The sequence below is a fragment of the Podarcis muralis genome, chromosome 8 (genome assembly GCF_964188315.1).
Source record: "Podarcis muralis chromosome 8, rPodMur119.hap1.1, whole genome shotgun sequence".
Classification (NCBI taxonomy): domain Eukaryota; kingdom Metazoa; phylum Chordata; class Lepidosauria; order Squamata; family Lacertidae; genus Podarcis; species Podarcis muralis.
This window is the reverse complement of record NC_135662.1, coordinates 31,892,548-31,964,636: the sequence shown is the minus strand read 5'-3', so window position 1 is coordinate 31,964,636 and position 72,089 is coordinate 31,892,548. Positions and strand designations below refer to the sequence as shown.

The 72,089-nt window shown below is 41.5% G+C and overlaps 1 protein-coding gene across 1 annotated transcript; it reads left to right on the top strand.

Annotated features, from left to right (window-relative positions):
- Nucleotides 1–22,755: 22,755 nt before the first annotated feature.
- Nucleotides 22,756–53,312, top strand: CRISPLD1 (cysteine rich secretory protein LCCL domain containing 1). The gene is made up of 15 exons (XM_077932905.1): nt 22,756–23,241; nt 24,855–25,177; nt 36,414–36,532; nt 36,683–36,815; nt 38,201–38,316; nt 41,496–41,596; nt 42,993–43,145; nt 43,243–43,303; nt 43,407–43,473; nt 44,294–44,424; nt 45,657–45,700; nt 45,794–45,866; nt 46,561–46,636; nt 49,336–49,466; nt 51,128–53,312. The coding sequence occupies exons 2-15, from the start codon at nt 24,920–24,922 to the stop codon at nt 51,177–51,179; spliced, it is 1,515 nt and encodes a 504-aa protein (XP_077789031.1). The 5' UTR covers nt 22,756–23,241; nt 24,855–24,919; the 3' UTR covers nt 51,180–53,312.
- The last annotated feature ends 18,777 nt before the right edge of the window (nt 53,313–72,089 follow it).

Here is a 72,089-nt window from a genome sequence, read left to right as displayed (position 1 = left end):
CACCATTTTAGCTAATGGGGCCTCCCGCTGCCACTGTGCCACCGGAACATGATTTCTGTTATCATCCTGAAGCAAAGTTCTTAACCCAAGGTACTATTTCTGGGTTAGCGGAGTCTGTAACCTGAAGCATCTGTAACCCGAGGTACCACTGTATTTATATCATGGACCACCCTGTGAAGTTCAGATGAAGGGTGGTATAATTAATTAATGGGTGGGTGGATGGATGGGTGGATGAATGGATGGGCTGAGGAGGCAGTTTAATCAAATTTCTGCAGGGAAAATAAATGGTCTAACAGTTACTTTTTCCCCGTGGCGTTTTCCTGCTCCTGCCGCAGCCGGGGGTAGCAGAAACTCTGTTGGTGGCCTGAACACTGTCTCACATCCTTCTTAAAGATCTAAGCCTAGTATTGTTTGAGGGCATTGCTGGGAATGGTGGAAGTGGCCATGAAAAAGTTGGAGAATATCCAGCGATAATATTTTTTTCAGCAGGGGATGCTAAAAGGTAAAATATCATAATTTTTCTCTGAAGGATGTCAACTGAGAAAATTTGGCTCAGCAATACATAAAACATTTCAACAAGGTGTCTCCTGGAAAGGTCAACAACAACAGCAACCACAACCACCACCTAGGCTTAAAATAAAGAAAATCATTTACTAGAGACAAAGAGCAGAAAATAGGGAATATCTCTGGTAAATACGGAATGTTGGTGCATATGAAAGTAGAGATGTCAAAGAAAAGGATTCTGTCCTTAGCTTCTCCCTGGAATGGATGAGGCGGCTATTTTTCAGGGAACATTTTGAGCTAGGAAGAGCAATCAATCACGCTGAGGCTTCATCTGCAGTCTGAAGTCGTACAGTTTCGATGCAGGTTTGGTACTTCAATAAGAGTAAGGCCTGCACTATGGATAGATTGGAATGGATGCTATGCCACAGATTATAACTTCAGAAACAAAGGGTAGTTGCACACCAACATGTAATGAGTGAGGAAGGACTTATCGCTTTAATCGGTACTGGCCCGAGTCCATTTCAAAATGAAACACCATCACAAAATGTCACTCGTATTGATTCACAGCACATAAAGCCCTTGAGACCACCTTCTTTCTCATATGCCATTGTGATTCATACAATCAGTCATGGCTGTCTCTTGATGATGTGTTCCATGTGGCAAGTCTGAAGGCTTTGGAATTGCAAAGGTTGAGTGTGAATCTCATCTATGAAGTGTCGTGAAACCGAGGCAAAGAAATTATGGTTCAGGATGAACAGAAACTTCTGTGAATGACAGGAATTTGTTTGTTTGTTTGTTTGTTTGAGAAACTGTGCTAATATTATCTTCCTGGAGCTGTGAGAAGCAAGATGAGTTCATCATCCACATAAATATACTGTATACTAGCAGGACTTACTATAACAAAGCTCCTTTCATCTCATTCTCTCTCTCTCTCTCTCTCTCTCTCTCTCTCTCTCTCTCTCTCTCTCTCTCCCCACCACTGGTCAGCATTATGTGTCCAATGAGCACGTCTGGTCCTCATTAGGCTATTTTAGAACATACACACAACTGATGCTCCTTACATTTCAGATAAATAGAAAGTCCAAATGGCTATTATTGGCCATGGTCCTCCAAATGACCTAAGGAAAGGGCTATTATCCACTCTGCATAACAGAACAGCTTAATAATTTTAATAATAATAACTTTTTAATTTATACCCTGCCCCATCTGGCTGGGTTGCCCCAGCCACTCTGGGTGGCTTCCAAAAGTTGTCTCTTCTAAAAGTTGTGTAGTTCTTTATCCCCATGACATCTGATGGGAGGGTCAATTGGACTATATAATATACATTGGATGACAGCAAACATTTGAATGTATGTGTGCTCCATGGTTTTTTAGATTCAATTTTTTTTAAGGCCATTAAAGCATTCACAATCTGGGCTTTTACTCAGCACTTGGATTTTCATAGTTTACAGTCAATAGCAAAAGCAAATGGGACTTTTTGGCATAACGTTGCCCATATCTTTTGTTAAATGCTAGGTGAAACTTGAAACGAAGAAGTGGGCACAGAATAATGTGATACAAGACCAGGGGATTTTGTAAAACTTAAGTCCAATACCTTGCATAATATTTTTTTATAAGTGGGAGACATAATGGTTCTGCTTCAGCTCATAAGCTCCTCTAAGTATCATTTCTGGGAAAAGCACTAGATGTAGGCAACTGACTGAGCGTTGGAAGTGTGGGTGTCTTTTCCTCTCTTGAACACTGTGCTGTATTTTGATCTCATTTACAACTATTTAACCTGGCAACATGTTGTGGGCTTAGCATTGGTACTGCTTGTGTTTTGAAATCTCTGCCCAAAATTTCAGAAAAGAGCTTAGGGGCAAAAGGACAGCAAAGAGAGACAACATTTTGAGCACACGAAGAGATTCCCTATCACAATAGGAGTAATTATTATCCACTAACTTCTCTTTAGTCGTCTGCTTAGTCAAGTGCCCATCACATGTTTACATTAGACATGGCACTTTGGTTACTTTTCAAAATTCTAATTCTAATAGTGTGCAAATTTTCAGGGGTTCCAGGTGCTCCCCCAGGGTTTGTGTTTCCTCTGGAAAATTAGGCACAGTGGAGGCCATGGTGCCTGTATGATATATGGTTTATTTATACATATATACAACCTGAAGCTTTCAGTAAAGGGGCTCACAGCAGCAGCAGCAGCGCAAAAGTCACCAGCTTACTCCATACTAACAGCATCAGCATCCATTCTCTGCATCCTCTTTGTTCTGCAGGGCACATCTCAGCTTAACTGTCGCTCTCTGCTTCCTTGTTGCATTATTCCAACTCCCTTCCCTAGACCAAGTCCTCTTTATCTACAGAGGAAGGACTCCATTCATTAAACAGAGGCTGGATGGCCATCTGTCATGGATGCTTTAGTTGAGCTTCCTGCATTGCAAGGGGGTGGATTAAATTACCCTTAGGGTTCTGTCCAACTCTATGATTCTATGATTTGCATTCTAATACAGTCATACCTCATGTTATGGATGCTTCAGGTTACGTGTTTTCAGGTTGCGGACCGCAGGAAACCCAAAAGTACCAGAACTGGTTACTTCCGGGTTTCACCACTCGCGCATGCACAGAGGCGCCAAATCATGCCTGCACAGACAAAGCGCTTCAGGATGCGAACGCTATGGGTTGCAGACGTGCCTCCATCACGGACTACATCCGCAACCTGAGGTTCCACTGTATTCCCCCTCCTTTTTCCTAGGGATTAATCCTACCAGGCATCACCACACAAGGAAGTTTGTCTGACTTCATTAAAGGTAAAGGGACCCCTGACCATTAGGTCCAGTCGTGGCCGACTCTGGGGTTGTGGCGCTCATCTTGCTTTATTGGCCGAGGGAGCTGGCGTACAGCTTCCGGGTCATGTGGCCAGCATGCTTAAGCCGCTTCTGGCGAACCAAAGCAACGCACGGAAACGCTGTTTACCTTCCTGCTGGAGCGGTACCTATTTATCTACTTGCACTTTGACGTGCTTTTGAACTGCTAGGTTGGCAGGAGCTGGGACTGAGCAACGGGAGCTCACCCTGTCACGGGGATTCGAACCGTTGACCTTCTGATTGGCAAGTCCTAGGCTCTGTGGTTTAACCCACAGCGCCACCCGCGTCCCTTGCCTGACTTCATTAACACTTGTCAAATTGGCTAGGATTACAGTGACCTATTTGCAACTCAGGTTTATATTACATGCCTGGAGACAGACAGTCATGTCATGCATCCATAGCAGTGACCAGAGGAGGATTGACTTCTGGGAGGAGTGCAGAGAGAAGAATCATAGAATTGTGGAGCTGGAAGGGGCCACAAGAATCATCTAGTCCAAACTCCTACATTGCATCAATCTTTCACTCAACACGGGGCTCAAACCCACGACCCTGAGATTAAGAGTCTCATTCTCTACCGACGGAGCCAAATGCCTTGGTGCACGTGGAGCAGCACAACCAGATGACTTCATCTGCCCCAGCTGCAACAAAATATGCCTTTCCTGCATCGGTCTCTACAGCCACAGCAGGCGCTGCAACTGTCCAACAGTTTGTCTTCACCCCCAAAGGCACATTCCTCTATTATCTCTCAAGAAAGGCAGATGCCAACCAATCAGTGTGTCCACATACCTTTTAGTATCCATAATACATACTTGGGTCTAGCTATTTCTGGGTTCTAACATACCAGTTCTAATTAAATTCTAAAATTCATTAAACCCAAGCATTTAGCACACACTGATCTATAACAATAGGATTAAATGGTGGTGTGAGAAAATACAAATGAAGAATGGGGGTACTTCCACACTAAGCATTTGGTATGACATTACTTCTTTCACTCGTTTATCTTAGCCATGGTTCTTCCATCTTTAATTGCAGAAATGGTGGCTTTTTCCAGAAAAGCAGAACAATCTCCAGATGTGTAGTAGCCTTTAGTGCAGGCATAGGCAAACTCTGGCCCTTCAGATGTTTGGGACTACAATTCCCATCATCCCTGGCCACTGGTCTTGTCAGCTAGGGAGGATGGGAATTGTAGTCCCAAACATCTGGAGGGCCAGAGTTTGCCTATGCCTGCTTTAGTGCTACTATCTCATCTTTTTAAGAAGGTAGAATTTTGATAAGGGCAGATGTGCACTATGAAAGTGAATGTATGACACATGGTGGGCACCATTTTTTTACTCTAGTTATTTGCTAATCAATCTTATAAATAGAGATAAAATGCTTTTCTAGCTATGTTTTTAAAAAGAAACAAAAACCTAAAGGATATGTTGGCAGTATTACTTAATGTGAAGGTTCTCTCTCCCTCTCTCTGCACACTTTAGTGATAGTTAAAAAGGGGAATGTGTACATAGCAATGGGGTAGATATATATATATATATATATGCATATTGCTGATTAGCTAGGAAATTAGCTGTAACACATTTGGGGTTCAACAAGCATTAAGCAGTAGCTGTAATCTTAGAAAGCAAGCATGTTCTTGCTGCAGGTAAAAATTATTGACACAGAAATGCAAATGATAATTAGACTTAGCTAATTTGTTTGCTCATATGTTTTTTCTGTGTCAGATACTCCAGACGCTGGATTCAATATTATCGTTTAGTCTGAATGAGAAGGACAGCAAGCAGTCAACATCTGGGATTTTCCCTCCTCTGCAAACTTGTTCTTCCCCCATTGCTTGCCTTTCTGGCAGGAGCAAATTGATTGCATCTTTTGCTCTCCTAACAGGGAACTTTTTCAGAAAATCTGTCTTATAGATTCAATGAATAGGCAGCTGTTCCTTGTTTCTTGGAGGGATCTGGAAATCTTTCCTCAAAGTAGTGGTTCTGTTTCAGTGATACTGCATTCTCCTAACACACATAGCACTAGACTGAATTACTGGGAAAGTGGAAAATTCTATATTCTATATTCCCTGCCCCACTAGACTGTCAATTGTGGCTGTCAGTTTTGGGAAAACCTAAGTCTTATTCAGGCATTATTAGAATAGGGATTTAAAAGCTTATTTGGGGACTGTGCACACCAACCCTGCTTCCCAATGTCACCACCAGCTCTACATCTGACCACCATGAGCTCAGAACAAAGATCGGAAGGGAGTTTCTAGCTGTATTGAGCCGAAAGTCCTTATTCACCATGATTGGGAATCCTGCACAGTCTGATTGTGGCGGGGCTACTAACTGCATCAGGACCACTAGGAACGGGGTAGCATAGTGCATTACTGCTGGCCACACACACAAAAAAGCAGGAATTTGATTGCTCTGTCACTTGTCACAATCAATTTTTACCATGTGATGCGGTCAGTTTCCCCACACCTAAAATGGTCACAAGACAAGTGGTCTGTGAGGATATTGCACCCAAGAGCTAAATGAGATGTCCATTGAACTCTGTGTGAAGAAAGAACTGATATTTAGGGCCAAACTGCATATGATATTAGTCGGGGTGGGGGAGAAATTCAATTCAGTCCACTTTTAAAGGCAAATCTACCTATAGAGCACATTCCAAAACAATGTGCAAGCCAAAGCACAGGAAAAATGAGAAACTGGGAGAAATAAAAATGGTCAGTTTTGTATATCCTTAGATATTAATCATGTGTTTCAACAAGCATACATATCCTCGCTGCTTTTATTTTGGAGAAAAGGCAGTCATGAATTCCTGATCAAGAACATGCTCCTGATCTATATTGGGGCTCTGTGTCACTTTTCTACATAAAATTGATCCCCCCTGAGTGCATTTTGCCCCTGAAAATGCTGTTTACTGCAAACAACACCTTTCAGGGCACATAGCCAGGTTGGGCAATTTTCAGCGGAAAACCCAATGTAGATATCCAATCTGGGCAGTGACTATGGCCCAGTGACTGTATTTTCTCAAAAATACAAGTAGTCAGCTTAAGCTTACTTGTCTGACCTTTAGTCATGCAAAATGCTCCTCAAGGTGCCATTGGACTGAAATTCTGAAATGGATAATATATTCTCAAGCTCAGTTTGTGAACCAAGAAGCAAATGTAACCAAGGGAACTTTCTCTCTCTCTCTCTCTCTCTCTCTCTCTCTCTCTCTCTCTGTGTTTTAGCATTGTATCTGTTTATTGCTGGGAACATTTGCCTCCTTCCCATTGCTACTTGAAATCATACGGAGCCCAGAAGAAATACAAATGTATCATATGTACATAGATACAGCTACAAAACCAAACAAATCTAAGCCTGAGAATAAATATTGCCTTTGGATGAGCTACGCTCAAGATATTCAAGGAATACTTCAGAAATTTATTGCTCACACAACATTTGTGGCTGGGGGAAAAGGACTTTCAACTATTTGCATTTTAGATCCAAAACAGAAGCAAGCAGTCTATGATAATAGACGAGACATGAAATTCACCCCACCTTCCCCATCTAAAATTACCAGTATTTCTACCCAATGAGGAAGCAGCTTGTAACATTCTGTTAACTACAACTTGGCTCGTGTTAAATGGGTTATTCAAAAGGGATTAAACATCACAGTTTGTATTGCCTACATTCTCCCTAGCAGCAAGGCTATGCCTATTTACCTCTTCAGGAACCTGGAATACATTCAACACAGCTCTTTCAAAGGTTACCCTTCTTTCAGTTCATTTTCAGCTGCATTCAGTGTGTTCTGTTGTCAGCCCAGGTTTTCAGCCTCAGATACTCAGGGCACGATTCCACCAAAGTGAAGCACTTCCAAGTCCCAAAGATTTCAATGGGAGAAACTGAAGCAGGTGTAGGAGCCAACTCCTAAGGGCTGAGGTCCCTCCAGCCCCCTCAACAAAGTATTTGAGGGGGCTGCCACCCCAAAGTTAATAGACATCGCCATTCAAATGGTGTATGATTGATTGTGTGGGGTGGGGCTTACCTGGGCCATCCAATATTTTACTCAAGTTGGCACCCTTGGAAGCAGGTATTTCTCTCTTCCGTTGCAAGCAATGAGACTTGCAAGCACTTCATTTTGACTGGGTTGTTGTGCCCTATGTTTTTACAGGGGGGAAATCAATCCAAATTTTAGGTGCAGAGCCAAGTCCTGTCCTGTGTTAGCAGCACTGAAGTGACCTCCCCAGGGCACAACCATGGGCAGTGTGTATGAAGGTGCTGGGATGCCCAGACAACAAGACCCCACTTTCAACCTCACTTATGTGGTCTAAAGGAAAGCAGAGCAATACATTTGGCACTAGCTTGGCTGCAGGGGTTGCTGGAAAGAGGCATACAAATCACAATCCAACCATCTTAGGGACTCCACTGCAGATTTGTGTAGGGTTTACTCCTTATCTCTTCCAGAAGATATCCTGCAAGGCAGCGGAGGTTTAGGATCAGGGTTTTCCTTTTCTTAAATGGGCTCCCTTCCCAGGTTGACGAGTCCCATTGGCCCCTTACTTCCCTCTGCAGCACGTGCAGAAACCACCTTCTTGAACATTGGACTCACCACAGTGGTACCTCTGGATACGAACGGGATCCGTTCTGGAGCCCCGTTCATATCTAGAAGCAAACGTAACTAGTGAACGCACATCTGCGCACGCGCGTGTCGCGTTTCACCACTTCTGCGCATGCGCGTGACGTCATTTTGAGCGTCTGCGCACTCCATTACTTCCGGGTTGCTGCAGAGCGCAACTCGAACACACTCAACCCAAAGTGCATTCAACCTGAGGTATGACTGTATTGGTCTCGTCAGTTGAATCCACTGGACCCTGTCTTTGCATGAGGGTGAAGTTCTGAACTCACTGAGGGTTTGAGACCCATTGGCTACTTTCATCTGGTGTAACTGGCCAGTCAAAGCTGTTCCCAGAGTGTGTCACCTGCTGACAGCTTCTAGGAGCCACTGGTAAGAGCTGAGTGCAGGGTGGGATGAGAACCAAAGATGGACAAAATACATCAGAAGGAGCATATCATCCACCAGGGATACTACCCCTCCCCTAATGCCCCATACACCCCACATCATCTACAACCAGGTGTTTTAAGGGGAGATGCTGAGGACTGAACCTGGGTCTTTTTCTGCATGCAAAATAGGAAGTCTTAACTATTGATTATTCCTATGACCAACCTTGCCTGACTGGAATGCTTTTGTATCTAGAGACCAGGGAGTTCCACTTTTGATATGAAGAGGATTCCAAGCTTATGCATAAGGTCTTGCTGCAGCTATTCTGCTTTTCTGGAGCAGGGTGGTGGTGCCCAGACCGAATCTGAATTTGATATCCTCTAGGTTGCCAGTTTATAGCCCACTGTGGGCTGCTGAACTGCTGAGATACATTTTTGCACAGAGACTGCCTGGATGATTCATTTATAAGAGCATTCATGTCCTGCCTTATTTCAAGGCAACTAGCATTAAAAAATTTCTTTATTTTTAATCAGGAAATTTTTAAAACAGAGAAATGAGTTCATGTTAAAAACAGACAGGAACAGCAGGCAAAAAACCACCACCAGGCATAATCAATCTTTCCTGAATGCCTGTTGGAACAAAACCGTCTTCGAACAGGCCTGGAAGTTGTCACATTCTCATGGTTAAGGAACAAGCTGCTGTGAATATTTCAGAAGATGTAATCACAAACAGGAGCCTGATGTCATAGCAAACCAGTGCTATGCCCTGATTTTCCAGGAGAGGGAGTGAGGCACCCACTGACTACTTTTCTGCCTTTCGTGGCTCATAGTCAGTTTCCAATTCTTGCTTTTCACTAGGAAAGACCAAAGATCCAGTTGTTGATTAAGGCCTTAAAGTATGCCTAATGCTTAGATAATATAGTTTAGTCAATCCACTGAGATGTGTTCTTTTAACATCAGACACTAGAAATAAATGAGAAAGAACTAGGGGAAGTGTGTTAAAAGCAGAAAATTTCTGCAGATTATGTTTGAAATGACTAAGAAAGGAAACGTATTGTTTGACAATGAGAAGCAGAGGGTGAACAGAACTCCTCACCCGACCTATATTTAAGGATTTTTTTTTTTATGCATATAGTTTGGTGAATAGTCAGGGGCAGCTGACTTACAAAGTAACCCTATGTGTTAAGTGGAATTGACTATTATGTGCAGTAATGGCCAGCGAAGGTTGGATCCGCTGCAATTGCCTATGCTGTGCTGAGCTCCTTGCTGTCTTGCTGCCACCCCCCTCCCTCTTGTAACTGGCACTGATGTCCATCAAACATATTGCCTTTACTTGACAGTTTCTGAACTGATGTCATCCCCAATTGGGACAAGCCACCGGGGTGGGGAGAGGACTTAGCTTAGTGATGGAGCATCTTCTTTGCATGTGGAAAGTCCCAGATTCAATTCATGGCATATGCTGGTAGGACTGGGAGAGACCCCTGTGTGAAACCCTAAAAGAACCATTGCCAATATCTAGAGGGCTGTCACATGAGAGATGGAGCAAGCTCGTTTTCTCCTGCTCCAGAAGGTAGGACCCGAATCCAATGGATTCAAGTTACAAGAATGGAGATTCTGACTGATAATTTTCTGACAGTAAGAGCTACAGTGGTACCTCGAGTTACAAACGCCTCGGGTTACAAACACTTCAGGTTACAAACTCCACTAACCTGGAAGAGTTACCTTGAGTTGAGAACTTTGCCCCAGGATGAGAACGGAAATTGTGTGCCGGCAGCGCAGCGGCAGCAAGAGGCCCCATTAGCGAAAGCACGCCTCTAGTTAAGAACAGTTTCAGGTTAAGAATGGACCTCCGGAATGAATTAAGTTCATAACTAGAGGTACCACTGTATTTGACAGTGGAACAGACCCCCTCAGAAGATGGTGGATTCTCCTTCCTTGGAGATTTTAAAGCAGAGCTTGGATGGCCATCTGTCATGGAAGCTTTAGATTCCTGCATTGCAGGGGGGTGGACCAGATGATCCTCAGGGTACCTTCCAGATCTACAATTCCACAGTTCAATCAGTGTAGGCAGCAGATGGACCAATGGTCTGACTTAGTATATGGATGCTTCCTACATTCCACTACTCTTCCATGGGGTTCTGATTGCATCCATCCATCCATCAAGCCAAAACCAAGTATTTTCTCCAAACAAGTTACTCAAAAAGACATTCAAAACAGATATCCTTGTATTTTTACACAGGTACAGATTCAGATAATATGCCAGCACAGATGAAATCCTTCTGGAAAGGTGTGTTCACCACATGTGGCACTGTGTGAAGAAGAATTAGAGGATAGGTGCATTGATGCTTCTGGAGGAACATGCACAGATAAAATGTCACATCAGAATAAGTGCATGTTCAAATCCACTCATGATATTGTTGGATTCAACGGGTCTCACACATACTAGAGAGCTGGTGTGGTTAGAGAGCTAGATTTGTGGTTGGAGAGGCCTAGATTTTAATCCACACTCACATCTTCTGGGTAACCTCAGACTACTCACTATCTCTCAGCCTGAACTATCTCATGGGGTTGTTGTAAGACAAGATGGGGCAACAGCTCCTTAGAGCCTTACACACATAGATGTGAGTAGCAGTGCTTATCAGAGATGCTTTGCAATCCTTGTGGAAACCCCTTGGGAGTGGCTAACTATGTTTCCTAGTGTCAGGTATGGAGAACAACATTTTCCCTCTACTACTGTGGTGACTCCAAGTGCAATGTGTGGAACGAGGGTCTATATATTGCAGACACCCATAGAGGGACCCCTGTGCATCGTTGCTCTGTCTCACAGAGATTTGCAGTCAAGAGAAGTTTGATAAAGAAGGAGGAGATCTGGATTTGGATCTTGAAGACAGACAGAGGGGTTACTGAGGATATGAAATATTATCATTTTTCTGTCAGGGAACAGGATTTATTTCTTTTCCCTACATTATTTTCCATGAACAGGATGGAAAAAATCTGCTTATGTATGCAACAAGGGCCACACGGACATTGATCATCCAACACTGGAAAGAAGAACAAATCCCAACTAAAGAAGATTGGCAATTTAAATTAATGGAATATGCTGAAATGGCTAAATATGCTGAAATGGCTAACTGGAAGACTAAGAAATCAAGAAGACAACAAATATAAAAAAGAATGGAAAATGTTTATTGTATATATACAAAAGCATTATAAAGAAGTTAATACAATAGCAGGTTTTTTTTTTTTAAAAAACCCACTTGTAATATTAAGGACAATGTTCAAAACTGGAAATAATGAGAGGATAAGGAAATTATAGACATGTACAATATAAGATAATATAAAAGAACCACGGGAGGGAATGGAAGGAAGTCAAGGGATCTGAGTAATCCCAAAATACAGATGTAATAAAGTGTGAAAATGTTTTATTTTCTTTTTTAATTTTAATTGTATTTGTTTGTTATGGTGTATATGCTGATAATGTTTAAATGTGAAAATTAATTTTAAAATTTTTAAAAATACATTATTTTCCACGAAGGGCCATAGTTTCCATGTTTGAAGCCATTTCTTTAGAAGGGCAGGCCTGTATATTGCCTTGAGTGGCCTCTATAACAGGTTGATACTCAAACTGTGGAAAATTTTTCCAGCACGAAAGGGCACTCTTTCATTAACTGCACTACTTGGCAGGCTGAATATTAGTCCAATTTTAAAAATAATTTCTCTCGCAATACTTGCACTCTCTTCACTGTTCATTGTTTCGATGATAAATAAAATCTTCCACACACCACTTAGGCTGACATATCAGCCCAATTCAGGCATTCATTACACACAAATCCATGAGCAGGAGAGAGGGGCTGTTTCTGCTGGCCCTCATCCTGCCATCTGTGGCTCACTGTCCCTCTGAATGTTGGGAGGAAGATTTGAAGTGGGGAGCCTGCTCTGTGCCGCTGTAATTCAGAAGTCTGCACATGTGATATAGAACCCTATAGAGCAGGCTCTCTGCTTTTGAAGATCAGGCAATGGGGATGTCAGAGGATTAGAATGGAAGACACATGCAGGTTGTGGGCAGAGATGGCGGGTATGATCCAGCTCCATTTTCCATGCATACATTACAGTCATACCTCAGGTTGAATGTGTTTTGGGATAAGCGCATTCGAGTTGTGCTCCGCAGCAACCCGGAAGTAACGGAGCGTGTTACCACATGTGCATGCGCTCAAAATGACATCACGCACATGCGCTGAAGTGGCGAAAAGCAACACGCGTGTGTGCAGACATGTCATCACGAGTTACATTTGCTTCTAGATGCGAACGGGGCTCCAGAACAGATCCTGTTCGCATCTAGAGGTACCACTGTATATGTCTGGAGAACCAGCATGTAAATAGATCTTGTGAGTCCATTTTTTAATATTACACTTGTTTTCATCCTCATATCTTAAACCCTACAACTTCATCTTAAATCTGTATAGAAGAGAGAGAACCAGGCTTTCTTTCAGCTGGAACTTTCCAGAACTCAGTTCCAGCACCTCTCAGGTAGGTGCCATTGCCATTCTAAGAGAATAAGGGAGGTTTTCGTGGTGAGTTCCAGCATCTCTTTTTCTTTGAGGAAAATAGCACAGGGCATAACATATCCATCAAGTGGTGTGAAGGTAAATTATCAAGTGCAGACTTTTTTCATTGCAACCCATACAACCACAACCGTCCTAAGATAATACAACAAAAGCTTCATCATGTGCTATTTTGTGACATTTTGGCGGTCATCATAAATACATTTTGCCATTTTTTTCCAAAATAAAAGCGGTAGGTTTTAACCCTTAGCCATGTGTGGTAATGTACTTTCTCTCTCCCTCTTGGCGAGATTCTGAGAGAAGCTTATTTATCTGGCATGCAGAGGATTTGCAAATAGCACCCCAGGAGATGACATCATCACCCCTGCTGTGAAATAAGTAGTGTTGCTTCAGCCCTGCCCATCCTCCCCACTGGGTGAACCACATCATCTTGTGTATGCCCTTTAGTGAGGTCTGACAAATTTTAAGATGGTATGGTACAGGCTTCTTGGTATGATAATTTTCTCCTGGTTCTCACATGTATGTTTAGTAGGCCACATGTCTGATAAAGGAAAAGTCAAATCACCTTTGAGGGAACAGCCAGCTATTACTGACTCGAACTTGACAACTCTCTCTGACACAGTTAAGCCCAAGCACTTTCCAAAGTGTAAATCTTTGAAAGAATTTGGATAAGTGAATGTGACAAGCACTATCAGGTAGCTAGGGTGAACTGCAATGGGAGAACTTCTTGGTCACTTACTTGAAACCTATTTTTCTAATGTCCAAAGCCGCTTTAGGATATTCCTGAAAGTTTATTTATGAGTCTGATCAGCAAAGTGTTCTCAACCTTCCTTAAATGTAATGCATTTAGTATTTTGGAGTAGCATGTTTTTCAGTGTGGGAGTTGTCATGAGGAAAGCAAATGTTTTATGTACGCTAGTTTTGTGGTTGTGCCACTGTGGGACTGTGGTTTCAGTGGTGATTACTAGTTCTCCTCACTGCCTGGCAAGCCTCCTTTACCACTTAAACAAGCAAGCTGATGTTGTGGTAGGGCTAGCAGCCAAAGGATAATGAGTCAAGTCCAATCAATATACAGAAAGCAATTCTGTGTAATTTCTTCTTACCATATTGAGCTATAATTAGTCAGTACACTGGTGAAAGGGATACCTAGCAAAAAAAATTATGACGACGAGGACAGTACATTTACATGAATATCCTCATTTAACAGCAATAACTCCAGCTTTTATTTATCTTTTTCATTTTCAGTTGACTCAGGTATTTTATCGTTCCAATTTCTTCTTTTTTGTTACTCTCTCTTCTTTGTATGTATATTTACAATGGTGGTCACTGATGTATATTTATTCCGCCCCCCCCGTACTAATTGATTTGTTTCAGCTTTGGTCGGTTGGATAGACATGAATATAACATCGGCTACACAATGAGACCAAAAACCTATGTCCAAGGTACCTGAGGGAGGGCTTGAACCCTTATATTCCAGCTTGATGGGCATGGGATGAATAAGTGAACATCAGCAATTTCTGTCTCCATTTCTGTTTCCATCAGCATTCTCAGACATCCCTACCCTCAGCCACTTTCAATGATAACCCTCAAAACCCTCACCCACCAAAATTCTTAGGAAAAGTGCCCTCAGATCAAGGCAGAAAAATGGAAGCCTCTTTCTCAGGAGAAGAAAACTTGCAACTAATTGGAAGACGGATTCTGGCATAGCTCTTTCCAACTTTAAAACTCTGGAACTTATTTTGACACGATAGTTTAATTTTCCTGGTTCACACACCTTCACCTTTTCTTCTGCTACCTGCTCGTTGGATTAACATCATTTGCTTCATGCAGTTTTATTATGCACCTTTTGACTACAAGCTGGAAGAAACTGCTTTTCTAGCATTTTAAAGTGAAATGGGGAAAGTATGAAACATCTGGAATTAATGCATTCTGCTGCATTTTAAAAGACCCCCCCTCCTCACAGATTTGAGAAGGGGAGGGGGAAATGTCAGACACTTTCATCCAGATTACTAAAATATATATTATGTCTTGCTGACAGGTCATTTTTGGAGAACGTTATCATCCCAAGTCAGTGGGTGGGTGGTCCCTTCAGGATTTGGAGGGAGGAAGCACATAGCATTCATAGATTTGTACAGTATAAAGTGGGTTACCACACAGTTCCTGTGGGTACATGGCATGCTAGCTTTTACTGTGTTTGTAACATTTAATAATCCACTCAACATGCACTACATGGCAAAACCAAGGAGGCATTAGTAATTCATCAACTATTCCCTCCCCTCCCCATGCTATACTTCTGTGTAGCAGGGAGCTTTATCAGGGATGGCGATAATGGTCCAAGTAGAACTGCAGAACAGATAAAAATGCACTACAGCCGCAGAGCCAATCAGGTGCTTGTAGTAATACTTTGCACGACAGCAATCTCCCCACCACCTCCCTCCTCCCCCTGGGAAGCCACAGTAGCCCCGCCATGAAGTGAGTGTTGCAGCTCTGCCCCACTTGATGAACTTCTCCTGACCACAGATGATTCCTTAGAAGGTCAACTAGAGCCCTATTCAGGGATGAGCATGCTGGCTTTGTTCTCTGCCACTGTCCCTGTAGCCCTCAAGGACATGGAAGCAGAATTTTCAGAAGTGCAGAGCTCTTTCTAGTCAGGCAGGCTCCCTATGCAATTTTGAGTTCTAAATTGTTCACGGAGCTGCAGATGTTTGTGTCCACCTCATGAAGGGTGAGAAGAACAGTGTTGGAGGAAGGAGAGCTAGCGTGTTCTTTCCTCCTCTCCCGCCATTGATTCTAAGCGCATGGGTGACTGGAATGCCTGTGCAGGACTTGTGTTCTGCATCTATGGTGGCTTCGTTTAGGATGTCATCATTCCTTTTGAACAAGACACTTAAACTAGTGGATTGGAACAGCATCTTTGATTATCTGCAAACAGTGGGCACATGATGGCCAGAGTTAAACAGTGTCAAATCCTTCAGATTTCGATGGGATAAAGTGCACCTTTAATTTCCCCTGGATTATGCCATGTCATTTTTAATACAGTGCATTTTATTAACTGACCACATTCTCCTGAGCATGGTGTTTGCGTAAATTATGCCTATTTAACATTTGATACACTATTGGGTAATGTGGTGCATTACTGAGAAGCCTGGTTCAGCTGCAACCCTGTGTATGCCCCAGGACTAAAGGTGGATGCAACCATTAAGGTCCCGTCTGTCCCATTTCTGAACAGGGAATTTTAAAAATCCATGCTTGAAACCTTGCAAGCTCTCACTCTGACCTAGAGCAGACCAGCCACTAAAGGAACTCATGCTTAGGCTTTGCTAAAGTCTAGGTATACTCTGCACTCCCAGGCTACTGTGAAACTCAGGGAACCATATCCTTCCTTTCCATTTTCTAAGTGTCTTTCTACACATGTATTGTCCAAACCCCAGTCATTGCTACTGCCAGTATCTTAGTGCATGCCCCACTCCAAATATGATGAGTCTGGCAAGCAAAGCCTCTTGGCTGATAGAACGATAATACTGTGATGTTGAAATCCACCCTTTATCTGCAATGATCTGCATTTAATCTGCATCTGCTTGAAATTTATTTGTTTTTGCTAATTCCCCCAACTGTATATTGGCATTGATAAATTCCAAGTAATACAGTTATACAGTGCAGTGGCTGAAAACCATGCTTCTGTGAATAAGCATCTATGTGTTTACTTGTATGTGTAAACAGAAACATAGGCAAGCCTGGTAACATGGTGCAGTATATCAAATGGTATGTTTGGCCCGGAATTGATTTGCATGTATTCCACTAGGCCCTGCATAGACAACCATAGCTTATATATGTTGTGGAGGTTATTGTGCTGCCGTCATCTGCAAAATGTTAGCTATGAGATAGTCCTACTGAAAGCAACGGGATGTAGATGGGCCTGTTCCGCTGCTTTCAGTGGACAATTACTCATGACTAATTTTTGCTCAGTTGTGTCCCAAGCAATGGAAAAGGCGAAAAGGAAATATACCTCCTACCATAAGACCATCAATTCATCAGCCCACCATAGATCCAGAACATGGTCTATCACAAGTACAGATAAGGTGCCCTGCGAAGTAGATACGTTTGCTCTGCCAGTGCTACTTGTAACTCAATACTTGTCTTATTATTCACATAATGATTCTTCAGAGAATCCATAAAAAGTCAGAAATGGAGGGGGGAACCTGGCCTAACATTATAAAGCAATTTGCCCAGTACAAGGAAACACTGTTTAGCCAGGTTAGCACTCTTGCCCGTAAGCTGAATTGCAAATGACTAGCAAATAAGCTATTAATTAAAATGGAAATTGAATCCATCTTATGGGATTTACGGGAGAAATCTGATTTTCATGAGGTCTCTTCTGAGTGCTCCTTGAGTATAGCTGGAAACAGTGCTTTAATCTTTATATAATCCAACTCAATAATTAAAATATCTTTTCCATAAACTTTAAAATATTAATAAAAACTTAACAAGTCTAGCCAAACTGCTGCTGGGCAATACTAAGGAGCTACTAATGATCATACATAATATATGCTTGCATTTTTGGCTCACTGGCCATTGCAATTTTTTTATTCAGAACTGCATACAATTACTGAAATTGAGCAATATTCACATGGCATTTCCCATCATTTTGTTAAATGCAATCTGCTGGTTGTGAGAATTTAAATGAGACTTTGAGGGACATTCAAAAGGAATGTGAATAGCATGCTAGCAAATAGGCAAGGAGCTGGGCAATAGATGTTTGATCCAATAGCCAGTATGGTAAGATGCCCTGGGTGCCAGAGTTCCAGGCACTGGGTGCATGAAATCCTTAAATGGGAACACAGTCTCCTTGGGGGCAAGGGTTCCTGATTATACCCCCCCCCCAAATCCATGCCAATCAATGGAGCAAAAATCCTTCGCTGCCTTTCTTCATGAGTATGGAAAAGAAGCTGCAATATATATGGAAAAATATTTGGGGTGGAACATCCTATTCCTTGTTGCACAGAATGAGATGTGGGGGTGCTTGTGTATTACTTTATCCTAGCTCAGAAAGATTGCTTGAATTAGGTCTTGTTCTAAGCCTACCCCACTGTCCTAACAGGGCCATGAGGTACATTCCCTTGAAGAAGCCATGGCTGCTTGAAAGAGGACAGTTCTATGAATACAAGATTCCAGGCAGAGGAGTAATGGCCTGTTTTCCTGGTTGCCAAGGATCCTTATCTGAGATTTTGTTGCCCCAGACTTTCAAACTATTCTATGCATTGAGGGTTTCCTAGATTATTGGAAAAGAACTGTGCTACTCATAAGGTGTGCTACTCATAGGCTGCCTTCTCTCCTAGAGGTGTCCAAGTGGGATCCATAAGCTGCTGCCTCCTTCTGCAATACCTTAGTACAACCATCACACAGTCTTCTTGGATGTTGGAAATGGGCAATGGGCCTGACCCACTATGTAGCGGGGTGAAAAAAATCCGGTTCAAAGGGATGGGCTATATGATGGTCGGAAATGATACCTTAAGGATGCAGCAAGACTTTAAGAAATATTGACCCTAGAAATTATGTGTGTGGAAGGGAAGTTTTGGGCTCCTATTCAGGTAGCGAAATGTCTTGGGCCAGCACCAATAGTTGACAGTTCCCATCATCACACACAAAAGCCAATTGAACGTTTATAGGTCAAGGAACTGGTGGGGAAGTGAGCCATGGTGTTGTGACCCTGACTCTGACCTACACACATCCAGATTGTGTGCATTTATGCACTTAAGACTGTATGGATCTTAAGATACAGGGGCTGCAATAAATCTGCAGAGTTTGCACACATAGAGTTTGCATGCACATAGTCTGTTCACACAATTTACTTAAGATTCATTGATTGGAGGCAGAGCCTTCCATCAAGATCCTGTTTCGTCCCTCCATGCTCACATGAATCCATCAGTGATGAGGAACCTGTGGCCATCCAGATGTTGTTGGACTCCAATTCCCCTAGTCTGTGAACAATGGTGAATTCCATAATTTTACTATGCGTTGTATGAAGAAGAACTGATTTTTATTTTCGTTTTGCTTTAAACTTGTCCCCCCCTTTTATGGTGCTATTGTTTGGTTTTAAGTTTTTACATTAATGTAAACCACTGTGATGTATTTTTTAACGATACATCAGGATATAAATATTTTTATAAATAAAATAAAAATCTTCTGAGATTCAGCTTCATTGGAAGTCCATGAATTTGAGTGTTATGGAGGATGGAGAAAAACTTTTTTCTGTACATTTTCTCCATGTCATGCATTATTTTATAAATGCCTATCATGTCACATATAACTCACCTTTACTCCAAATGGAAAAAGTCCCCAAATGCTGCAAGTTTTCCTCCACCCACTTTATAATTTTGGTTGCCCTTTTTTGAAGTTGCTAGTGAGTGAGGTGTGCTGTCTGTGAGAGAAGTCTTGAGACCTGTATAAAATAGTGTCTTCTTACAATGTTAAGTGACACTGGCTATTATTGGTTGCCTCACAGAAGGCTAGGCAGATTGTCAGCATCAGTTCACCACAGGGTCTGACTGCATTCTTGTCACCAGTTTGGCTAGGGCATTTTTTTCTGATTGCAGTTCATCTATATGATGTAATCTGATGAAGCAGGAAAGTGGTCTGATTAATCGTCCTTCTGTAGAACCACAGAGCAGTGAAGGGCACCTGCCCTTTCTATCTGAACATCCTCACTTACAAAATCCCCCTGGAATTCATTTGTGAAAGAGTGTGACAGCAGTGTGGTCCTTCCCAGTCATATAATTATGCTAAACCATGATTGCAGAAAAATGTGCTGGTTACCCACAAGGCTATATTTCATGTTATTCTCTTAGGCCACCATTGCCACCAGTAGGGAAAAAGAAAGCAGCTGAGAATAGCTTAGGAAAAAACAAAATCATTCTGGTGGCAAAACCAAATCCTCTGAAGAAGTGGTTGTGAGCTCATCCAGTCCATCTCCATCTAAAGTCAAGTGTTTGTCAGAAGGTCTCAGTATTTGGGCTTTGGACTGATCACCATTGTTTCTTACCATCAAGGATGGGTTGTCACATTTCCACTCAGTCTATTTTTGTAATGTGGAAAGATGGAAAGCCAATGACCCTCCAGATGTTGTTGGACTATAACTCGCCTCAACCAGAGCCAGCTTGGCCAATAGTCAGGGATGATGCCCAGCATCATCTAGAGAGCCACAGGTCCCCACCACTAGTTTTAAGAATATGTGTGTGCCCACAAATTTATAGTAAACATATTAATGGAAACCACAGACTTGTAGCATGTATTTATGAAAGACTTTCATATGAATGCTCTTCAAATATTCTTCATGGTGCAGCTAACCTGCAGTGTAGACACCATTTTGTTGTGATCTGTGAAGTGGTCCTAAGCATAACATGTAAATCCATACAATAACAACTCCCTCTTCTTTGTCACCTGAAGTTCACAAGAAGGTTTTTACTTTAAACATCTAAAGTCTTAAGCAATACATGTAAGTGGGTTTTTTTTTGGGGGGGGGGGGAAGCATTTTAATATCTGTCAGGATAAGAGTTTTACCCAATAAATAAAGTGTGTGAGTGTGTGTGTGTGTGTGTGTGTGTGTTCTTAATAAGATCAGTTGCAAACTTACTAGTTAGAGATAATCTAATGCAAAGTAAATTCTTATCTACCTTCCATGTAAGTAATTCACTTTGAATCTAATGTCTGTATGGAGACTGATTCTAGCCTCGGTCAAACCCACATTTGTCAAGGTTGCAAAAATGTTATGTTCCCACAAATCAAACAAATGCAGTCAGAGCACAGTCATAAAGTTTAAGTGCTTATTTACTTTCTGATAATTTAACAGCCCAAACTGAAATTGTAATCATCTTAAGATCTATCGTTTCTGTTATATTTTCCTGAACATAAAAACTGCAATAAATTTTTAAGAGCAGATACAAAATCAGTATATCAGATCATAAGAAGAGCCTGGCTGGATCAGACCAGAGTAAAGTGAAATAATCTTTTTCATTTAAATTCTGACGGTGTAGGAGTATGCAAGGTTGCATGTCAGCCCAAGCAGACATCACTGAAACACAAACACAACATTTTTGGCTACAGGTTACTGTAGCAAAAAAAGATTAGAAACAGTGAATATTGAATATTGATGGAAGTTGTTCTGGAGATTCTGAGGCTTAATCAGAAGTTGAGTTTGCTGATGGCACTTCTGTTTTTCTTTTATATTGTTGATGTTTGTTATGTTGTTATTATGTTTGTATTAGGTATATTATAATGTGATTGTCATGGCCTTTGGCTAGCACAATAAACTTACCAAATGAGAATAAGGTTACTCATGACCACGTTATCCTAGTTATTGCTAGACTCTGATTTACCGTATATGATATGGCCAAGTGCCACTGAGTATCTCAAGATGGTAAAAGAAATGACCTCAGCTGATATGATGCTACACTCTACCACTGTTGTTTCTCTTGTTGTTTGTTGTTTAGTCATTTAGTCATGTCTGACTCTTCGTGACCCCATGGACCAGAGCATGCCAGGCACTCCTGTCTTCTACTGCCTCCCGCAACTTGGTCAAACTCATGTTCGTAGTTTCGCGAACACTATCCAACCATCTCGTCCTCTGTCGTCCCCTTCTTGTTTCTCTAGTACACCTCAACTGGACCACTGAAATATTTCTTTTGTATTCAAGTGCAGGGATGATTAGCAATGGGAGTTTTCATTGGCATCAACCTGGCTTCCTATGTCACAACCAAAACATGCTCAGTGGCACCAGCTTACCTCAAAGTGGTGTGACGTGACGTAAACATACATCAAATGTTACCTGTGTCACACCTGGCTGCCACTTTTCTGTCGCCTAATCAGCACCAAGGTGTGAACCATGTGGGCTGGATGGTGGCATGTTGGTCCTAACTACCAACAAGGATTTCCTGCCTTTATTTCTAGGTGGATCTCCACTCCTTCCAGAGGGTAATCAGTTTATTTATTTCAGGTCAGGGGTGTCAACTTGAATAAAATATGGGGGGGGGGCAGGGGCACGTAAGCCCCACCCTACATAATCTATCACAAAACATGGTACACTCACTATTTGAATCAACTATGTGACACATCAACTGGGGGGGCGGGGGCTCAGCCCCCTCAAATATTTTATAGGAGAGGCAAAGGCACATTGCCCCCCAGGAGTTGGCTCCCATGTTTCAGGTGCAAAACTGTCTCTGCCTTCCACGGCTGGAGCTGAGCACACTTTTTAACCTTTTGAGTTCATCTAGGTGGGACGCGGGTGTGCTGTGGGTTAAACCACGGAGCCTAGGACTTGCCGATCAGGTTGATGGTTCGAATCCCCACAATGGGGTGAGCTCCTGTTGCTCGGTCCCTGCTCCTGCCAACCTAGCAGTTTGAAAGCACACCAGTGCAAGTAGATAAATAGGTACCACTCCGGCGGGAAGGTAAACGGCGTTTCTGTGTGCTGCTCTGGTTCGCCAGAAGCGGCTTAGTCATGCTGGCCACATGACCTGAAAGCTGTACACCGGCTCCCTCGGCCAATAAAGCGAATTGAGCACCGCAACCCCAGAGTCATCCATGACTGGACCTAATAGTCAGGGGTCCCTTTACCTTTAGGTGGGCTACAATTCTACCTCTTCCTGAAGACTTCCCCCTCACTGCATCTCCATGGCAGAAGGTCCCAGTGGCTTCTCTTGAAGAGCAGGACAGGCCTCCCTCTCCTGGAAATCCCTGGACCACTTTCAGGCCAGCCCGGCAACTCCGCGCCCCGCCCCTTTCCCTCACGAGCTCGGCTAATTGTCCACTGACCCGCCCTCGAGCAGGTCTTTGAGTGACATCACGCTTAGCGTCTCACCGGAGCCCCTGACGTGGGCTGCTGCGGCATCCAGTCACCCAAAACGGGGTCAGGCCGGAGGTGGCTCTGGCCGGCAGGCGGGCGGGCCGGCGCGGTGAACGAGCAGGGCGGGCGCGTCCTGGTGGGTGTGGGCGCCCTCCGAGCTCGGGATAAAGGGCTGCCGGTGGCCAAGGAGGCGAAACAGAGCAGCGCCTCAGCTCCTCGGGCTCACCAGCGGCTGCCACTCGGAGGCGGGAGACCGTGCTCCGTCCCTGCACAGCTGAGGGGGGGAAAGGCGGGAGGCCCCCACGTAGCCAGAGCGCGGGAGAAGTGGCCGCGCTGAGGGGATAAGAAAAAAAAGGAGGGGGCGAGAAACTTGGACGAGCCAAAGTTTGCAGCAGGCGCCTGCTGGCTTCTCACAGGCCCCGAACCCGCCTTTCACCTCCTCGTTGGGATAGGAGCTGAGGGGAGAAGGCGCGCTCGGCTCTCCCCTGAGCCGCGTAAGCGAGACCCCCGAGAGGCCCGAGGTAAGAGCTTTGCTTCACTCCGGCGAACTGCCGCGCGCTCTCTCGGCATCCCTGCCGGGAAATGAACTGCAGTTCTGCCGAAGCGCAACGGGGGGAGACGTGAAGGAACGAGCCGGCAACGCTTCTCTCTCTCTCCTCTCTCTCTCAGTGCCTCCTCACTCCCGCCCTCCTCCATAGAGATCAAGGTAGCCAGCGGAAAAGTCACGCTCGCAGGCAGGCAGGCGATCGAGTAGCGCGCGGGGCTGCTTGGCTCTCGGGAAACCAGCACGGACGGGGCAAAGGGAACTTTGGGGGGGGGGGGGGGCGCTGTGCAAAGGGTGGACTTCATCAAAGCTTATGGACCGTTGAACATCTCAAGGATGAAGACCAAACGTGGCATCTTGCAGGATTGCGAGCTGTGATTGTTTAGTATAAGGGCAACTAAAGTTTTCTTTTTAAAAGTTTCTGAGATAAAGCGCCCCCCCCCTCATGTGACAGAAACGCAGGAAGACCAGGGAGCCGGTCTGAATGGTTCGTAATGGGCAAAACCCCAAACTGTTTAAGATGGCCATATGATGATAGGTGGGAGGTAGCAAATTACTGCCGGCACTGACATTTTCTTCAATAATAAACGCGCTCTGTTTCTTGCCCACCTCCCCCCGCCCCCGATCATTTGGTTCACAGCTTTGAATGCAGGGGATGCTGAAACGTTTATATGGTTGTGGCCCCTTTCCAAGCTAAGCAATCCTCTGTTGATATAAATTAAATGATGTGCGCTCCATTCATTTCTGTGTGAGAACTGCCCTCTCTGTTCAGGACATCTACTAGAATCATTTTTAAGAGTGTCAGCAATACTCCAAGGTGACTATTAATTGTAAGGTAGAGTAAACTTAGGCTGCAGTTTATAGATTTTGAAAACCTTATTATAATTTGTTGTTATGATGGGAGTTGAAAAGATTTTTTAAATGTTTGGCAAAGGCTTTTCACCAGACTTGTGGCCTGATTGAGCCAACATTAAGTACTTTTACATTTTGGTGGGAGAGTTAAGCACATGGATTTCAGTGAGAATCAATGAGATATGCAGCACAGCCCTATGCACATTTACTCACAAGCAAGTACTTCAGTATTTACTGGGGCTTCATCCCGAATAAGTGAATTTAGGACATTTGGCTAGATTGTGCCTTTAATTTTTATTTTTTAGAAAAATCTGACTCAGAAAGCTAGCTTTCGGCATGATCTCTTGGATATCTTCTTACGTTTATTTTAGGCTCATCATGCATCTTGAAGTTATAAAAATATTTTTAGATGAGCTTATGAGGGCAGAATTAATCTGCTAATTCTATGACTGCCTGTGCTTTCATGGAGAGAATGGGTTTCTTTCATGCAGGCTTGCAACTGTGCCTTCAGATATATTTGTACAGCATCCTTCAGTTCATGAGAATGAAGATAAATTATCATCTCATACATACAGTATAATTGTTGGGTGTCTGCATTAGTTGGCTTCTTAGACAGTCCCCTAGCTACCACACTAGAACCCTCCTCTTTAAAACACAGTTTCACTTTTGTTGTTCACCAAATTAATTCCTAACTGTACCTTAGCTTCAGAATAACCTCACTCTCTTTTGCTTTTGCAGCAAGTCAACTTGGAAGAAGCCTTTATCTTGGAGTTAACCCAGAGGAGTTTTTTTAATCATTCATCATGAAGAGTGTAGTGGAAGACTGCTTCAGAGTAACTGCCTTGCTATTCATAGCTCAAGCAGTTTCTGCTATGGTACTCCCCAATGCAACACTATTTGAGGAGATGCTAGAAAAATACATGGACGAGGATGGCGAATGGTGGATCGCCAAGCAAAGAGGAAAAAGAGCTATCACTGACAGTGATATGCAAAGTATCTTGGATCTTCATAATAAATTACGGGGTCAGGTGTATCCACAAGCTTCCAATATGGAATATATGGTAAGGATGCATTGCTGCTGGTTTGCAGAAATAAATAAATAATGTAATAGTTTGCATCACTGAACAACATAGAAATATTAACTACTTGGCACTTGTATGTTTTTCAAAACTTGTTTCCTATTTAACTGTTTGTTTGTGGTGTTATGATATAAATGAAGTAGGGCTTTTTTTGTTGTTGTAGACCCAACACTTTGTTACAGAAAGATTGAAAGGCTTCATCAATTCCAATTTTTAAAACTATTTAAGTTATTTTAAAGGAATGTCTTAAACTAAGGGCATAACCCAGCAGTTTTAAGTCATATTGAACTGAGTGGAGAAGACTTATAGCAGGAGGTTAACTCTCCCATTGAAATAACGGGGACCTTGAACTGCTTAATTTTGGCTGACACACATAATGTTGGACAGTTCCTGAAAATTGCTGTGGGAGCCATGTGTGCCATACCTAAGATCACTTTGCAGCCACCTGGAAAAGCAAGGGTTTGCAGCCATTTACTTTTCAGAAAGGCTTTCCCCTCAGAAGGAAGCACTACTATTTTCAATGGGGCTTACTTCTGTTGTACTGTAGCCCCTAGCAATGGACATGTTTTCCCCAGGTCTTTTATAATGAGGTTAATTTTTCTGTGAGCCTTTTCTGTGAAAGCTTTAAAAACCATTCTACCAACATGAACACTTATTTTTCCACAGGGTGGCTGGAGACAGGAATGAAACCTGATTGTCCCAATCATACCAAAATACATACTGTTAGGATACATGGAAGTTGTAGTTTCCTATTCTACCCAACTCAGTTTATGGAACTGGTGAAACCAGTATGTAAGTGGTAACCCAAGAGCACCATTAATTTTCTGGTGAAAAGGTTTGGGTGCACAGGTGTGCTTTAAGGAAACATCAAGGTATCATCAGAGCTCCAAGGAGAGACAATTCCATAGGAAGGGGACTGCCAGAGAGAAGGCCCTCCCACAGGTTGCCATTAACTGAGATAGGGGCACAACCAAGAGGGCCTCCAAAGCTGAGTTCAAAGCTCGGGCAAGGCAGTAGGGAGAGAGGTATCCTGGTTCCAAGTTCTTCAGAGCTCTATGTTAAAACAGTGTGGAACTTGGCCTGCTAGCCTACTGGCTGCCAGTAACCCTCATTCACCTTGGTAGAAAGTGCTGCTAGCCAACATAGCCACTTGGGCTTCCAAGAACAAAGATGAATTACTCCCCAACTGAATACCTGTTCCTTTAGGGGGAGTACAATTTCATCCAGAAGTGGCACATTGCTGAACAACTTCCCTCTTGCCAGGATTCTGTTTCAGTTTATTGGCCTTCATCCAACCTGTTACTGCATCTTGATTCTGGTTCAGTACCTACATGGCCTCATCTGATTCAAATGTAACAGAAATAAAGCTGACTGTCATCAGCATATTGTGCTTCAAACCTTTTAATGACCACTCTCAATGGCTTCAGATGATAAATAACATTGGAAACAGCACAATCCCCAGTGGCACCCTATAACACAAGGGTCAGGGGGCTGAGGTGCAGTCATCCAATGCTTTTAAAATACCAGTTCTTCAGATATGATTCAAACTACATTCAAACTCCCATCTCACAGAGTAGGTCCAGGAGGATAACATGGCCAAGGGTATTCAAAGTCACTGAGAGGTCCAGCAAGAGTAACAAAGTTGTACTGTCCCATCTCCTGGTAAAGAAGAACTACCAAGGTGACCAAGTGTGATTTAAGACCAGGATAAACCTGTGTTGAAATGGGTCTAGATAATCAATTTCTTCCAAGTACTCCTGAAGCTTTCCTGTCACCACCCTCTCAAGCCTAGGAAGGGAGAATCTGTGACCAGGCAGTAGTTATCAAAAACCTCAGGGTTCAAGGTGTGGGTTTTTTTGTTTTTGTTTTAATTCACATTAGCTGAATTATCTAGGCTATGATACTGCTGTGATATCAATAGTGGTGAGAACAGTTGGCACGATGAGCTCCCCTGCTGCCAAGCTAAGGCATGAGGGTGGCTGTTACAGTTTTCATATCATTGACGTTTGGAAGAGTTGTATGTTACTAGAGTGGCACGGAAGTGGTTTCCTTCTCTCCTAACCTCATGCTGCTCTGGGAAAGTGTGTGGCTTGGCTGAATGGGGGAAAAAGAAATTGCCTTGGTGTAGCCCATTGCTGTCTACTCTGACTGCCAGAGGAAAACTCTCCAGGGTCTTGGGCAGAGGTCTCTCATATCATCTGCTACCTGATACTTCTTAACTGGGCATGCCTGGGATTGAATTTCCAGCAGAGCATCTTTCTTTAATTTCCATGCCAGCTTAAATATGATTGGCTTGGACTGAGTTGAGAAAGAGGAAGAGGTGGCTGATTGTGTGTAGTCAGGGCTCTTCTGAGGCTCTGTAATAGAATGCAGATTGAGACATTCAGCTAAAAATCCATAGATCAGGCACCAAGTGCTATCATGCAGGGTTTTTTTTTTAGTGGGCATATACTGTATATCAGCCTATGAAACAATTTGAAAGGCACTTTAAATGTTTTAGGTATTCACATTTTAAGGGCATGCACACACTTTGTGGTGAATGACTTAACATTATGTTTAAGTTTCAGAAACTGTTATTGCTTTTTTATAGTCAAGTTTAATGTATTGTTAATATATATTTGTTACCATTACCACACCAAATAAACAGAGGAAAGCATTATAAATGGAAGAAGACAGAGAGCTTCCAGACAATGTCTGTTTTCTTCAGTGATCATAGTGCTCTGCATGTGACTTGAACACCGAAATGCTGGTTTGCTGTGTACTCTTGATATAGATGCTGAAAGTGCCACAAGTCATGCTGATTGTTGCTACTCAAAATATAATATTAGACAGCATAGGGAACAGCAGTTGTTGTGCGAAACAATGTCTCTTTCATAAGGTACTTCCTGATATTGTAAACCGCCCTGTGATCCTGAGATTGAAGGGCAGTATAAAAATTTAATAAATAATTACAATAATTTGCTTCTTTGTTGGGATTACCTTCATTGAAGAAGCTAACACTTGGAAGTACTCTGTTATTCAATCAGTATGATCAGCCATATTTGCTAATATTTGGTTGGGGTTCTATTATGCAGCCAAAGGTAGAGATGACACAAGTAGCAGAAAAGGGGAACTTGTAAAAGTGAACTCCCCTTGTTTGATCATTTGCAGTGAGTTGTAGATTGAGCAGCTATCAATAAGTCCCCCTTGATTTGCACATTGAGTGTTCACTTCAGCAGTTGTCACCTCCTTCTCTTACTTCGCAAAGAGTCATTTGAATGTATTTGAGGCAAAATAAGGGGTGCCACCTCCCAGCATCCCCAGTGACAATTTCTTCTTACAAAAGGTGATAGCAAGAAAGCATTCTCCGTCGGGGAGCTGGAGCTGCCACTTTTTCTTCTGCCCCAGGTAAGATGGGACAGGAGAAGAAGGAGGCGGCAGAGGTGGGAACAATTCATGAGCACCCATGAATGATTTGTGTGCCCCTCACTTGGAAAATGCACAAAGGATTTAGCCCCTTCAGGGTTGAATGAAGGTACACTTATGCACCTATATTCAGTGGGTTAGAGGGTTACAGGTGCTGTCAAAAGATTCATATAAAGTCTACAAAAACATTTATTTTTGAATGAATGAGAAAATTATTACTGAACACTGAAATTTACATGATCGCTTATAACATTGTAACTCACCAGCATTACATTTGTAAACAAGATCACAGTGCCATTGTTTTATGCAACACAAGTAAAAAGTTCTGTAAGCAACAAACTTTAATTTGTTTCAGATAGAGCCTTTCTAGCTACAGTGTTGCCAGGGGTATGAGTGGAACTACAACTTGTTAAAATGTGACAATATGGCAGTGCTGAATTTATGAGCTTTTTCTCTAAGCTTGCTCCTTTCATGTATCTCTTAATTTGCAGAAAGTGGATGTACTTTCCAAAAGATAAATAGAATAAGTAGACTAATTACAGTCCCCACAAGATCGCCAGTTTATTAGAGTGCCACAATTCTACCTGTTCTGTTCAACATAAGTGCCATTGCTTTCTTGGTGCAACTAAGAATTCCCTGGCTCCTGACCATGTGCTACTGAGCACAATGTTTTGCACAATGTTTACTGGAGGGTAACAATAACACATGGTTTTTACAAATTTCATAGTGATCTGGTTTTCTCTAGGATGAAGGAAGAGAAGCAATTGTAGCATCAAGTTACTTCCTTAAAAAGGCAGAAGTAAAAAGGTGAAGTAACTTAAAAAGGTGAAGTAACTAAATAAAACAATTAAAAAAAGAACAGTTAGTACACTTTTGACTTCAGTTGATATTTTATTGCAGTAAGGAAGTGAAAGGTCAAGTAGAAACATGGAGTCAACATATTAGCATCTAGTAGAGTGGTTGAGACTATCCTTTACCTGCCGCAACATGCTACACACAGGGTGCAACCCATCTTTATGGTTGTAGTTTCGTTCACATTTTCATTATTTGAAAATGAAAATGAAGTCCTGTAGCTGGAAAGGATTGAAAGGGAAAGGCGTCAGGGGCTTAAGGTGAATCTTATAAAATGCAGCAGAGAAGGCATGAAAAGGACCTCAGAGAAGGATGAGACAGGTAACTGGCAGAAGAAGGCATTGAAGAAACATGGAAGAAGACAAGAAAGTAACAAAGATCAAGCAAGAAGAAAGTAGGTAGGATCAGCTGTGAGGATAGCAGAAATAAGGGGGAAAGGGAAGAATGTGGGGAAGCCGCAGGGGCTTAAGGAAAAGAAACAGATGAAGATGTGGCTAGAGAGAAAGGAAGCAAGGAAAAGTGAAAGAAGGAGGAGAACTGGAGAAAGCAAGAGGTCATTGGAGATAAGTAGGGTGGTCAAGTGTCCCACGTGTCTTCCATTTGAAGGGATGTCAAAGACAGTAATCTGTTTGAAAGTCTTGTCCAGTCCAAGGACTCAGCTACATTTGTAAAGATAAAATGCTTTATATGTGTTATAACACTGTGACATCAGATGGAGCTGCGGAGATCCGTCTTTCGCCAACGGAATTTCTCTGTATGACGTTTACAACGCGTTTAACTGAATTGCTTCTTTGATGTGTCTAGATCCAGCCCAAGACAGTCACAAGTTCAGTTCAGGAGAATGCTGATTTGGCCTCACATGATTCAGTAGGGAGTAATTACTAAATATTATAGTAATTATAAATTAGCATGGTCACCTTTTATGCAAATTTGTGTCCGTTCACCCTCTTTTTTGCTGACGTATTTCCTGTTTTTTGGTGATGTGTTAGTGACAAAAGCTACTGAGTAGGCAAGGGAAGTTGGTTCTAGCACTATTTATTTACTTAGTGATGCCTCATCTTTCTATACATATTTACATTACTTGTCACATATAATGAAGGTTTATAGCTGAGAGGAGTCAAAGGGAGAAAAACTAAAAAAAGGCCTGTTCTAAGGTTAACAATACAGTATTATATGAGTATACTTAGAAGTAAGTCCTATTGATTTGGATTTACTGCCAGGCAAACTGATATAGGATTGCAGTTTTAGTAATCCTATACTTACTTCTGAGTAGGCTTGTATAGGATTGAACTGGAAAAAAGGGTTTCCAATATGTCTTCCTACTTATTTAAAGTACTTTTCATATTTTACTGCTTTCTTTTCTTTTCTCTATATATTTATTTCATTTCATTTTTTATTTACAGTATCTGCTGTTCAGTCAGAGCAGCTAACATAAAATCAGTAGTTTCAGAGACACCTAAGGAACACAATTCCCATTTTCAAGAACAGAGTACTATGGCCTGTGGGGCGTTTTAAGTGGTTGGTTTTCATAAGTAGAGCACTTAACCAAGAACCTAGCTAGAGTTTCCAAAGTGAAAATGCTTCCTCTCTAGCTTTCCACTTTCCTGCTTTACTTCAAAGCTTGGCGGAAGTGCTCCAGATTCCATGCCTTCACCCAGAGGCTATTGACATGGATGGCATCAAAGGGCTGAGCAATGTCAACTTATCCTCTTATTCTTATCTGGAACTTTTCATCAGTAGATTCTGCCTTGTGAAAGTGGTCAAGAGGGCATGTAGGTAAATCTCTGCTGTGATACCCAAGGATGTATAGTCTTGATGTAAAGTTTATCACAGTGACAACAACAATTTTAAAACACAGCAGCATTCTTTCATTTATCTTTCATTTTTGTGCATTTATTTTCTGTTAAATTCATTTTAGCAGTATTGAGGGCTGCAGGCTTTAAGTACATGTAATCAGTACACTAACCAAAAGAAAAGATCAAATCAAATGCACACACACATACATAGCTTAGCACAATCACCTGATGCATGCATACCAGATCAAATCAATGTTTCACCTCTATGGAACTTCAGTCAGAGGTTAATTAAAGTGACATTTTTAAACTGATGGCACTGAGATTGTGTTCTGGCCATTACAGTTACAAAATTAGACTTGAAAGTGTGTGAACCATGCCATGCTTGGTGAGTTTGCTGGAGGGGTGGAGTTTCAGTGCCCTTCATAGTTCTTGCCCCCCTCCCCATGATTTTAGTGACATAAATTACACAAAATAGTCAAAAGTGGGCATAGTTCCATAATTTGTATATTCATGCAGCTTTCAACTTCTTTTTGGCACTCAATTTGGGTTATTAATTTTTTTACTTCAGAGTACAGTGGTGCCTCGCAAGACGAAATTAATTCGTTCCGTGAGTTTTTTCGTCTTGCGATTTTTTCGTCTTGCAAAGCACGGTTTCGGAAAAGTTTTGGAAAAGCTTCAAAAATCACCAAAGTCTTCAAAAACCTCAAAAAAGGCTACCACACCGCGTGCTATGAGTTGCTCCTCGAAGTCAAGTCACAACTGCATTAACGGTTTTAAGAAAAAGGAAACAAACTTGCAAGACGTTTCCATCTTGCGAAGCAAGCCCATAGGGAAAATCGTCTTGCGAAGCAACTCAAAAAACCAAAAACCCTTTCGTCTTGCGAGTTTTCCGTCTTGCGAGGCATTCGTCTTGCGAGGTACCACTGTATACACACATCCATCAGTATAATGCAGATATGTTTTGGACAGTGTGCAATTTACTCAAAGTATTTAGTACTTTGTGTTGGGTCCAGAATTAAGGGCCTAGGATAGTGCTGGGGAAAGCTGACTTCACTGCCCAGTCCTATGCCATATGTAACATGGGGGGGGGGGATTGACGAGAAAGGAGGAATCCCTGCAAAATGGATGGAGACAACTTCAGCTAGTGGAACCAGGAGCTTTGAATATTGTTTTAAAAAAGATCCCAACTATTGGCATTTAGTTTGCAGCATTGTATGAGAGGTTCAGGTAATATATTTTTGAATAAGGAAGCTTCACATTGTTGTTTTTAAATACAGTGGTACCTCGGGTTAAGAACTTAATTCGTTCTGGAGGTCAGTTCTTAACCTGAAGCACCACTTTAGCTAATGGGGCCTCCCGCCACTGCCATGCCGCCGAAGCACGATTTCTGGTCTCATCCTGAAGCAAAGTTCTTAACCTGAAGCACTATATCTGGGTTAGCAGAGTCTGTAACCTGAAGCGCATGTAACCTGAAGTGTATGTAACCCGAGGTACCACTGTAAAGTGAGAATGCCCCTGTATGTCAGTGATATGCACTCATGTCTGTATATATATTTTCTAGCAAATGCACACAAAATTTAAGCCCATGACTCCAGTTTCAGCAAGAGATATTCATGGAGGCCTGCTTCTCTACCTACATCTCTTTAGCTGGATCTGGGCATCTAATTAAAATGTGCTGCTTTGCTATGATATTTCCTATCCAGTTTTTGTATCCTTCTTTCACTTATTCATTGTGATTTGGCTTAAAGAATATAGTGAGCTTTATTTTAAAAGTAAAAAGCACCATACTGTACAGTGATATTTACTTTACGAGTCTATTCCTTATATTTAGAATGAATACTGCTTTGAGGCTTTCTATCATGCCACAGTAAATGTTTACTTTTGTTGGTGCCAACTGTATGCATTACTGTCTTTACCAAGTCTGAATCTTAGCTCTTTTTAATTTACTTTACAGGTTTCCACATATTGCTTTGGAAAGGTTTTCTTTGTGTTCTGTATGCCACTCCAAAAGATTCTGTGATTCTTTGGCCCACTTCAGATTTCACATTAAAACATGGATTAAAATAAACTATGGTTAAATCATGCAAATGCACAGTGTATTGGTGCTCATTGCTTAAATGTTTCTGGGGTGCTGTTTCTCCACTTATACTGCTGCTATGCTACAGATGACACAAGTTTGCCCTGCCATGTGAGCTGGGCTTGTGGTACATCAGGGTTCATTTTAGCGAAAGAAGCACTGAGCTTGGATTCTGATGATACAAAAAGCCACATTTTAACTGTGAAGTGAGGGAGGAGTGTAATGGGAACTTTTGAGCAGTGTGCATTATTAGCATGCGGCTTGTTCACATTTAACCATAGTTTGTTTTAAATTATGGTTTAATGCGATGTGCACACCAAGGCTTTGTCTGAGACTAAGGAAACTGATTAGAACTTGCTTGTAGAAGCATTTCAGAGTACAATTATGAAACCAAAATCGGTGACAATTCTGGTAAATTGTTTGAAGATTATTTTATAAGATAGTTGCATGTTTCTCAGGGTGAGGCATCTGTCTTGGGGATTGGTCCTGAGGCAGCTGGAGATATCCTTTTTTCACATTTTAATTCATATTCAAATCTGATGTACGTATTCAAATCTCTATGCAACTTTGTGTCATACTGATTTTTGTGAAAATTAGTGAAAATTCACAAACATTAAGCTGGTTGTATTTCCACATGTGAACTTTAGCAAACTGAACAGAGCTTGAGAGTTTAGTATGGAAACATGTACCTACTGATAACTATTAGTTATTGTACAATCATACTAGTATAATTGCTTGGATCTTTGTCTGAAATTAGGCTATAATGGAGAACATCGCTGATATATTAGAAACCTGTGCATGTCAGAATATTGTTTTGCAGCTAGTTCAATCTTTCCTTGCTACATTGGAATAATTTAATCACTGTAAATGGATTACAAATTAATTTTAACTTTGTAACTGTGATTATTTCTACATCAACAACGACCCAGGTCATATCTTGTGTAGATAAAGAGTCCCATTCCATATTATTTTAGATGCTATTTAATTGTATGGTTAATGTTAAGTGGTATTTAACTTCAAAGATTAAGAGGTCCTTCCTTTTATAGAGAATACAGTCCCAAAACATTTGTGTCCACCTCAACATTAATTGAGGAGTTAGCTAGTGGAAATGCACTGAGCAACTGTGCACGGATCAGTACTCAGTGAACAAATACCTTATTTGTACCAAGCTTGCATGCAATGCATATGTTTCAACTACAGTAATGTAGTTAAAGAAAATATACGTTATTCTGCCCGCATTTAAACATACGAAAGTAAGGTGGATATTTTGCCATGTAGGCAATGTAGAAAACAGAATATTATTCTAATTAGTTTAAAAAGTATAAACCTTTCAGGATGACTTTGAATAATCGATCCAACCTCAGCAGTTCCTAAGGATGTATGTGTTCATCTGTCATGACTGAAAACAGAAATGAAATGCTTCATCAAAGGCAGCTTTTACAGTGCTTTGGACAGTTGTACTTCATTATTCACTGGAGAAAATGGATTCCCACTAAAAATCCCACTTGATCACAAGCATTGCCTTACTTGCTAGAATATACTATACAAAGATTACCCAGTGGGATTCTCTATATATGTCCACTTAGAAGTATGCCCCATTAAGTCCAATGGGGCTTTCTGCCAGGTGGTTGCTATAGGATACCATTAATTATTACCAAAGTAGAAACATCTCCAAAAAAAGTATGTAGAACAGTGAAAGGGGATCTGTAGCTCATCAGTTGTTGTTAGATTACAACTACCATCATTCCTGATAATGAATTGTGCTTGCTGGAACAGAAGGGAGTTGTAGTCCAGCAGTATCTTGGAGGGTCACAGATTCTGAATCTCTGCTTTAGAGCAGCATTGTACAATTTGTTGAAGCATCAAATTTCTTGAATTTGTAAAAATCACTAGTTTAAATTACAAAAAAACTTTATCATTTCACTGGGTCAAAGTCAGTCTCATTATACAGATGGGAGTTATGAACAGATTCGATTTCACATATGGACTTTCTAATTATGAATTCTGGTGATACCACTAATTCCAGTTCAATCTGCTTCTCAGGTTAGCAAAGGAGGGGGGGGGGAGTAATGTCAACAAATGTGGTATTACAATTTAGATGCTTGATAGTTGAAATTATCTTTATGATATAAGTAAACTAACCTCCTTGCAATTTGGAATCTGGCAACCATTTCATGAGTCCAAACACAGATTATTGTGAAAATATCGAATCTTCAGGGGATCCAAGACATATCTGAAAAAATGTATGAAGGGTATCTTGTGGCTTTCCATTCGGGTGTCTCAGTTTAGGCCTTGATCACAAGAATGAACTTTTCACTCCAAAGTCTTGCTTGTTTCCTACTCCTTTGTAGGATAAATACAATCAAGGACTCTTATGACACATAATGTTCTAGATTGTGCAACTTGAGTGATAAAAAATCAATCATTGGAATGGATTTGTAGAAAACCGAAGTAAGTACAAAGCAGAGGGGGAGGCATAAAGGTAAAGGTAAAGGTACCCCTGCCCGTACGGGCCAGTCTTGCCAGACTCTAGGGTTGTGCGCCCATCTCACTCAAGAGGCCGGGGGCCAGCGCTGTCCGGAGACACTTCCGGGTCACGTGGCCAGCGTGACATCGCTGCTCTGGCGAGAAAACACGGAAACGCCGTTTACCTTCCCGCTTGTAAGCGGTCCCTATTTATCTACTTGCACCCGGGGGTGCTTTCGAACTGCTAGGTTGGCAGGCGCTGGGACCGAACGACAGGAGCGCACCCCGCCGCAGGGATTCAAACCGCCGGCCTTTCGATCAGCAAGCCCTAGGCGCTGAGGCTTTTACCCACAGCGCCACCTGCGTCCCCTCAGGGGGAGGCATAGGGGGCAATAAATGAAAAGAATGAACATTGTCTTGTTAAGCAAGGTGTCAGGTGAAGGGGGCATGAGTCAAACAAAGACTTATGCCATAAGTATTGCCAAATGAAGTCCTATTTCACTGGGATAAGTGGCGTCATAGGTTGTTTGTTCCTGTGCATCACAAAATGTCCATTTTCATAAGCTTAAAACACTTTCAAACAATTGCATTTTTCCTTCTCTCCCCACCTCCTCAAATATAGACATGGGATGTAGAGCTGGAGAGATCAGCACAATCCTGGGCTGAGACATGTCTTTGGGAACATGGTCCTGCAAGTCTTCTTCCATCCATTGGACAGAATTTGGGAGCACACTGGGGAAGGTATAAATAATTATATTTTACAAATGATTTCAAACAGTGTAAAAAAAAAAAAAGGTTCTCCTTAAAAATGTCATATAAACATTGTTTCTGTTGATAACTGCAGCGGCTGTTTGAATTATTTTTGAGTTTTGTTTGCTTCCTTTTTTGTAGATATAGACCTCTAACATTTCATGTCCAAGCATGGTATGATGAAGTGAGAGACTTCAGCTATCCTTATCCTCAAGAATGCAACCCTTATTGCCCTTATAGATGTTCTGGTCCTGTATGTACCCATTATACACAGGTGGGTATGCATTATTCTTCCCAATATCAACAATGATGTAATCAACTTGAGAAATTTTCGCTTCGGATATAACATTAAGCCAGGGATTGTGTTTCTTTTCTTCCACTCACATATGGGCAAAGAAGGCAAAATTGGCCTATTCATGATAAGCCATTAACTGTGGTTTACCTTGACATGTGAACTGGCCCAGTGTGTCATGAATTCAGTTTAAAGAGACAAGTATAGAATTTAGTAATGAAACATTCAGAATTCATTTTAAGCAAGTTTTGTTTAAAGTGACACTTAACACAACTGATTATATATCTATATCTATCTATCTATCTATCATCTATCTATATCTATCTATCTATCTATCATCTATCTATCTATCTATCTATCTATCTATCTATCTATCTATCTATCTATCTCTATCTATCTATCTATCTATCTATCTATCTATCATCTATCTATCTATCTATCTATCTATCTATCTATCATCTATCTATCTATCTAATCTATCTATCATCTATCTATCTATCTATCTATCATCTATCTATCTATCTATCTATCATCTATCTATCTATCTATCTATCTATCTATCTATCATCTATCATCTATCTATCTCTATCATCTATCTATCTATCTATCTATCTATCTATCTATCATCTATCATCTATCTATATCATCTATCCAGTGTGGTGTAGTGGTTAAGAGCGGTGGACTCGTAATCTGGGGAACCGGGTTCGCGTCTCTGCTCCTCCACATGCAGCTGCTGGGTGACCTTGGGCCAGTCACACTTCTCTGAAGTCTCTCAGCCCCACTCACCTCACAGAGTGTTTGTTGTGGGGGAGGAAGGGAAAGGAGAATGTTAGCCGCTTTGAGACTCCTTTGGGTAGTGATAAAGTGGGATATCAAATCCAAACTCCTCCTCCTCCTCCTCTTCTTCTTCTTCTTCTTCTTCTTCTTCTTCTTCTTCTATCATCTATCTATCATCTATCTATCTATCTATCATCTATCTATCTATCTATCTATCTATCTATCTATCTATCATCTATCATCTACCATCTCATCTATCTATCTCCATTCTGCTTTTAAGAGCAAAATAATTGCATTTTTATGCATGATCAAAGACCATAACTGTTTTATTTTATTGAGATCAACAGATGATGTAAATAAGTGGAATCCCGTCAGAATCCACTCATGCTAGCAAGAGATCTGCAGTATATATACTTTCCTTGACTATTCATTGTGTTAAACTTTAACTATATTAATTTTTCTTCTGTCTCTATGCCTGCAGTACTGCCTGTATTATTATTTTTTAAAAGTTTTCTGGATAGTATTATAATATTCATTTGTTTTGATTTGAGTCAGGCATTTAACTGTCTTTCTTTCGTTTTGTCCAATAGGTGGTATGGGCCACAAGTAGCAGAATAGGTTGTGCAGTTAATTTGTGCCATAACATGAATGTCTGGGGACAGATATGGCCAAAAGCCATTTACCTGGTGTGCAATTATTCTCCCAAGTAAGTATATATGACAGATTAAGAAGTTAGCTATGGTACATTGGTACACAGAGATAGGTATAAAAGAACCCCAGTGCCATTTTTTAAAAAACAGAAAAGCTATTGGGAGGATTACTTTGGGAGGGTTGGAACCCATGGCCCACCAGATGTTGTTGGACCAGATGTTCAGCCCCAGATTTGCCCCAGCCAAAGGCCAAATGGTTAGGAATGATGGGCGTTATAATCTAACATCTGCAGGACCAAAGATTAGTAGTCATCCCTGGACTACAGAAATGTTGGGGGTGGGAGTGCTTTATTATTTTCCCACACAAGCTGCTTTTTAATCTCATAAGGTACACATGGGTTTGTGACAATTTAACACCCCGCTCTCACCACCATCATGTTTCTATTCCATATTCCCAATCCCTAAGGTTTCTTTTCTTTTAGCATTGGGGGAGGTCTGCTACATTTATAAATATATCAGCCACTCCCCATGTGGCTGGGTCATTAAAATATTACCCCAGCCACATGGAAGCTGGTCACAGAAAATGTACCTGTTACACATAATTAAACCTTGACACCTGTGTTTATTTCGAAAGGACAAAGGAACTTTTTAAATAAAGCTTTCAATTTTACATTTCAAAATAAACATTTTACAAACTTTAAAATAGCCAATGACTTCCCTTCTCCTTCCATGGTTCATTTTATGTATCATACATTCCTGCATATTTTGCTATAACCATTCACATCAGTTTTCCACTTTTACATCCATCAAAAATTATTTACTCTGTTAAATTTATCTTAGTGCTGCCAGCGTTTTCAGCTGTATACAGTTATTTTCAATAAATGTTTCACACTCTTCTTTAAATGTATATTCTTCTTGCTCTCTTATTCTCTGTGTTATATGTGCAAGTTCTGCATATTCTATCAACTTAAGTTGCCAATCCTCTTTAGTTGGGAGCTCGTTCACTTTCCAGTTTGGGGCTAACAAAACACAGGCTGCAGTTGTTGCATACATAAATAACCTTTTGCATGCCCAGTCACAGACCCCTCGTCCCCAGGAGCCAGACACAACGCAGCATAGTTATGGGATTAAAATTAGGTCACAACTTTATTAAATTTCAGATGTAGGAAACCTTGGCTTAGGCATTGGGCATGTATCCCTCTCAGCCCCCTATTGGGGTCTGAGGCTAAGCAGTGACAGACAGGAATTATGGGGGACACTGCAAAACATGTGTTTACGCAGTCCCCCCCCCACTCCTCCAGTTCTGGGAGTTTGACCATACACCAAGCACTCACGGTCAGTGACTCCCAGCATAAACCCCTCTAACAGGGCCCTACTAACAACCATTTTCAAATAATTCTCTTTCAATGAATTTTCAAAGCTTCTCCCAGAGATTAAGATCTATATTGTGTCCTATATCTATTGCCCAGTATGTCATTGGAGCTTTACCTTGCTCGTCTTTTGTTTCCCATTCTAATAAAAAATTATGCATTTTAGACAGAAGTTTATCCTTATTTTGTAAGAGTTCTTTTTCAAATTGTGAGCTTTGGTCCAGAAATCCATTCTTTCTATCTAATTTAAACATGTCATATACCTGGTGATATTGCAGCCAATCCGTAACTTGGCTCCTTAAGTATTCCATTGATTTCAGTTTGCCCCCCCCCCCCCGCTCTGTACAACCCAGCAGTTCCTTGTAAGTCACCCATTGTCTGTCCACAGGCAAAGGAACATTTAATCCATTAGGTAACAGAGAAAAATCAGACTGAATTTTCTGTTTTGAGTTTCTGTAATGTGTTGCATTGTTTCTAGTGGAGCTTTGACCCAGTGCAATGGTAACACGTTTTGAATTTTGCAAGCTCCAACCTAAATCTGTTTTAGTCCAAAATTACAACATTCCAAGCATTCTCGAAAATCTGCCAGCTCCATTTATATACACAATCTGCTCATTTTACAACAGATGATTAGAGGGGATTTGATTGGCAGCAGTTCACCTGCATTATGGTAATTTTGCATGGTGTTAAATAAGGCTGCACTCGGCTACAATCTTCCTTGGCTTTGGAACAGCATGGGCAGAGCAGACCTATACTCCAATTTTGGGGGGGTTTGGGAGGGGAGGGAGATATGGCGCTACTGTGCTGGCAGAATGATAGTCACGTACTGTACCCAAAGGAGTGGAGAGACAACCATAAATTTCCCATAAGGAGAAAAATAGCAAACACCACTTCTCCCTCCCAGACACCTCCATGGAAACACCACCAAAATATGCTAATGAGGGGCTGTGCCAGACAGGCGCTTGCATGACAGACTTGGAGGGATCCAATGAATTCAGATCCCAGGAGCAGACCCACAGCACTCTCCCCTGCGTTGCTGCACAACATGGAAAATTATACCCCAATGTTCCCTTTCCACAAGGGCCATTGGCACTCACATAGGCAGAATCAACCCCACTATTGTGAGTCCCCAATGATCCTTCCAAGCAAGGGTTTGAGTCTCCCTTGTGTGGCTCATGATCAGCATTTCAGAGCACAGCACACACAAAGAGAAGGAAAAAGATACCACACAACGCTGTACCCACATAGCTTTCTGGGCAGGAAGCCTGCATAAAACACATACAAAGAGCATGTACCCCAATGTATCCTCTCTTCTGTTCTCATTAGGAAAAATAAAAAATACCCCTCAGTTTGGCCAATTATCAACCTCAGCCCTCATTTGTGAAATCAAGCAATTTCCTCTGTAGCTTTGGCTCTACCAGCAGGAAGGATAATCTTCTGAGCATGTTTCTGGGGATTAGCTATATATGTTGCAGCTATAGATCACGTTGTCCTACTTACCAAATGCATTAATTGTGCCTGTAGCTCAATAAAATACTATATCAAAAGCTTATTAAGGCCCGAGAATACATGTCTCTGCCCTCCCTGCCCCCCAGGCCATTTAGGGTAATGCTTTGGAAGCAAATCTACCATTCATGGCATGTCGCCATAGCTATAGCTGTGCCACTCTTATGGCACCATCTAGGAGGTATGACTTCTGCCCCCTAAAAAGCAGTCCAGGTGAACCAACCACCCCAGTTGGGTGAGAGGAAGTTTCACAGTCACAAATGCTTGTGTCCTTATTAGGTCAGTGATAGACCTTTTAAACTGTGCAAAACAAAATATTTATCATGAATATATTTCACTAAATAGCATTTCTCCCCTAGGGGTAATTGGTGGGGGCATGCGCCATACAAGCATGGTCGCCCATGTTCTGCATGTCCACCTAGTTTTGGAGGAGGCTGTAGAGAAAATCTTTGTTATAAAGGTGTGTATTCAGCAAATTAAATTGTATCTGCTGCCACTTTTCTTGGTTTCTAAGGGAAAGGGAAGGGATCATTTGATTCCATGGGAATTCTTTGTGTTGGTCAAAGGCTTATTTGTATTTTTTACTCCACATGAAGTGACTTTGATGGTCAGAAAAACATAATGAATATTTGGCTTTAACAATTTGTACCAAAAAGCTTTTGCAAATCGACACCTATATCATTTCATCTTTTAAGAAAAACCAAAAATCATGTAATGAATTCATTAACAGTGCAATCCTATATATGTCTATTCAGAAGTGAATCCTACTGGGCTTACTTTCAAGTCAGCAAACATTGGATTGCAGCCTAAATTTATCCTAATTCAGAACCTTCTGAACACAACAGAAGGCATTTTCACACTTTCTATCTGGGGATAAAATGTAGCATACAGTGGTACCTTGGTTTGCATACGTCTTGGTTTGCATACCTTTTGGATTACAAACACGTGGGTGTTCCGGTTTGCAACCTGTTTTTGGATTACAACCCATTTTTTTTGGATTACGAAACAACTTTTTTTGAAGGCCCTATTGGAGAAAGTGTGCCTTGGGTTACAACCTGTTTTGGTTGTACAACAGACCTCCGGAACAGATTATGGTTGTAAACCAAGGTACCACTGTAATTGGAGTGCTGACCAACATGTACTTATTAGAATATGAGTAAAGAACTTCCCTGCGTAGAACTGTACTTGAATAGAACTTTCTCTGTGTAATCTGGAACGTTGCCTTTGCAAGCTTCCCGAGTCCATAGAGCAGGCATGGGGAAGCTATAGCTCTCCAGATGTATTTGGACAACAATTCCCATCATACCTGGCCATTGGCCGTGGTCAATGGAAGTTGGAGTCCAACAACATCTAAAGGGCCATAGGCTCTCTACCCCTCACTAATATAAACTGGCTCTCTACAGACATTATAATGAGCCACGTGTATTGAGGAAAAGCCTGTACCTGTGATGCTGCCTCTTCAACGCATCTTCATTATCTCCAGATTGAAGAGGATAATATCTCATTATGTCAGCAGCTTTGCATCCTAATACATTTACTTTTGTTTGTAACCGTAACTTAGTGACACGATAGTAAAAACAATTACCACAAGCCAGCCAGTATTAAACATTTTCAAGTCCCATTAATTGTAGTGAGAGATATTTACTCCCAGCAGGGCCTGGAGGTTCTAAGTACTAAGCTGCATTTGTATGCACACAAGCTCCATACAGTGGGACTTACTTCCAAGTAGACCTCCATCAGATGGCTTTGGCTTCCTCGTGGCTAGTTACAAGACATACTTGCTATTCCATTTCTGATTCACAGGAATTGACTGTTGTTTAAAAAATGGCATTTGTTCCATTTGTTTGCTATAACAGAAGGTTCAGAAAGACGTTACTCTCCAGAGATGGAAACCAATGAGATTGAGCGGCAGCAGTCACATGTTCAGGATTCATCACAACATCGATTAAGGTCACACGCAGCATCTGATGATGGTGACAGAAATGAAGTCATAAGCAAACTACAAATGTGTAAGTCAATTTCATTTTTATCACCGGTTTCATTTTGTTGTTGGATTTTTCTAACACTGTGGGACACTGAAATAATAATGGCCACTTTCTCCCCCAGCTCAAATAGTTTCCTGTGAAGTACGGCTAAGGGACCAGTGCAAAGGAACCACTTGCAATAGGTAGGGCATCCTTCCAGTTTATCCAGATTCCATGGGATTACATGCATTTTTAAATTTTATTGTTTTTGCCATTATTCTCAGATCAAACTATTTCCGCCCCTAGGTATGAATGTCCTGCTGGCTGTTTGGACAGCAGTGCCAAAGTTGTTGGAAGTGTACATTATGACATGGTAAAAATATTATAATTAACACTCACTGTAGCACTATTTGATTACAGTGGTGCCTTGCGAGACGAAATTAATCCGTTCCGCGAGTCTCTTCGTCTTGCGGTTTTTTCGTCTTGCGAAGCATGGCTATTAGCGGCTTAGCGGCTTTAAGAAAAAGGAAACAAACTCGCAAGAACTCGCAAGACGAAGCAAGCCCATAGGGAAATTCGTCTTGCGAAGCACCTCAAAAAACGGAAAACTCTTTTGTCTAGCGAGTTTTTCGTCTTGCGAGTCATTCGTCTTGCGGGGCACCACTGTACATTGTTTTTATCTAGGAGGTTAGCTAATGCACATTATCATTGACAAAACATTATGTAAACAGAACTGAGTGAAAAGTAAGCTAAAATTGATAGAAATATCTGAAGATAACTGGTGAGATTTTACTCATTATCTCATTTTGAGTCGGAGATTTAGTTAGCACCTCAAGTAGAGAATTCACAAGTATAGTCAGACATACTGGGTTGTATCCAGTGTCTTTCATATTCAGAATAGACATGTTGAAATTGATTGACCTGATTAACTCAGGTCCATTGATTTCAATAGGGCTATTCTGAGTAGAACTTAGTTGGACACAACCTAATATATCTCGTATCATTTGCTAACTCATCTTTGATAGCATAAAACTGAAAATGACTAATAGATGACTGACTTGCAGTATACCAGAATATAAGAAAAACACAAGTTTGCTTTGAAATAGAGGTGCTCCTCCTTTTGGAAATGTCATGGGGGAAATAATTGTTCAGGTATGGATCTTAATTTCTGTTTCTGTGTTTTTCTATCGTAGCAATCAAGCATTTGCAGAGCTGCAATACATTATGGCATCCTAGATAACGATGGTGGCTGGGTTGATGTTACCAGGCAAGGAAGAAGAAATTATTTCATTAAATCCTATAGAAATGGAGTTCAGTCAATTGGGTGAGTAAAAATACAAATATTCAGTCACAAATGTGTAGGTAGATCTCAGGTTTTTAATATATTAGCATATAAGCATGGGACGTGGGTGGCGCTGTGGTCTAAACCACTGAGCCTCTTGGGCTTGCCGATCAGAAGGTCGGCGGTTCGAATCCCCGTGACGGGGTGAGCTCCCGTTGTTCAGTCCCAGCTCCTGCCAACCTAGCAGTTCAAAAGGATGCCCCAAAGTGTAAGTAGATAAATAGGTACCACTCCTGCGGGAAGGTAAATGGCGTTTCTGTGTGCTGCTCTGGTTTCACCAGAAGCGGCTTAGTCATGCTGGCCCAATGACCTGGAAGCTGTCTGCGGACAAACGCCAGCTCCCTCGGCTATAGAGTGAGATGAGTGCCGCAACGCCAGAGTTGTCCATGACTGGACCTAACGGTCAGGGGTATCTTTACCTTTACCTAAGCATATATATATATATATTTATTTCACAACATTTAAAAACTTGATTATAAAAGCAGCTTTTATAATCAAGTTTTTAAATGTTGTGAAATAAAATATATATCCTGAGCAGAGATTTTGTTTTACCATATAATACTTGTCACTGTTTACTGTTATGTTGTAAGATAACATAGTATCTGTGAACCTTGAATAGTAATCAGAAAATTACTTCAGTAGTTATCTCAGTCTTTCTGAAATCCTCTGGTCTTTTGAAGTAACCTGGCTGTCACTACATTCATCTCCCCAAAATTTCTGCATTATAATTTTTGCCATCTCTTGTTCCGTCAGTGGAACTTTAGGCTGAATCAACACAGTTAAGGATCCTCCAGCAGGTTTAAATCAATCACTTGACTTTGTGTTGGATGCTCTTAAATGTTTAGCACATAAATACATATTTATGCAGCCTCATTGAATTTATTTATTTATTTAGAGACCTAAAGCTGCATTCTTATTCAAGCTTGGGAATGAGATGCATTGAAGTTAATGAAATCTACTTCAGAGAAGACATGTATAACACTACACTATAAGTTAGAAAGATGCTTGCAGAGTGGATTTCTACACAGTTGTAGAAGTATTCAAACAACATATTTTTGTTCCATTTCCCCATTAATTTGTGCTCCTTTTGCTCAGTTATTAAAAATGTTTGTGGCAATTGTTTTATGATTTCATTGTACATCACTTTGGAGAGCATACATAAAGCAAATATATGGATATTGGTAATAATAGCTACGTTTCTGTTTTTATTGTAGCAAATACCAGTCTGCGAATTCCTTCACAGTCTCTAAAGTGCCAGGTTAGCATTAATTTATATAATACAGCATTACTCATTCATTAATGTATATGTTATCTATTAACATTTATTTGAGTATGCTTTTTAAAATTTCAGTGCAAGCTATCACTTGTGAAACAACTGTGGAACAATTATGCCCATTTTACAAGCCAGCCACACATTGCCCAAGGTAAGCTATTTAATTTTGTCTGTTGTTTAATTGCCATTCCTATCACAATGCAGGGGAAAGGCTATTACAAACCATATGGTGATGTTGAACTAGAAATATTAGAGTCATTAGACTTCCTTATATATTGAACTTCAGGCTGCTGACATTATACTGGACCTTACATACACTGAGGGTGCAGATGGGAGCCACTATGCCAATGCTGGAACAGGCATATTTATTTTCCTTCCCATTAAAGCATTTTTTTATGGGGAGAAATGGAAAGGGAAAAGGTGGGAAAACGGAAAAGGAGCCTGGCAGGGCTTTGGATTTGGCCATTTGCTCACCACAACCACTCTTATGTTGACTAAGTCAGATTGCTCTGTAGTTGATACATAGGTGGAACTCTCTGAGCCCCCATTCATAAAAATGAGCTTCTCTATTCACACAGCGAGTTCTGTGTGCACACTGAAGCATGTACAAGTACTATGAACTGAAGGCAAAGCCAGAATTGTTGGGAAATCCTCCTCAAGCAGTCCATAGTGTAAAAAGCCCATATGACCAAGAGAACAGGAAATATAATAGAACAAAGCAATGCATGAACATAAAACTGTTCCATTATGTGTGCTTTTCATTGGATGAAATGATCAAAAATTTGTCCTTAACATGTGAAAAGGTTATAATTGTCTATGTTTTTATTTTATTTTCTATTTTCAAGGCTCTATTGTCCTCACAATTGCATGCAGGCAAATCCACACTATGCTCGAGTGATAGGATCAAGAATTTATTCTGATGTAAGTAAGATAACATATTTCTAAATCTGGAGTGTAAAATAATTGCATTTATACAATTATTTATTATTTATTTATACTAGCCTAGCAGGTGGGAAATTGAATCATTAAAAATATGTGGCTTCATTTCCAGTTTAGATCCATTGATATATGTACATTGAGTCTCTGATTTAATTTTTTAGTTCAAACAGACACTATGTTTACAAAGCTGCTTGTTGTCTGTTTTATCCACTTGAACCAATTGTGAACCAGTATACAGTGGTACCTCAGGTTACATACACTTCAGGTTACATACGCTTCAGGTTACACACTCCGCTAACCCAGAAATAGTGCTTCAGGTTAAGAACTTTGCTTCAGGATGAGAACAGAAATCGTGCTCTGGCGGCACGGCGGCAGCAGGAGGCCCCATTAGCTAAAATGGTGCTTCAGGTTAAGAACAGTTTCAGGTTAAGAACGGACCTCCGGAACGAATTAAGTACTTAACCCGAAGTACCACTGTAGATACATACAGTTCAGATATATTCAGTTTCTTTCCAGTCACAGGATACTTTTACACATACCGTATGCATGTGGTAAACCCTAACAATTAAAACCTATTTCAGGATGCCACATGGCCGCAATACATATTTTGTGCTAGGAAAGATCTGAAATTGTCAAGAGGAATGTTGAACTGCAAACAGAAAGTAGACCACACAACACAAGCGGACTAAGAAAAGCCAAAGCAGGAAAGATTTCACTGACTGGCTGTTCTCCTCAGCTGACTGTGGCTCCATTCATACACTTACATGTCTCAGTTGCTGTTGGCATCCGTCTCCCTCAGGAGACAATGGGGGAGTGCGCCTTTGGGGGTAGAGCCAAACTATTGGAAGGTTACACCACCTGCTGTGGCTCTAGAGACTGAAGTGAAAAAGACATGTTTTGCTGCAGCCAGGGCAGATGAAGGTGTCCAGTTGTGCTGCTGCAGATGCACCATGGCGTTTCTTCTCTCTGCACTCCTCCCAGCCATCATTTCTGACCTTTAAAGCCCTAAGTGGCCTTGGTCCAGTATACCTGAAGAAGCATCTCCACCTCCATCGTTCTGCCCAGACACTGAGGTCCAGAGCCGAGGGCCTTCTGGTGGTTCCCTCGCTGCAAGAAGCCAAGTTACAGGGAACCAGGCAGAGGGCCTTCTCGGTAGTGGCACCCGCCCTGTAGAACACCCTCCCACTCGATGTCAAAGAAAAAAACAACTACCAGACTTTTAGAAGACACCTGAAGGCAGCCCTGTTTAGGGAAGCTTTTAATGTTTAATAGACTATTGTATTTTAATATTTTGTTGGAAGCCAGATTGGGCGGGGTATAAATAATAAATTATTATTATTATTATTATTATTATTATTATTATTATTATTATTATTATTATTATTCTACTCTGGTCATTGCTATGGATACACGACTTAACTGTCTGTCTCCAGGCACTGCAGTTGCCTGCAAGGGATTCGCACATGGTGGGGTTGATGTTACATGTCATGTTTGCAGACATCTTTGAACATAGAGTTGGCCTGGTGCCGTAAGCCAGCTCCCTGTAGAGAACGTCCTTGGGAAACTTCCCGTCTTCCATTCTGTGGACAAGACCAAGCCAGCATAGATGTCACTGGAACAGGAGTCTCAGTAGTGACTGGCTATATCATTACGCAGTACCCTCCAGATGTTTTGGATTACAGCTTCCATCAGCTCCAGCCAATATGATAGAAGTTGTAGACCAAACTATGCTGAGGGCATCATGTTGGGGAAGGAATGAGGCACAACCAGCAGTCTTATAAGCTAGAAATGGTTGCTGCCAAATTCATGTTTCCGTGGCTCACTTTTATTGCTTTTACCATCACTTGTTTGTTAGAAAATACTCTGGCAATATTGGTTTATTCAGTACTTGTCAAGTAATGATGAAAGCCAGAAATGTGATCATGCCCTTCTGCTGGTGACTGCAGTCGTGTACAATAGTATAGGGCGATTTCAACTATGCTGACAATCTGATTGCCATTTGAATTATACATACACATCTCTCCTCATATATTTGAGAGCACATTGATAACTTTCTACAGCAGAATAGGTAAAATTCCCAGGAATTCCATCTGTCATCAATAATAAATATCTATGTAAATAAAGGCTTGAAAGATCCTTTTATAAGTGTTTAACATGCCTTTGCAGACTGATTCTATGCTGTTGTAAGTATCTGGAATTTTGCTGAGTAGCGAAAGAAGAAAAATGATTAAGCAGCTCGGTATTCAGATTCGGTGACCTGTTAAATGCTGATGAATGCCAAAGGGTTCACAGCACAGCAATAAAGCAAGGCCTTGTAATACTATATGAAATGTTCATGCTAACTTTTAAAGTACTTTAGACAGTCTTATTTATGCATGGGGCTGTACTGCAACCCAGTAAGACTATGGCATATATATATATATATATATATATATATATATATATATATATAATTGCTTAGTAAAGTGTGTTAAATGCAGACTATGAGTTACCCAGTACCTTTCATAGTTACCAATGCATGGTCATTTCGTCTTTATTAAAACTACATTTCCCCCAAAGAAAATGATGGTGAATACCCTGGTGCTACATAAACCACAAGAGAGAGAGAGAGATAAAAGTTCCGTCACTTGATTTGCAATTTTTCATTTTTTTAAAAAACCCTTCTATTTTAATTTTCTTAGGCATCTAGTATCTGCCGGACAGCTATACATGCTGGAGTGATTCGGAATGAAGGAGGCTTTGTTGACGTTATGCCAGTGGATAAAAGAAGGATGTATACTGCTTCATTTCAAAATGGGATTTTTTCAGAAAGGTACAGAGTGTGACTTTGAAGACCAGTGTTTACTATCTATATGCACACACCTGCCATTCTTTGCAATCCTACGTTAATCCTGGAATAGTTGTGTTCTACTTAATGCTAATTAACCAGACGTGAGTTGTATAACAATGGCAATTGCCAGGGAGAAGCAGCTGCCTGTTTCCCGTAAGCTCAAATCATAACCCTAAAAGCTGCTTATGAATAAAAACAACTCTTTTGTTGTTGATCCAGTAGCAAATACCATAGTAGCTGATAAGAAAGTTGCATTGAGTTTCTTCAGGATTTTCAGGTTTGCTTCTGCCTAAGTATACATGTTTATATCCACAATTTATCAGCAAAATCCTGTCAACATTAAGCATGTGCAATCTCATTTAATTCAGTGAGTTGGCATTTAAAAGCAGAAGTGTTTCACTTTGTATTGTGCCCTAATTATTTAGTGTAGGTAGCTAGGTTTTCTTACACAGGAGGATTTCAACCTCCACCTCCCCAAATAGCTGTGTACTGTAAATAATCACTATATATATATATATATATGAGAGATATGCAAAGGTATAGAGAAGATATATTTGGTAGCATGGAGAAATAAACAAAAAAATAAGTTTTACTAAATTTGTAAAATTGCAAAAGAGCATGATAGAACTATCGCAATTCCCTAGTGCAGATGGCTTGAATGGTGGTGATGGTGGTTAGGATAGTGTGCAATTGCCTATCCATTGGATTTCATTGCTGGAGAGGAATCTACTGGTGGGGAGGTTCCGGCTCTGTGGGCAGAAGCCAGTGTGGTGTAGTGGTTAAGAGCGGTAGTCTCGTAATCTGGTGAACCGGGTTTGCATCCCCGCTCCTCCACATGCAACTGCTGAGTGACCTTGGGCTAGTCACACTTCTCTGAGGTTTCTCAGCCTCACTCACCTCACAGAGTGTTTGTCGTGGGGGAGGAAGGGAAAGGAGGTTGTTACCCTAAGGAGACTCCTTAGGGTAGTGATAAAGCAGGATATCAAATCCAAACTCCTCCTCCTGTAGGAAGCCCCTAAATGAGCTGGACCAGTGCCTTGTGGATTTCCCAAGGGATCCAATCTTTCTTTTCTCTGCTATGCCAGCCTTGTTTGGTAAATAGTAAATATAATGACAAAATCTGCAATCCCACCTTCCGCCCGGGCTGGCATGAGCTAGCTGGGCTCAGGATATGGCAAAGATCCATCCCTGGTGGCTTTCCAGCCTGAGGACATTAGGCCTACTTTGCCCATGTCATAAAATGTGTGTCAGGATTTCTGATCCTAGTAGTTGTTTTGATAGCGCTAAGCTATTGAATTGTATCATAATTTTACATGCTGTCAGGCATGGGTCTGTAATAACCTTGAACACAAGATTGACCTGGTGTGTGTGTGTGTGTGTGTGTTTTGCTGGAAGGGTTGCACTTATTGAGACCTAGATGTTTTACTTCAGCAGACAGTATTGAGCATTTGGAAGTACAGATGGATGTACAGATAGAAATTTCTGAATGTCAATTTGCACATCTGATGGTGGGAGGACCAGGGCTTCTGCAGATGGCTTAAATGTATGGGTAGATTTATCTCTAGAATAAGTGCTTGGTAAGATTGGGATCTTAAAACATAAACTAAGCTATATGAAATGTTACTACTTTTCCCCTTCTGTAGTTTACAGAATCCTCCAGGAGGCAAGGCATTCAGAGTGTTTGCTGTGGTTTGAAGGTAACAAGTAAACTGTAAAAACAAAAGCTAAATACAGTGCTTGGAAGAAGAGAAAGAAAATGCCATCTAATTTCCTTCCTCAAGTTTGTATAAAGATGTAATATTGCTGTACAGAATATATTTACTGTTTTCTGACTGAAAAGCAGTTTAACTGCATGTAAATCTTAATGGGGGAAAATCTGTAAAGTTAAACATGGGAAAATGCATATGAAAAACTATGATGATAAATAACTTGTTTTGAATCCTGTGTTAAATATTGCTATATTTTCTTAGCATTTATTCCTATGCAATTCGTTTGAAGCTCATAAATGTTCCACAATTTAAAAACAAAACAAAACTGAATACATTATTATTATTATGGTGTTTATTATTATTATGGTGTTTTATGTATGCCACTAACATTAACTGTAAAGGTATATCTATGATAGATCTTATATCCACTGTATATATCATTTTTCATTGCTTAAAATTGGAAAAAAAACTAATTCCCTAAAGCAAGCAGTGAACATATATTATTGCAGAAACACATGCAGTCAAAAGAATGAGATATTTTGCCATTTTTACACTTTTCTGTTTTGATCCAACTTTTTAAAATGCCAGTTAAAACGAATCCTGGTTGAGAGCAGTATATTTTTAAAAATATAATAACTGTCTTGTTTTTGTATCGTGTTGGTAATTCAATTTTTTTTTATTAAAAAAAGCAGGATCAGATGCCACCAGCTTGGTACAAGCAGTTGTTTACATAATGATATGTAAAAGTAGGGCAGCAGCAACATCAGGTCTGCATGAGTACACTGGCAGAGTCAATTTAGCACTCTCACAGGTGCACACAAGGACCTTTCACCTCTCTGTCACCCTGTCCCAGCCCCATAAGCATTGCCCCACAACTCCTATTAAAAACTAAGAGTTTTAAATCCTACAATCATGTCAAGGTGAGACTGACATTTGAGTAAACCCTTAGAACTGGGTTTAAGACAGACTATATACGGTACTTTTCCATGTATAGGACGCCCCCATGTAAAAGGCGTTCGCTTTTTGGGGGGACTCCATATAGATAAAATGGGGGGAGATTGCCCACAGTTGCTGAGCTTTTTTCGGTGGGGATTGCCCAGATTTGTAGAGCTTTTGTGGGGGGGAGGGTTTGCCGAAATTTCCTCACCCACAGGAACGCAACAGCCAATCGCATGCACATCAAGGACGCCACCAATCGTCTGCACGATCACTGAAAGCAAGCACCAATCGCCAGTCCAATTGCCGCAGCAGCCAATAGCCAGCAGACCTTGCAGCACCCACCAATCACCTGCAAAAATGCAGCAGACATTATCCTGCTTGCGGCAGCCACCAATTGCCCGTCACACCTCTCCACTATCCGTGTATTAGATGACCCCAAGTTTTTAGCATAATATTTTAATAAAATAACCTAGTCTTATACACAGAAAAATACCGTAGTTCATTTGGGCTCCAGTAAATCAGCTCCCAGAAATACAATAGACATAGAATCACAGAACCAAAAAGCTCTAAGGAAACACAAGTGTCACCCTTCTTGCAATCCCCTGCAATGCAGGAATCTTTTCACCCAACTTAGAGCTTTTTACCCAACCCTGAGATTAAGATGCTCTACCAAACTGAGCTCTCACTATGCACAAGGTTGTTTGTAAGACTGACACCCCATACTACATAAACTGTCCTGTATAGTACTGGTAAATGGTGAAACTGCAGAATAACGGAATTTGTAACATAGGCTCTAATACCTTTAATTTCTTCATCTGATGCATATTCCTGCAGGGCGGGACACAGTGCCAAAGATTACTATTACATTATTTCACCATTTCATTTGATCTCATTTATGGTAGATAGCATTACATCTGCCCTATTGTGGTATACTAGAGAAATTATATAATGGTGACATTATCAAGCTTTCTATGAAAAGTGTATTGTGTAAGACTGTAAAACTGATAAATAGTTTTTCCCCCTGTTATTTTTTTATCTTTATAGTTGTGGACTTTCTTTCGAAATGCCATTGGTAGCGATATTCTTCATACATGCATCACAGTATTATTTTGTTCAGCTACATGTACTACCTCATGTAGTTAGGCAAACTTTTTTTGAATAAAAAGTATACTAAATGAAATGACAGTAAAATTGTGGTTCTTTTTATAATGCTAAAGAAATATGTTTTTGGCATATCACATTTGCTCATTATAGAGATTAAAGCAGACCTAGGGTCTGTTTGAAAGAGTCCTCCATTTGAAGATCACCCTGTCAGAGTCTTCCTCGCTATGCTGAAATTATAGCGTTTCCATTTAGTTTAGAGTAAATATTTCTAAATCAGTACATATAAATTAGCACATGCAAATGTTTTTTGTGATGCATTTACCCTTTTTGCCTGATGCATATGTGACCACACCAAACAGTGCATATACTATGAATACAGGAAGTCTCAGATTCAGTCTTTAGTACCTCCAGTTAGAAGATCATGAGTAGGAAAGACCTCGGAACCTGAAACTCTGGTGTGCTCCTGCTATTCCAGGCAGACATTACCTGGCTGAACACATTAACACTGACTATAGAAGGTAGCTGTTCTTTCTTTTTTTTTCTTTTTACTTATTTTTAATAGGAATTAAAAATAAGCAAATCACTGGTTCCAAATACCATTCAGCCAAGAGCACACATGTGAAATTGCAAACATATTGCCAGCGGTGGAGGAAACCGACTGGGCACCTGGGGCGGCACGCCCAGGACTGGGAGGGGCGGGGCGAGGGCAGGGTGAGCCGCCCATAGGGGTGGGGTGCACCACAGGGCATCTGGAGTCTTCCTGCCTCCTCCCACTCAGCCGCCCTACAGCTGGGGGGGGGGGGAGGCAGCGGGCATACCATTTGGGCAGCATGGAGCCTGCACACACCCAAGCCACTGTCTCTCTCCCAGGAGAGACGTGTGGCTTGGGAATACTGCAGGCCCCACGGTGAGTGCCACCCAGCATTTTGTCATCCCCCTCAGTGGTGACACCCAGGGCGGACCGCACCCACCGCACCCCCTTTCTTACGCCCCTGCATATTGCAGCCACTGAGGTCCTGTAAACACTTCGCTGAGCCATCTGTGAGGAAACATCGAATGTTTCAAACAGCAATTCTTCAAACAGCGCTTCTTTATTCTGAGGCCAGAACTGAACTGAACTGAAGGGCTCAGTCAGCCTGCTTATATAGAGCTCCAGTACCTTGTTACTGTAACAACTTTCTAAAACTATCCAATCACTGAACGTCACTTTCGATCCTTCATTTGCATAACTATCTACAGTATCCCCCTGCTGGCCCAGGGTGAGAACTTCAGTACATAACAGTGGGGAAGATTTTGCCCTCAGTTCAACAATGTCACAAAGCACAGCACTTTCCTTTCTCCATAGGACAAATGGCAACCACTTATTTACAGGAGAAAAAGTAAAAGGATGCACTCAGACATGCATTGGGGTAGAGTTGAAACCTGCTTCCTGACTGCTTATCCCAGCCATTGAAAAAGAAGCTTCTTTTGAATTATGACTCCACTCTGTTTCACAGTAGTGTATGACAGGATATTGACAAGTCATGAGAGGAGTGGCCAGCATGGTGCTGAATGCAGCATGTCTGAATGCAGCTCCCATTGTCCCTGACCATTGACTATACTGGTGGGACTGGTGGCAACTGTTAACGACATCTGTTGGCTATGCCTGATCTAGAACGATTATCACAGAGCAATTCAGAGAAGAGCAGTGCTTTGAACTATGGCTTATCAAATTCCATTCTAGCACACCACTAGAGTCCACAGTCTATTATCGTGTCTAAAAAATACAGTCCATCTGAGAATGAGATTGGTCAGTTCCACTATATAAAACTTGCCTCTTAGACTGCAGAGTCTTTGTTCCTTCTTTGTCAAAATCCATCTGTTTCTTGTTTTATTTTTATTTGTTCTGGAAGCCTTTGCCTTCTGAATAAGCAATTCTATTCTTGTTTCAGGGCAGCTCCAAAACCTTTTGGGCAACAGGCAGTATTAAGTACAGAAACAGAGAGGCGATTTATTTATTTATATGTAATAAAATTTGCATAAAAGCTTAGGGGTTTTTTTCTTCTTCTTCCATAAAAGCTTATTTTCCAATTCTGGATTAAAACCATTTGAAGCACACAAAGGACTGCATTGTGAGATCTGATTTAATACTTGCTGTGCTGGGGGTGATATGCCTACCCTGGCACAGCTATAACGGATCCAAGAGCTAAAGAAATGGCTTAGCAAAATACTATGATCCTCTCTCATTCATCTAGAATGAATTATGGGCTAAATTAGATGCTCTGTGTATGTGTGTGTGGTTTAACGAAACACTTATTTTTGCAGTAGGGCTTGGCCTAAATATATCTTTAACCATTAGCATCAAGCTAATGGTTATCAAAGTGTGATAACACAGGAAACTGTTTTATAGAAGGTGAGATTATTTGTCCATCTAGCCCAGTATTATCTCCTATTATAATGTCTCTCCAGAGTTTCAGGGAGAGAGGGTCTTCCCCAGCCATTTAATCTGAAATGCCAGGATTGAACATGGGACCTTCTGTGCAACAGCACTAAGCTACAGCACTTGCCCCAAAATTTAACTACTGCAAACAGAACTGCATTCTGACCTTCAGTGTGGAAGCTATCCAGTTAGAATTAATTATAAGCATCATTGTTAAATCGATTTAAAGTCAAAGTTTCTTATTGGTGCATCTGCTAATGCCCAACAGTCAGAATGGTAATTAAGCCTGAAGGGATTTCCATTTGGAACACAAAAAAGCCCCTGATGATGTAGCATTTAAGAATCATAAAACAGACAGACACGTTAATTGATGTACGAAGCCAATTTACCTCACATAGTCTTTATCAGACTGAGCCCACAGAGGTCTGAACTCCTTGGAGGAAGAAGAACATAAACAAAATAATCAAGTAAACCAACCCTTTTGGATGAGATGTGCCAGCCTTTTTGTGATTGTATGGCATACTGTCACAACTTTCTTTGCTGTTCATGGCAGCCATTTTGTGCTGGCACTCACAGCACTTTTATCAAGATATGAATATCACCATCTCTCTCTCTCTCTCTCTCTCTCTCTCTCTCTCTCTCTCTCTCTCTCTCAAATACACACACACACTCTCTCTCTCTCACACACCATAAGTGTATTTTTCACTGGCACACGAGTGATGAAAAAGAATTGAAGGGTAAAGAATTTAGCTGAGTGGCAATGAGACACCAGTGGAAAGTGGACTGAAAACATTGGGAATGCTGAATTGGGCATAAGATAAACCTAACGTAGCATCATTTTACATAGAAAGGGTGGGTTGCTCCTTGGATTATGGAACAAAGCTAAAACCTGCACCAGCATCAATGAATAAGTCAAAGCACTGCTTCCATCTTTTCCAGTTGTTTGCAGCCTATTTGGAGAGATCCAATGTGGGGGAATCTACAGACATATAAAACCATTCTGAAAATGTTTTTCTTTTTTTAAAAAAGCTTTTTAAAAAATACATTGAATTTTCCATGAGGCTCACCATCTAGAGTCACATTGCATATTGCACCTAAAACTCACTTAAAACGTTTTATTTGCAGCTGTATAGCTGAGTTCTGTGTCCAGGACTCCAAGCAGTTCTATACTTCCTTCTCCCTCTTTCAGTTTCACAATCAACCTGTATTGAATCCCACTTCAATAGTACCATGTGTTTTTCTCTGAATTACAGAACAAATCTAGAATGGAGAACTAACAGTATGTGTGACTTAATAGAAGAGACCTCCATCATGTTTACCCTCTCAGTTTGTTGTAGTTCACTTTCCGTCTTCACTCCTTGTTCCTTCCAGCCCATTTCTTAAGGAAGCCTCACCCTCACAAAGGGAACCCAGTGAACACATTTTAATCAAGGAATTCTGCTTTGCCTTTGAGAGTTTCCTCCTTGTGTGTTCTCTTCCCTAGGCTCCATTTTTCACCAGCAAAATACTGTATCCTTAATCTCTGCCATCTCTCCTGTTGCTTCTGTATCCTTAATGGATGGCTGCCAAAAATCACAAAGCATCAGTGGCCTGACATCCAAAGAAGTAAATTCATCAGGATGCAGAGAATTTTGCATAACTATTCAGAAACAAAATGCTGCTTCTCTATAAAAAGCAAACAAAAGTACCCTACTGAAAAGAGGAGAAGCATTTGGGAGAGAGGGGAGTCATGGTTATTGTTTTTCATGGAAAGGTCTCTTGATGCCCTTGATCAAAAAAAGCTTTCATTCCCTCTTGGAACCAGTTCCATGAATGGCATATGAAACACCTTCATCCCATTTAAGGCTTAGTTTAAATTGTCACCCTTTTCTTTCTATCCCCCAAGGCACTGCTTCATTTTTATTTTACTTAGACATGTAAGCAACCCAATTTACCTTAGATATTGGCTCTTTGGCAATCACGGGGAAAATATCATCTAACTACACACACTTTGTGTAAACAGCAAAAATAGCTTTCTTAATGTGCGTAGTAAAAGTAAATAAGTATCTTCCAACATAAGCAAACCAGTTTGCCAGCAAAGCCAGATAACTCCCCAATAAGGTTTCTTAAGGGGGAAAAAAGAGTTGCCTTTATAATAAACTGTATAAAAGCTGAAGTCTTTTGCAGATTTTAAAAATAAGTCTGATGTTACAGTAAAAACAGTATGGGTTGTTAGAATTAAAATGTCTTATGCAAGCAAAAGAATTGGACATGTCCTGACTTTACTCCTTAGTAAAGTGAAAAATGTTAGCAGATTAGATATATATATATATATATATATATATGCAGGTTTTGGTGTCCTCGGGTGTCTTCCCGTGTAAAAGTTGGGGTGTCTAGGCGACGTTTCGACGAGGTCTCACTCGTCATCTTCAGGCTGGTGCTTTCGGCTTCTTGTTACTGGAACAGAGCAGGATCTCAGTGTTTGAGTTCCTATAAATACTGTTGAGGGGTGTGGTGTATAGCCTCCAATGTTCTGGGCAGAGAGGAAGTTCCCAGGCTAGTGTGCCTTTTCTTCTTTTGTTCCTTAATTGCTTGAGGGATATCTTGAGTGATTTCTTGAGTGATATCCTGAGTACCACTTAGGTGGGTCATTAGGTATGGATTAGTTGCTAAAGCCTTTGTGTCTTGACCTCTTGAACTTTGTGAAGAGTTTTTCTGAGAAGATGGCTGTACTGCATTTAGTTGTGCTCTGGCTTGGCTTCGTGTATAGGGGCGAGCTGTGGTTTTGTGGCCTGTGCCAGCCAGATCTGTGTAGGGATTGCAGGGGGGTGCAGCATCCGGAGGTGCCACCATGGTTTGGCTACTGGATGGTGTCTGTAATTTATCTGTGGAGAGGGTCTGGGTTTGGGTCTGGTGTGGTTGATTGGTGATGGCGTTCTGTGTGCCTCTGGATCTGGTGTCAGTTTTTGTGGGGAGGGCTAATTTCCAGATGTCTGGCAAGCGGGATGTGTCGTCACGCTTGTTCATGTTGTGAGGGTGTTTCTCTATCTCGATGGCTTCCATGATTATTCTCTTGTGGTGATGTTCCATGTTAGAGAGCAATTTGGAATCTGCAAAATTAATTTCGTGTCCTGTTTCTTTCATGTGTTGGAAAAGAGAGGAAGTTTTTTCTTCTTTTTTGACGGCATTCTTGTGTTCTGCGATACGTGCATTTATTCGTCTGTTTGTTTGTCCAATGTACGTGGCTGGGCAGACTTTGCAGGGTATTTCATAGACCCCTTGGTTTTCCAACTGGATTTTATCCTTGGGGTTTCTGAGGATATTGGCTATTTTTTGGTTGGCGCAAAAGGCTGTTTTGATATTGTGTTTATGGAGGATTTTGCTAATTTTATCTGTAGTGCCCTTGATATAAGGAAGGAGGGCCATGCCATTGTTTTCTTCTGTGTCTTGGTTTTTGGGGGGTGTTTCTTTTTGGATTAGCTTCGTAACCCTGTTTTGCTGGTATCCATTGGCAATTAACACATTTGAGAGATTCTGTAACTCAGTTGTCAAGTGGTCTTTGTCAGCCAGGCGTTTGGTTCTGGAGATGAGAGTCTTGGCTACGGAGTTTATTTGTGCAGGGTGGTGGTGTGATTGTGCATGTAAGTAGCGGTTGGTGTGTGTTTTTTTTCGGTAGATAGTGTGTCCTAGGGAGCCATCAGGTTTTTTGTAGATTAGGACGTCAAGGAAGGGAAGTTGGTTGTTGGCTTCTATTTCCATAGTGAATTGTATTTTGGGGTGTAGGCTGTTGAGATGTGTGAGGAAGCTGTCCAGTTTTTCCTTCCCGTGTGGCCAAATTACAAAGGTGTCGTCAACATATCTGAGCCAAAGTTTGGGTTTGTGTTCTGACTTGTCTAAAGCATTGGTTTCAAAGTGTTCCATGTACAGGTTTGCGATGACCGGTGAGAGGGGTGATCCCATAGGTGCTCCTTCTATCTGTATCATTCTCCCAGCAGACACACTATCTACCGGAAAAACGTCGAAACGTCGCCTAGACACCCCAACTTTTACACGGGAAGACACCCGAGGACACCAAAACCTGCATTCCTATACCCGTGAAAATCTACGAAAGCATATATATATATATATATATATATATAATATTTTAAAATCATAGCACTTTGTTTTTTAAACAAATTGATTGCTGTGTTAAAATTTTGAGGCAAATAATGTTAAAATAAGAACTGCTGCAAAACTGTCCTGTTGATGACCCTAGGAAATGAAGAAGGTGGAGATGAGAACATGAAGTGGCATAAAAGATTGAACCAAAGATACATCTAGATATACTACTATCTGTCCTTAGGTACAGGGATTCAGAACTGTACAGCTTAAGTTTAATTAAATTCCTTCTTTCTTTTGTTACTAGAAAGTCAAGACATTCAGTGAAGTTGACTTGCATTAGTTGACCACAGACAAAATGGTGCCCTTGTACCCATGGATGGACTTTTGACCCAGCCAGTGCATCTGCTAGTGGGAAGGAAGGGAAAGTAATTTTTACTAATTCCCCTTCTCTTCTGCAGTTCCCAGCACTCCCCAGATTGTGGCTCCAGAGAGTTGGGGGAGGGTGAAAGATGGCGAGGGGCACAATAGGGGTGATCAGCAAAAAATGCATTTCCTTCCCTTCCATTAACAGGGGTTTCCAAAGGACCAAAAGTCATTTCACAAACACCAGGTACCTCTTGGATTCCACCCAATAAGTTATTCACACATAGTGAAAGTATGGACTTTGGTTCCACTATTGCTCAGTCTGCATAGCAACAGTAAACTTTTCAGATTGTGCAGTATCAGTAGACTGTGACAGAAATGCTTCAAGTGTCCTATAACACTTTACTGGGAGCAAATCCCATTAAACTCAATGGGTCTTCTTTAATGAGGGATTCCATCAGCAACTTATAAACCATGTTGATATTATGGTCTTTTTGTATGTTATTCTTTTATAATTATTCTAGTAAATGTGAGGAACAATCATTACATCAGCCCAGTTTGCACACAACACTAAACCATACATTTTTTGTGAATACATGAGCATGCAGGCTACTAGAAAGGAGATTGTAGCCACTTTGCTCCTCTCCTGGTCTTGCTGCTATTGTGCTGCTCGGAGCTAAGCCATGGTTTGGCTTAGCATGCCATGGTTTGCTTCCTCCAGACAAACTACAAGGGCTAAGTCAAAGAACAAACTTATGGAAAGCTAAAGTTATTGAATGCTCTTAGGCGGCATACAGAGCACATATTTAAGCCCCTTCCCAAAGAATTATGGGACCCATAGTTGGTTAAATGCGCTGAGAACTGTAGCTGAAGGAGCGTCTCCACCCCCATCGTTCTGCCCGGACGCTGAGGTCCAGCGCCAAGGGCCTTCTGGCGGTTCCCTCATTGCGAGAAGCAAAGCTACAGGGAACCAGGCAGAGGGCCTTCTCGGTAGTGGCGCCCGCCCTGTGGAACGCCCTCCCATCAGATGTCAAAGCGATAAACAACTACCTGACATTCAGAAAACATCTTAAGGCAGCCCTGTTCAGGGAAGTTTTTAATGTGTGACATTTTAGTGTATTTTTGGTCTCTGTGGAAGCCGCCCAGAGTGGCTGGGGAAACCCAGCCAGATGGGCGGGGTACAAATAATAATTTCTTCTTCTTCTTCTTCTTCTTCTTCTTCTTCTTCTTCTTCTTCTTCTTCTTCTTCTTCTAGCTCAGTGAGGGGATAAACTAGAGTGCTTTAAATGGATGGTGTGTATGCAATTTTAGTGTGCACAGAAGTCAGGTACAATAATCAAGTAATATGAATCAAAATATTGCCAGGTTAATTCTTCCAGATACCTGGATAATGTCAGCGCAAAGGTGTTGGAGCTGAGTTACGTTATAGGAAGTGGTTGCTGCTTGTGCCCTACTACTGACAGAAGGAGGACATTTCTCTAGCACCCAGAGAGGCCACCAGGAAGGCACCAGGAGTTCAAGTCACATTGCAGGAATGACGTTGATAACTCTTCACAACATCTACTTCCCCCTGCTAGCCCCTTTAGCCAACAATTTTATACCCTCGAAAGCACTATTCAACTCTTTCTTACAAGGTAAAGTCACAGTAAGTAAGGTTTAAGCTGCTACAGTATACAACTTTTAGCAGGATTAGATTCCTCCCCCCAACTAGCTCCCTGTATTTATGAATTCATGAGCTCTGGAGATGATCCAGCTTTATTTTCCAACTTGTGACATGGTGCCTGGTCTCTGATCTGTACAGAAATGGGATCAAGGTGCAGGCATGCTGATTTGTTTACATTCCAATGAGAGTAAAAGGGCCCAGACTGAGACAGCACTAACTCTCTCTAAGTATGTTTTAATAAGGGTTTATTTCATATTAACTCTGGTCATTGACCTTAGCAGTGGAAAATATAGGTGTAATTAGGTGCTCAAGCATCATTCAGGAAAAAGAGAGCGAGCAAGCATCTGATTTAAACAGTGGCCTTCCCTTTCATACTTTAATGTATCTGGGATGAAATTTGGGTTAAGGGAATACATTAAAGAAATTGTGCTTTCAGAGGACTTTTTCTTTCCTGCCTTCTCTCTCTGGTCTTTTAAACTGCTAGGGTAATTTCCCCTTGGATTCTTTGCAGGAGCACAAATTGTGCTCAGATGACAGCACACCTGAGGTTCCACGTTCTTCAAGGATACTTTTATTTATTTAACTTTATAAAAAGAATTTTTATACCTCCCTTTCACCATAACAAGGATCCCCCAAGGTGGTTTGCAAGAAGATGACCCCCTGTCACTTTAACAAGAACAGAATTACAGTATCAAAAATCAAGACGAGCAGAGCTGAAACCTTCGACCTCAAATTATGAACCTTTAAAAGCCAATAAAAATGTTTCTGCTGCCCACATAAAAGTCATCACGGATGAGGCCACTCTAACCTCCCAAGGGAGGGATTTCCATAGCATGGTGCTGTCACAGAAAAGGCCCTGTCCCCCATTCCCACTAGCTGAATCCCTTTTAAGTGATGAGATATACAACAGGGCTTTGAGAAATGATCTCAGTTTAAAGCCATGTTCATAGGAGGATGGGGTCTTTCCAATATTCTGGATATAAATTGTTTAGGGCAGGGGTGGACATGTTCCAGCCCGCAGGTGAAAATTGGCCCATCATGTCTCCTCAGTTGGCCTGTAAGGTTATTTTCAGGAAGCCACACTTACCTGTTTTATACCTGATGTCAGGTGTGGGGCGGGGATTGTTCAAAGGAACAATCAGGATGTTAATATGGGCTCCCTATTGCTCCTCTGCTCCAACCCACCTATCTTCTGGAAGCCACTTCTCCCTCCCATCAGTGTTCTGAAGCCCCAATTATTAGGAGTAGCACAAAGATTTTAAGCAACCACCCAGATGCTCCTTCAAATGAGTTTTGTCCTCTTTTGTGATGATGCATAAGGACATACCTTGACTTGGGTGCTGAACTCTTTTGTTCTCACCAAACCTTTAGTTCCTAACTCCCAGCTCTAGTGGATAATGGCTTATGCCTAAACTTGAGATCATGTGAGTGACCTTGTTTCCTGCTACTTCTGGTTGTTGTGGGAAGGCTTTGTTAAAAACAAAGAAAGTATGGACGTGCCTGCAAGCCATAGGGGTCTCTTCTATTGGTATCAACCAGATCCATACCTGGGATACCCACTTTAGTAATAAAGGAAGCGTTGACATGAAAGCCCATTTAATGATCAGATTGACAATCGTGAAGAAAATATATTCAGTATTTGGGCCTATTCCTTGTTGGGCCTCAGTTATTATACTGTCCTGTGCAGCTGTTCTTGTACATTACAAATCATGTATTAGATGCTCTTGAGAAAAATATCCCAAATTTTCCTTTTAATTTGGCTAAGGGGCATGTTTCTGTATGAGACACGATTGGTTCAAAGTTCATTAGCTCTAACCTCCCTCAAGCTGTTGCTTATTCATCTAGTTTGGCTTATTCATCTAGCTGGAGAAAATGAAGCACATGAAGGAACATATTTACACAAAGCCTGATTTGGTAGAAATAATAATAATAATTTAGGCCCTAGGTGTTCAATAAAAGCCAAGTCCTACAAACATTAAGTGAATATTTAGATTTCAAGTTTCCGTAGTATAGTGTGGATCCCTTACAATTATGGCTGGAAAGGAACCACCTTTTCACTGGTTTCAAAATCCAACGTTCTACTTAAAAGTCTGGAAAATAAATAGAACTATATGGAAAGCAGCTTGAGTAGTCAAAAATGAAAAAAGAGGGGTGTTGTTCTCCTTTACAAATATCATCATAGTCACTGAATGCCAGGCCCAGGACCCAATGGCAGTAGATCCAGTGCAGAGGCAAACATGGTTACTTGATTCACACCCTCCTGAGACCTCAAATAGGCAGTGAACTTGTCACACTGCTGCAATCATCTCTACGTATGTATCTTTTGTTCATTATGCAAAATATACAAGGTCTAACTCTCTAATGTTACAGAGGATGAAATTGTTAATTCAGTCCTTGGACTGCTTGCTTGCTGAACATTTATAGACTGCTTAATAATAATAATAATAATAATAATAATAATAATTCTATAAGTGTTTGACAAAAAAAAAAATTAGAAGAAAACACTGATTAAATCAACAAACTTTAAAGACAGAAAGACATAACAGAATTATTGAAATATTGATAAGACCAGCCCAAAAACGGCTTAGTTTATTTATTTATTGTCATTTTCAATATATATATATTTAAATAACTCCATAACATATATCTACAGAACATAAAAAAAACCATAAAATACAATCAACACAATTTTAAGAAGGCAGTCCCTGAATGATTTGGGCCCTAGGTACCTGATGGCGTTACTTTCCCTGTATAAACTAGTCCAGGATCTCAGATTGACAGAAGTGGCTCTTCTTGATGTCCCACTGGCAAATGTTGTTTGGGGGGTAGGTCCTTCTTGGTAACCCAACTTTACCCCAACTGTAAAACTCTCTTCCCTTGGAGACATGGATGACTACATCACTGTTGAGCTCCAATCACTTAATTAAAATGTATCTGTTCTCACAGGCTTTCATTGTAAATGCTGTGTGACTTTGTTTAGCATTGGAAACTGCTTTTAACCACATCTGTGATAAAAAGTGGCCTACAAATTTCACAATAAACTGACAGAACAGAACAAGACAGGACAGGCTAAGCAACGAAAATATTATGTTTATGTTTATATCCTGTTTCTTGAAAATTAATAAAAGGGGGGAAAGAAGATGCCCAAACAAAATTTTAAATTGGAGCCAAAAAGATGACAAATTGGCAATAATTGCACAGGACTCCATTGCGACCATGACAAGGGAGGCTTTCATCCTCTTTGCATAGGAGACAACTCCAGGGGGCTGTGGGTGCTTGGGCACCCAGAAGAATATAATTGTGGGGAGCCTGGTACCCACAAAGTCAATGAGCAAAGCCAGACAGAAGCAGCCAGCCAGCCTCTGAGAAAGAGGCAGTTCAGCTCTGCCCTCCACAGCCATCCAGCAAGTCACCCTTTTCCAAGAGATGGCGGCTCAGACACGGAGGCAGAATCTCTCTGCCTCCATGTCTGAGCCTCTTCCCGCAGAAGAAGGTGCCTCGCTGGCTGTGGAGAGGAGGAGGAAGAGGATCTGCCACTGCCGATCACTGCACTGTGGACATGTGACATCACATGCGTGCACGTTTTGGAGGAGCCCCCCTCCCGAAATGTGATATGATGTTGCACGTTGTGTATGTGACATCATATGTACTACATGCAGGCCTGCGCGTTGACATCGCACATCCACATGACAGTGGCAGGCACCCACAGTCCTGAGGGTCAGAGGGCGCCCCTGCCTCTTTGATATATAATGAGTAGAAGTTACTTCAAGGAGTGTTCCCCCACCAAAAAAAGAGATTTTATTAGAAGTCTGCTTAGTGAACTGAGGCTTGAACAGATTATATCCTTTGAGACTAGACTACTCTCTTTGGCACACCATTAGGCATGAATATGTGGGCTGAAATTATTTCAGCTTTATAATCCAAATCCACACACATACCTTTTAATCTAGAAACATTTCCAACTTTCCTGGAAGAGCAGGCACCAAAAGATAGAAAAAGTGTCACTTTTGGAATGCATTTTTGTTTTGGATAACTGAGAGTCCATCCAGACAGGTGTTTTATTGCAGGTGTAATCTGTAACATATTATTATTATTATTATTATTATTATTATTATTATTATTATTATTAAATTTGTACACTACCCTTCATCCACAGATCTCAGGGCAGTTATCAACATAAAATTTAAATATAAAACCCACAAACCACTAAAATAGTGCATTAATAGTGGATTTATTCTGCTCTTTTAATCTGTGGTGCTTCTGCAATGCTATCCCATTAATGCTGTCCAGAGGGACTACCATGCCACAAAAGTAAGACAAAAAACTCCAGAGCATCTATACTAGGGAAAGTTATAGGATTTCAGCTGGAAGTTACAGGATGTGCACTAACTGGAAATGAAGCACTATGACTACCCCAAAACATTTGCAAGCACAAACAGTATTGAAACTGGGATCACATACAATCAGTCTAATAATATAATGAGCACAAACCATCATGAATGTGTATTCAAAGGGCCAGCCCAAGACATTTTGACACCTGAGGCGTACCCCCAAATGGCGCCCCCTTCCTGCCAGGGAAAAAGGGGTGAGTGAAGATGTACATCAGAAACAAGGGGGAATAAAGATCTACCTCAGGATCTGCTGCCCCTGTGGATCCTGCTGCCTAAGACAGTTGCCTCACCTTGCCGGCCTTGTCCTGAAACATCTAAGCATGTCAAAGGAAGCTTCTATACAAGCTTTCTACTGCACTCTGAAGGTGAATAGTGATGGCTTCTTTCAGAACTAAACATATACACCTGCCACATACAGGAGTACAATCTCCTCTGGTGGCCTATGGCTCTCCATGGTCTCAAAGAAAGATTTTGTCGCTCAGTTCTGCTACTTGAGATCCTCTCGACTGGAAATGACCGGGGACTGAACCCAGGGTCATTTGCATGCAAAGCCTATGTTGTACTGCTTAAATGCCTCTACAGAGAGGCATCTATACATGCCTAACTTAAATGCCTTTACAGAGAGGCATCTATCCCTATAATAATCTACTCTGCTGAATACTGTGCCTTACTAATGTAAGGTGAACTACCTGATTGACATAAATAGAAGTGACATGTCACCACACGCTGCGTCACTGTGGCACATAGGAACAGATGTGCTGTTCAGAGGCCTGTGGTTAAAATATCTGTAATGTGTGATTAAAGCAATATTTGTTTTTCAAATGCAATAGATTTTCTACCCACATAAAATATGCCAGACTAGTTAAGGACCTTGCTGCTCAGTTACAAGGCTTCACGCTTTCAACAATACTGCCACTATGGCATTGTATGCTATTTACAGAACAGCCCTATGAAAGTCTACTCACATGCACAATATGTCCAGTTTGGTTCGGTGGGGTTTACTGCTATGTAAGGGACGCGGGTGGCGCTGTGGGTAAAACCTCAGTGCCTAGGACTTGCATGGTCGGCGGTTCGAATCCTCGCGGCGGGGTGAGCTCCCGTCTTTCGGACCCAGCTCCTGCCCACCTAGCAGTTCAAAAGCACTCTTAAGTGCAAGTAGATAAATAGGTACCGCTTTACAGCGGGAAGGTAAACGGCGTTTCTGTGTGCTGCGCTGGTGCTGGCTCGCCAGAGCAGCTTCGTCATGCTGGCCATGTGACCCGGAGGTGTCTCCGGACAGCGCTGGCCCCTGGCCTCTTAAGTGAGATGGGCGCACAACCCTAGAGTTGGACACGACTGGCCCGTACGGGCAGGGGTACCTTTACCTTTAAGGGGGCAAAAGATCCCTCCTTTTCTTTGCCTCCAAGTACCACTGTTCAAGGCCTATGCATTTTTGCTCAGAAGTCCTGTTAGAGTAATCATGTGCTTAGGAGTTCAGGCATGGTCCCCCTCTGTAAAAATAATTTCCTACTTTCTATCAAAGCTGTTGTTAATTCTCCTCTTTGAGGAGAAAAGGGACAGAAAATCTAAGCAACTGCTTCTGCTGTAGTCAAAAACATCTGGATATGGCCAAGGTTTCATACGTATTAGATATAAATAGTAAAATTAGTGCAATTATAGCCAGTTAACCCTCTCCCCCTTTCAAAATAACTATGCTGCGCTTAGGGCAGTATGTATTTCGTAATTTTTTGTTTTAAAGCAAATTTTCCTTAGATTTCTCTCTCTCTGTGTGTGTGTTTATGTGTCTTCAGTGGGATATTAAATGGCTCAGCCAAAGTTTAAAGCGCGCCACAAAAGCACCTTTGCACTGTGCTTTCTTAATCCCACAAAGCTTTTTAACTTCTTTCATTCACTTTGACATTCCAAAAATGCAACATGGGCTCCTTGCCAAGAGAGAAAATTTTGTACTGAAATCTAATTTAGCGCAAAGAGAGTGACTGCCATGTGTTTTATAAATATAGAAGCTTATGTTTATTGAAAGCGTATGCGATCCTCATGCATTTTCTTTATGTTGCTGGGAAATAGAATGATAGTATAATTGTACGATGCACTGTGAGACCAATCTAACTCTGGTTTCTTTTGGAACAAGAGAAATCCACAAATTGGGAAGGTTGGAGATCAGGCTCTCAGTTTTCTGAGACAATTCACTACATACCATACAAAGCTCTGAATGGATGATTTGGAAATGCATCACAATCCTCTTCCATCACAGTACTTGTTGCATATGTCCGCCTTATGCACTGTATGTTCGAGATGGTTTGAAACCCTCCATCTTGATTGAGAAGATACTTAGAAGTTTGTATTTTAGCAGTTTGGGGGACAGGGGGCGGGTGCGTGGGGAGGACTTCCTGGTTCTGAATGGGGTAACTGTGCCTCTGAAGGACCAGGTGTGCAGCCTGGGAGTCATTTTGGACTCACAGCTGTCCATGGAGGCGCAGGTCAATTCTGTGCCCAGGGCAGCTGTTTACCAGCTCCATCTGGTAGGCAGGCTGAGACCCTACCTGCCCGTGGACTGTCTTGCCAGAGTGGTGCATGCTCTGGTTATCTCTCACTTGGACTACTGCAATGCTCTCTATGTGGGGCTACCTTTGAAAGTGACCCGGAAACTACAACTAATCCAGAATGTGGCAGCTAGAATGGTGACTAGGAGAGGCTGCTGAGACCACATAACACCGGTCCTGAAAGACCTACATTGGGTCCCAGTAAGTTTCCAAGCAGAATTCAAAGTGCTGGTGCTGACCTTCGAAGCCCTAAATGGCCTCGGCCCAGTATACCTGAAGGAACGTCTCCACCCCCATTGCTCAGCCCGGACACTGAGGTCCAGCACCGAGGGCCTTCTGGTGGTTCCCTCACTGCGAGAAGCCAGGTTACAGGGAACCAGGCAGAGGGCCTTCTCAGTAGTGACACCCGCCCTGTGGAACACCCTCCCATCAGATGTCAAAGAAATAAACAACTATTGGACTTTTAGAAGACATCTGAAGGCAGCCCTGTTTAGGGAAGATTTTAATATTTGATGAATTATTGTATTTTAATATTTTGTTGGAAACTGCCCAGAGTGGGTGGGGTATAAATAAAAAATATTATTATTATTATTATTATTATTATTATTATTATTATTATTATTATTTCTGGAGGATACTTATATATTTTTCCATTGTTTATACCTACTATGCCAAAATCTCAAAGAGACTCAAAATATATTTAAAATGCAATAAAACAGATAATCTCAATGTCCTTCTCAGGATGTGGCCTCCCCACCTGGATTGATGCCTCATGTGCCTCCTGGCTCCTGGAATGAAACACAAGGAGACCCTGGGGAAGGCAAAATCAAAGGTCTTTACAAGCATCTCTCCAGTCCTGAGATAATTTGGTTTTACTTGATCAATTCCAAACTGGAATGGGGAAAGTTCACACCATCCATTTAAAATCAACAATCCGAAAGCTTTCAAAATCCAAACCTATGGGAAAACATCTAATATTACTGCATTTTTGACAATACAGGCTCCAGCCCATTGTGGTAGGGCCTGTGAACTTGCTAAGACTTGGCTTCCCTTAGTTCATGTCACCTTTGGGTCCAATACTTCAGGCTCATGTTAGTGCAGTATTTGGTGTGCAGTCCCTCAAAACTGCTGGTGGGCGTGTGTACGATACAAGGACACCAGAAAGGAGTGGGGACATCTTCCAAACATCTTCCTATTGCAGGGAGCATTTATTTATTGCAAACAGAACAATTAAACAATATGCCCTAATATTAAAACCACATAGTTTGAAAACACTGCCCACAAATTACCCCATACAGCAGCATTTATTATTAAGGAAAGACAGCAGTTGGATGGAAAATACTCAAACCTATTAACTGTGGCTGAGTTTACAAACGTTTTCTTGTCATCCAGTTTGGCAGCTTATCTGGAATGGTGAGACTAGCAGGAGCCAGTGTGATCCAGTGGTTAGAAGAGGGTTACATCTAGGTTCAAACCAGCTCAGTTATGTACTAGATTATCTTGGGATTTGAACCAGGATGTTCAGGTGATGGGCATGGCCAGGAGTGCCTTGGCCCAACTGTGGACCAGTTATCCATATTCCTTAAAGAAATCAGAGATCTGACCATGCTGACATGTGCTGTACTTGCATCACAATTAGACTGCAATGCCCTTTCCATGAAACTCCCTTTGAAAAGCCTCCAGAAACTTCAGTGGATTCAGAAGACTGATGCTAAGCTGTTGACAGGAGTTCTCTATTGAGAGCAAATGCATTTGTAAGACTGTACCTTCTTTCTTATAAGTAAAGCTGGACTAAGCTGCTGTTGACCACAGACAGAAACACCTCTGAAAATTGTTCCACTTCCTGTACCAGATCACCATGGAATCAATGCTATATAGCATCATTTTCATAGGAATCTTTGACACCTGATGGGAGGACGTTCCACAGGGTAGGTGCCACTACTGAGAAGGCCCTCTGCCTGGTTCCCTGTAACTTGGCTTCTTGCAATGAGGGAACCGCCAGAAGGCCCTCAGTGCTGGACCTCAGCATCCGGGCAGAACGATGGGGGTGGAGACACTCCTTCGGGTATACTGGGCCGAGGCAGTTTTGGGCTTTAAAGGTCAGCACCAACACTTTGAATTGTGCTCTGAAATGTTACATTGACGGAAACTTCAATGTAAACAAGTGTAAAAAAGATGCATGTGGGGGCAATTCTTTTTCTTTCTCAGTTTCACATATATGCTCCCATGGTCTGAACTGGTGGTAAAGGCGGTATCAAAGACGGGTATAAAATGATGCATGGCGTGAAGTAAGAGGATAGAGAAAAGTTGTTCTCCTTCTGTCATCACTGTAGAACTCATGGATCTTCAATGAAGCTGAATGTTAGAAGATTCAGGCCAAATAAAAGTAAGGACTTCTTTGTGCAGCACGTAGTTAAACTATGGGACTCACTCCCACAGGAGGCAGTGGCCACCAACCTTGATGGCTTCAAAAGAGGATTGGACAAATTCATGGAGGAGAAGAAGAAGAAGAAGAGTTTGGATTTGATATCCCGCTTTATCACTACCTGAAGGAGTCTCAAAGCGGCTAACATTCTTCTTTCCCTTCCTCCCCCACAACAAACACTCTGTGAGGTGAGCGGGGCTGAGAGACTTCAAGAAGTGTGACTGGCCCAAGGTCACCCAGCAGCTGCATGTGGAGGAGCGGGGAATCGAACCCGGTTCCCCAGATTACGAGACTACCGCCCCTAACCACTACACCACACTGGCTCCTAGCCCTGAAGACTATGCTTTGCCCTCCATAATTGGAGGCAGCAGTACTTCTGAATATCAGTTGCCTGAAACCACAGGAGGGAAATGTGCTTTTGTTCTCAAATTCTGCTTGTGGGTTTTTCACAGGCATCTGGTTGACCACTGTGAGAACAGGATGCTGGACTAGATGGACCATTGCCCTGATCCAGCAGACTCTTCTTATGTTCTTAGCCAGTGCTATTTATTTTTAATAGAAAAAGAGGTGCTGGAACTCACCACGAACATCTGGAAACTGTCCCAGATGTTGTTGGACTACACATCTACCCTGACCATTGGACATGATGGCCATGGATGATTGGTGGGGTGATAGTCCCAACAGCATCTGGAGACCAAAGAGGTGGCTGTGCTAAATGATACCAGGATAGCTTAAGGACTGCCTTCTCTCGTGTGAGCTTGCTCTCCCACTTACATAGGCATTTCCCCATTTATATTGCACCAATCTCTGAGCTTAAGATGCAGGAGCTGACCTTCAGTGTAGAAGTTCCTGCCAAGAGTGGCTTCTTGCTGCTCTCTGATGGCCTTCTGCTCCTGTGCAAATATATTTGCTTTATAGCAGCCATTCTGCCTGCCAAGCCGTTCAATTTATCTCCATTTTTGTCAGTTGAAA

What these genes read in the sequence shown, in the direction of transcription:
- CRISPLD1 (XM_077932905.1), top strand. Translation starts at nt 24,920, where the DNA reads ATGAAGAGTGTAGTGGAAGACTGCTTCAGAGTAACTGCCTTGCTATTC. An exon ending in AAAGGAACCACTTGCAATAG is followed by an intron (nt 43,304 to 43,406) that starts GTAGGGCATCCT and finishes TTCCGCCCCTAG; the next exon opens with GTATGAATGTCCTGCTGGCT. An exon ending in AATGGAGTTCAGTCAATTGG is followed by an intron (nt 44,425 to 45,656) that starts GTGAGTAAAAAT and finishes TTTTTATTGTAG; the next exon opens with CAAATACCAGTCTGCGAATT.